The sequence below is a fragment of the Nesoenas mayeri genome (genome assembly GCF_963082525.1).
Source record: "Nesoenas mayeri genome assembly, chromosome: 1".
Taxonomy (NCBI): Eukaryota; Metazoa; Chordata; class Aves; order Columbiformes; family Columbidae; genus Nesoenas; species Nesoenas mayeri.
Genome location: NC_137541.1, coordinates 194,560,263 through 194,617,367, shown reverse-complemented (window position 1 = coordinate 194,617,367; position 57,105 = coordinate 194,560,263). Strand labels below are relative to the sequence as shown.

The following is a 57,105-nucleotide window of genomic DNA, read 5'->3' as shown; positions in this document are numbered from 1 at the left end:
ACAATGTGTATTGCTTAAATTTCTGTTCCCGCAGCATGGGAAAGCGCTGCTGAAGTTAGATAACTCTCATTCTCTGTGCAGTCACAGTGAAAATGCCTGCTAAAGCCCAGATGATTGTTCCTCTGCCAGTTCCCTGGGGACAACAGCAGCAGTACAGGAATGTGCGAGATGCTCCTCTTTCGGCTTTACACACAACTGTACAGCAGAGGTTTACTGGAGGTTAGAGAGCTCCCGCCCAGTACACCTCTTCCCATTGCCCTCCTGATCCTCACTGTGCAGCTATGGAGGAGCGGGGTACACCTTTAATCTCTCCTCCACATGCTCACATCAAGCTGTCTTGCTCAATGTGGCAGCAGAAAGTACTCACTCCATCACGCAGGCCTTCAGAAATCAAGAGCAGCAACATCCATTTTTCATACTCCAGCCAGAAATTCTGTAGGAGAGAGTGGATGCAAAGCGACAGCTGCGTCCCGAGGCAGGGAGAGCCCAGAGCCTGGCTGCATCTGCACCAGCTGATGCTCTCAGCTCTCCTGGGAGAACTCTGACTGTCCGTTCTTCAAGTGAAAAGATTGTGCAAGTTTGCAATGAAACACACATCTGACTAGAAAGTATGCAATATATTCTGGCCACATGTATTGGTAGTAAAATGTGCTCTTGCTCAGAGGCAAGTGAGTTATCTTTAGCAACATAGCTGGTATTACTGTATCACTTTATTCACTTTCTTCCTTACTATTGCTAAGCATCATCTTAGTACTATCTATATTATACTCCTGTCAGCTTGCTTTATTCCTGCCCAGTCTTCAAAGAATAATCTGGTTTGCCGTATGGATACATCATGTAAAGCAGAGACAGCATTGCCTGAGCACAGGAGACAGCAAAAAAATACACTTGACTGTACTAACACAAGAGACAAACACTAGCTACTACAGGAGAGAAACTATCCTGTCCTGCCAGGTCCACGTAAGTGCAGCATATGACATAAAGTTTTACAAAACCTCCATACTTAAGACCTCTACAAAAGTCACTTAGTATTGCTCACATTCTTGTTTTTCACAAGTTGAACTTTGTGGAAACTTGGACCTGACCTCTCCACGGGACCCCACAATACTTAAGACTAACTCGCCATTAGTACATTGTACATTTTCAATACACAACTGGGTTACACTTCCACATGCTAAACTGTGAACTTTGCCTGTAAGGGGCAAAACAGCAAATTTCAAATGCGGAACTCCGCATTATCTATCCCCAGTAAGGACACATCTTCCCTGCGCTACAATCCTTCATGCATTTACAGGTAGTAGTCTCATTAGACACATCAGCTAGATGGGTAGATCAAATTACTGAGTCAGCACTGGGGGAAAGATCAAGTCACTATTAACACCACACTGCGCAGCATGAGGTGAAGAGTGACTCACATGTAAAATAAGAGCCAGGGGTGCAACCTGTATTCAGCAGAAGGCAGAGAGAGGTAAAACGTGCTGATTTCAAGGGATTCAGAATTTCAGCCCTTGCACCTGCTGGAGTGGGTCTTGATCACACCTATCTTCTAGATTGTCACCTTCCTTTGAAACCACCGGGGAATTCTGCACAGAGACAGGTTTCAACATCCAGTTTTCCAACAGATGCAATTCAGTGAGCACTCCATAGGAAGAAGGGAACCAGCAGCACAAGTGAATAAGGGGAGAGGGCTAAGTGACTTTCATTAACAGTTATGTCGTGTTAGTATTTTAAAAGACCATCTACACAACCACGAAAATTTAATCTAAAAGAGACAATGCTGTGATACAAAAAGTTTATTTAGTCACGATTTTGTAAACATGAGGTAAATCAACATTCACATCAATTTGTTTCTTACAGAATTTAATACACAAGGCACTTCTTTGAAGACAGCACTTTTAACTGTTCATTGTTTTTATTGTTACTACAAGTTCCTGACGGCTCAGAAAGCTCTATCATGTAAAAGACAAACATCCGCTAAGCAAAAAGAAAGCTCTGAGTAAGCTTTCTCATGCTTTACAACCCTTTAACTGTGAGAAACAGTGTCAATGGGAATAGGAATATATTCTCCACCTTAAAAATGTTCACATATCTTGCATAACTCTTAAAGGACTGAAACTTCTGGAATTTGATTGGCATCTTATAACACACTTAAAATACAAATCTACAACTTCTTTTTCACATTGGTGTTTTTTTTGCTTATGCAAATAGTCCCATTACCTTTAATGGTCATTTGCAAGAGTAAAAATAACTTGCGTGAAATTGTATTTGCAGGCTCAGAACCATATTTTTGGCTAGAAAGCAAAACATTTATCTTTTGTAAAATCTTCTACAGTGCAACAGTGCAGTGTTTCTCCACGAGTATTTTGTTTGGAATTTTAAACCAGGCTGTAAATTTATCTCTTAAAAGACATATGTCACAGCTAGTTTTTGTCATTGAACCTCTAAACACACAAGAAAGCATATCAATAATAATGAACCTTAGTTTATTTGGTAATAATTGAGTTCACGATGGAAAGTATCTCCTTCCATAGCGTGCTCCCTATATATCCAGCTCCCATACTTTAAATACACAGAGAAAACTGGTACTGTAGATGAGTGGTCAGGTTAAATCATTTTTAATGGTACTGCCTTATGCCTGAAGAGTTTGTGTGTTCTAGTAAGACCTTTCTCTCAGGTTTAACAAATTGGCAGAGTCATTCTTTTACTTCTTATACAAATGTAAACTTAGAAAACAGTTTATTTCATCCAAATGTGCAATCTGAAATCAAAAACTGAATGTAAACTTCAGAAAATCAAAATTAGAAGAGCACACTTTTCACAAGAAAAATCAAAGTAAATTAAACAAAACCATTTGAAATTTTTAAAAAAAAAAAAGAAAAAGAAAAAGAAAAAAAAAAGAACAAACCCAGCCTGCCCAGCCTGTTCAAATCCACAGTGTTAGTGTCTGTAGTAAACAAAAAGATCTGGGGGCTCAATGCTCAGCTTCAGCAAACTCTTGTCACCCACGCAGACTCAGTGGGATACAACAGCTCGTAAGAGCTGAGGAAGCGAATCCATGTCTAACCAAAAAAAGGACCTAAGTACTGATCTGATTTTCAAAGCTTGCCTTAATTATTTTACTGATCCTACACTCATGTGCTCATACCAGAAAATAATCTCAAGAGCTGCAAAATGTCAGACATTTAATTAGCTTCAAGCACCTTCATGAATGACAAATATACTGAGTCAAATCAATCCCTGGAACCACTTCTCACACAACGGGCTTCCAAATTACCAGAAAAGAGCACATCTGCTTTTCCAGTGAGTGCTACCTATTTTCAAGAAGCAATGATTTTCGGTGCCAGCACAGACCAACAAATTCAAGGAGTACTTTTTTGTCTATGGAAAAACAAGAAATTGATTTTCATAGATAAAATATTCCACTTTAATAAAGGGAGGGGTCCAGGAGGTTGTCTTCATTTGTCAAAATGTAAGGCCACATCAGTGATTTGGAAAATATGTTTCATACAATCATTGCAGTTGGAAGGGACCTCTGGAAGGCATTTATCTATCCCAACCCCCTGTGCTCCAAACAGGGTCAACTAGTACCAGTGAGCAGACTTATTGCAAAAAGAGTAGCACATCATACACCTGATAACTTGTTCAGAGAGTATCTTGTTCCAGTTTTCTCCCCTTCTTTTCCATAGTTTACTTTAGCATTCTTTTAAACTTCAAATAAGAGAGAGAACTATTATCCCACAATCATTCTACTCTGAGAGCAAAACTGAGTGTTTCAGGGTCTTTTTTCAGTCTGCTTAATATCAGGCATGATTCTTTTCTGACTTCCACTTTTGCAGTAACTGACCTACTGGCATCATGTAAGCTGTGTGTCTAAGATCTTTCAGGATTGTGGCTTGAACAGCCATATGACTATGCTAAATCAAATTATCACTTGCTACCAGTTCCCTCTTTGGAATTAACTGATGTGAAAGAGTAAACAACTCAGAAATTAGCAGATTATTTTTGCCAACAGACTGTTGTGCAAGTGAGTTGGTGTTTGTATGTATTTTCTACAACTATGGAAGTGTGCATAGTTATGCTTTACTCCTAGCATGGTGAATTCAGTGATCATCCATGAGTAAAGACTGAAGTACTCAAAATCAGCCACACCAATAGTTTTTTTTCAACAAATCTGATTCCAGCCGTGATGTGGCAACTAAAAGCAGTTGTAAGCACTAAGGGGGAGTTCTGCCAAAACAGTTACCTGGGCTTAAGTGAAGAAACAATTACTGAACTCCAAATGAAATGGTAGGTAACACTGTATAGTTATGTGATGCAACCTAAGTTCATCTTAGAAGCACAACTTGGGAGTTGTAGCTTTGCTTTCTCAGACCAGTACTGCTTGGATGCTCTGTCAAATTTCTCTTAGGGGTTGCAGGAGAATTACATTTCTCTGTTTAAGCTTCACCTAACAGTAAAAACGATCTTTTATAGCTTTCCAGTAGTTACTCTGCCTGAAAATACCATATATTCCACAAAAGCACCTGAACTCTCTGCACATCATTAACTTGAGAAGGGCAGACCAGGTATCAGTTGATCCTAAGCTAAACCTATCTCCGATATTTTTTTATATACAACATTATTCCAATCCTGCAGGACACACTCTGTGAGGGTTGTACTAAAGTAAGGGCTGCAAGATTCAGACCGCCATCAAACAAGTCAGTTTTGCTCTCAGGCATTGCTATAAAAAAGCACATAATCCAGGTGGTCTGGTTTATATAAATACACTCCAGAAAGACTTTGATTTCATTCTTCAGAAGCATAAAAGAAAATTTAGCCCATGAATTTTGATGTACTAAAATACAGAGATGCCTACTGGATTATTTCAGCAATATAATTACTTGGCACTTAGCAAAACTTACAAAACTGCTACTATAAATCTCAAAATGTTGAGTGTTAAACTCTGCCTTTGTCTACATCTAGGCAACTTTATCAACTTTAGTTGAAGTACAACATAGTTGCATGGATACAACAGAAAGCAGAGTTTAGCTTTTAATTTTCTTGCAGAAAGGGTTTTTATGGCTTATAACACAGAAAATTCACGAGAGCATGCCTGAAGCTAAACACCTCATAGAAAATACCTTTATTGTACCACTGTCCATTGACTTTTAATGCAGCATCTGCCCCAAGACCAGTGGCAGCAGAAAGACTCCTCCTGCCCTGGTTCAGCACAAGCAGGTCAAGGAAGTCATGAGACAACATGCCCAAGTGTTGCAGAACAGTGCTTCTGGTTATGAGAAACTCTCCATCTCTGCTCAGAAAGCACTAAAAATAAATGTTTTTACCTTGAGTGGTGGGAATATATTTAAACTGTTGAATAAAATAAACACATTCAGGAAAACATTTAACAGCAGAGGAAACTCACAATTGTAACTACTTGCTACAGGGTAATCCTGCTTTGCCTGAGTAAGGACTGCACTGTCAGGCCAAATACTTTGAGGATGCAAAGGGCTATCCCAGTGTGTTGGGCTGCTCTTCTCCAACTACAGTACCTTCAATTCACAGCAGCAACAGGACTGACTCCGAGCTTCAGTTCTTTCGGCTTTTGCTTAGAACAGAAGTTGGGCCTAATCTTGTATTCCCTTTGTATCCAAACTCTCCCGAGCTTTCAAAATTCTGACTAATGTCTGTGAGAGTATTTGTTACAAAGGAATGAAGGACAGAGAGAGTTGTAAGGAAAGCTGCACCTTAATCAAAATTATCCAGTAATTTCCTCCACCCATTTTTAAGGGAAACGCACAATTTCCAAAAGCAGGACTTTAATGTCTTTATCTAAGGCCCCAAATCTACATTCCTTCTGGCTCCCAAAACTCCATGTGAATGTTAGTTTTGCTTGAATAAGACCTGCAAGATCCGTCCCCAAATCTTGCTCCTTGTTAAATTGAACGGAAATTCTGCAAGTGACTTCAGTGGGATCAGAACAGACCCTTCAGCCCAGCATGTTGCCCCAATATTTTGGCCACCTTTCTGCAACAAAACACTGTCTAAATCTGTTTTCACTGACCTGTAAGACACTACAGATTGTTGTTCAAGGAAAAGGTAGAAGACCAGAAGAAATAATGTTCCTTGGGGAATTTTACCATTAGTAATTTTCTTTCCCCTTACATTTTCTTGTAAGATCAAAGATCAAACTAAAATGATTAAGTAGAGAGTCACATAACTTTAAACCTACAGATCAAAATTATTCGCAAAATGTTCAAATACTTAAAAATATGCACTCAAGTTTACTTCTAAAAAGCATTTTTCCAACAAACTTAAGCTGATATCTAATAGTCTAAAATGCAGAGCTGTACTTTATCCTATTGTTTGTCCACGGGCAACGTATGGGGCCACAATGTATTGAAATAATAATCCTTGCCTTCTGAAGAGAAATGTGTAATAATTTCTGAGGTGTGTTTTAAATTCCTGTCCTCCTCTAAGCGATTTCAGAAGTCATCTAAAATTATAATCAAACATGCTCAAACACATTTGTGGGCTTAAAAACATGGTGTGATCATGATTGGCAAACACTGAATAGAAGGTCAAACCAAACACTTCCTAACAGGTCAAGAGTAAAAAAAAATATAAAGAAAGATGAAGCGCAAAAATCTATTACAGGGGTCACCTAAACTCTGCCCGGCCGAGGACCACACTGGCAATTTGCCATGAGCACACGGGCTTCATTGAGTCATGTTATATGGAAGAGACTGAGTCACCTTTAATATGGCAAGTTGGTCCGCAGAGATGACAGGTGCCAAGAGGCAATACGCCACCCTGATGTTTGCCATAGCGCCATGTAAGATTTAAGAGGAAGAAAATAAGTCATCGCGTCCGCTCATGTAGAGCTTATGTGAAACAGGGTGGAAGTAAAGGCAAGGGCAACAGGGAGATGATGGCCAGGCACAGGGGCACTAGGGATATTAACATTTTTCTCCGATGGAAGTCAGTCTCAGGGCACAGGACCAGCTACCATCACCACCTGTAACCTGTGCAGGCCTCCCCTGTGGCTGCCATTGGGAGATCTGCCATGGACATGAAGGAAAGCTGATTTGGTCCCCTGGCTCGCAGGCTGTGCTTCGGCCACCCCTGACCTATTAGAAAATGTTGATATTTTTCCCCACTACAACTCACAGAGTGCGAAAACAGCAAGCGTCAAAGTTTGAAACCCAGGCCTTCCCACCCACGCCAGGCCCGGCCTCCCTGGGCACTCCCCTGCCCGCTCTGCCTTCCATCACCTGCTCCTCTGAGCAGAGGCAACCGCGCTACACGGCCAGGTCGTCTGACCTGGCTCTGCAGCTGCTCGACTTACTGGCCCTGCTCAAGCGCCGTGTGTCTACGAGCAGTGGCGGCTCATGCATCTCCACAGTGGTGCAGGCAGCTGAGACGGGCTGTTCCCCCAACAGCTCCTCCTCACCCTCCACACCCCACTTACTGCCACTTGCCCCACTCAGGCTGGTGCTGCTGCGGCTGTTGGCCGCGGCAATGGGTGGTGCATCCGGCGGTGGGAGTAGCTGCTCCAGCGGCTCTTGCTGCTCAGGGAGGGGATGCCGGACGCTGCTGGGGGTAGAGGAGCCGGCCGAGCTGGAGGGCGCCTTCCCCTGCTGCTCGGCTGCCATGTTGACCCAGTTCTGCTCGGCGGCCAGGGCATGGCTGTTGCTGTTGAAGTAGTTGATGACGGCTGGCGTGGGCGTGGCGATGGGGGTTGGAATGGTGACAGGAGTGGAGATGGGTGTGGGAGTCACAGCAAGGTGCCTCTCCTCAGGAACCGGTGGAGAAGCAGGGTAGCTGGTCATGGAGGTCGTGTTGGAGGGGGGCCGTGGTCTTGGGGCAGCTGCAGCATAGTACGGTGCCATGGTCACCGGGGCCAGCAGTGGTGTGACAGTGCGGGTATCAGGCAGAACAGGGTGGGGTGCAGCTGTTGTGACCACCATGGGTGGTGCTGGTGGTGGCAAGGCAACAGGTTTGGACTCCCCTGTTACCATGACTGGCGTCATTGTTGCAACAGGCATCTCAAGGCTGTAGCGGCTTGTCATGCCCTGCTTAAGCTTCTTCCACCCCAAGTGATATATCTCAAGCATGTTCAACAGCAGGGAGACAGAGGCCACCACCAACATGAAGATGATGAAGATGGTCTTCTCAGTGGGCCTTGAGATGAAGCAGTCCACAGTGTGTGGGCAAGGTGCACGGCTGCACTGGTAGACTGGCTTTAGCTCAAAGCCATATAAGAAGTACTGGCCCACAATGAAGCCCACCTCAAGCAGTGTCTTGAAAATTATGTTGAAGACGTATGTACGGAGCAGGGCACCCCCCATACGGATTCTACCACGTTCATCACGGATTGGCAGCTTCTCCTTCCCCTTTTTGCCAATAGGATCCTTGATGTTATTGCTGCCTCCTCCACCACCACTGCCAGATGCTCCTGCTCCTGGGTAGTTGCTGTCTTTGACATTTCCTTTCTTCTTCAGCTCTTCTTTCTCTTTCCTCTTTTCCTCCATGCGTACAATATGCAGCACATGGCCCAAGTAGATGAGGGTTGGAGTAGAGACAAAAATGATCTGCAGCACCCAGAATCGGATGTGAGAAATGGGGAAGGCTTTGTCATAGCAAACATTTTCGCAACCAGGTTGCTGAGTATTGCAGGTAAAGTCTGACTGCTCGTCTCCCCAGACCTCCTCAGCAGCTGCCCCCAGCACCAGTATCCTGAAGATAAACAGTACTGTCAGCCAAACCTTGCCAATAACCGTGGAGTGCTCCTGCGCATTCTCTAACAGTCTCCCCAGAAAGCTCCAGTCACCCATTGTTTCAGATTTCTAACCTACAATAAGAACATTAGAGCAATTAGAGCAATGTTTTAAAATCTTATCATTACACAATGCCAGGGCAGAACAGACTGATGCTCAACAAATAACATTTCTTGAGTGCACTTCCCATTACAGAATATTGCACACCTATGTGAAGAACTCCCTAAGCCTGTGACAGTGCGGCCAGGGGGTTTGGTGAGCACAGAAGTGGGACGGTTAGTGCTTTCATCTAGCTGATACAGGTTTGTGTCTATACACAATGACAGGCAAGAAAGATTCATAACCAGAAGGCCTACAAGATTTAAATATTTTAAAACCATGATTTCTCTGTTTCCCCCACCTGAGATGCCTCTAACTGTTCTTGCCTATTTTTAGAAAAGAACAGATGGAAATCAGTTCAGTTCAACAGAATATTCCTGCTATTAATGTGACTGCACTTGTATAAGCGTGTGATAAAAAGTTTGCCTAACTCTAATCATTTTATTGTTATCAGGACTTACTTACTCCAGCATTCAGGAGGTCAGTAATGTCCCAGGTCTCTGCTATTTTCATACTGTACAAACACAGAAAAATAATTACTTTAAACCTACAGAATTTTCAGTTTTAATTTTAGAATATGTATGTCAACAACAAGCATGTTCTCAACGCCTGTTCATGTTGGAGTTGGTTTCTTTCTAAAAGGAAATAATTATTTTAATAACTTGAAATATTGGGAGGAAATAGAAATTCTGAGATGTTTCTATGCCGTTTCCCCTATGGTCCTGCCAGCTGCTGTTACTGAGTCATATGTACTGCAACCTTATTTTTTAAAAAATCCAAAACGCTCAAAGGCACTTCAGCAACGGTGCACAGAGATTATATTGGAAAAATAAAATTATGTCCTATGACTTTATTTCTATGGCAAGCAACTAGAATATATTCTCAGTAGTTTCCACCAATTCATGAATGATGGGCTTCCCATCTAGGTAGTGACACAGCTTCTGATTTGGAAAGGCTTAAAGTTCAGTTGAGAAACAAGCTATTATGTCCTGATGTCACTTGTTATCCTTGGCCTGCTCCTAATTGGAAGATATATAAGACTATCGGAATATGTGTAAGAAGTATATTTCATTCTTCTAATGAATACACTTCTATACTTTATATGTCAACCTCCAGCTGAAACAAAATACAAAACTTTACTTTCCAATAACTTTGATACTTTCGGAAATACTTAGATCACAATTATCATTCAGATATAACAATCCGCATTGCAAAAACACCATCAGAAAAAGACCGATTATCCTCTAATTTAAAAATCTCAGAATATTTTATAACTGAATTGCACTTTAGTCTTTCTATTTTTATACTTCTTGTCCAGATACATGCATGTCTCACAGTTCCCAATATGAAAAGGTGTTCATCATTACAGGTGGGAAATTACACTGAGAAAATATATTGTTCTTGGTACAACATCTACTGTGATTTCCAACAATGATGTAACTGTTTTTCCAGAGGAAGCATTTCCAAAGTCCATACTGAACTTCTTTCAGACTTTTAGTTAAGGTAATTAAAGAAATCAAAGTTATTTCAGGTAGGTTTTTTATAGCTTGATTTTACTATGAGGCAATGAAATACCTGTAGCTGCTGATTAACATGCTTTCACACAAAAAGCAACAACACGCCCACAAGTATTTTGCACTTTTGTAAATCCTAGAATACTGATTCACTTTTTATCCCCACAAAGTTAATTCAACAAAAATTACCCCTAAAAAAGCTAGATCTTTGATATTTTACAAAACCACTTTCCCTTTAATATAACTGAATTCTTTTTCCAGGATAGCATGATAAACTGCAAATGACAATATTAACAATGAAGTACTGACTTTGTGTAGTGATGACCCCGGTCCTAAACAATTTTTAATCATTTCCTTGAAATATATTCTGATTTTTTTTAAGGAGTGTAATTTTCCCCTCTTAAAATAGTAACCCAAAACAATATTATTTTTTAGAATACTTTATTTTTATAATCCTAATTTAATATGTTTATATGATTTAAAAATTTCATCCTCAATCTTAATTCTATGAGGTTTACATATTTTGGATGGTGAAGTAATTTTAACCTTGAGAAGTATTAATTTTTCAGGCAACAATGAAGTGATTTTGTATCTTTTTTACTCAAAAGCATTTGAGGATATACTTGGTTTAGTTCCATCTTTGGATAGAATTAAGCTGTTGTTTGGGAATGTTCTCATTTTGAGTAGTCAAGATTGTTATGTAGGAACAGCAGAATGAATAATGTGATATTTGATGGATTAAAGAAATTTAGCATAACACTAAATCCAGTATTTCATGTCTGCTAACTTTTGCACTATTCTTTGTCTCTCAGTTGAGTTCTCTCTGTCACACTCCTTGTTTTCTATCCAGATCAAGCAAAATAGGCAGCTCAGATAATAAGTAGTCAGAGCCACGGTCTGGTTTTTGTTACTAATATTTGTAATAGAAAATGTATTAATCAGTAAAAGTTAGCACATTAAATCTTCTTTAACGCATTAATTACGGTCCATTTTCAGTACAGCTGCCATTACCCTTGCTTCCAACAGCATAAGAGACCATACACTGTTCTTCAAGAAGACAGATGCTACCTTCTATTGTTTAAAAAAATTAAGTCGATCTGCTCTCATGAAAAATTATAACCCCTGCACTGTCATATGGTATTACAGCATTTTTTTTTTTCACCTATGGGCACACTGTAGTGTATTTCTTACTGAGATCAACAGGCAATGTTGACTACAATGAAAGTAGGATTTTTTTTTGCTTTTCTGAGGAATTATCTGCTGATTAGTGGAAGAAGAATAAAATAAACCAAAGCAAAATCTAAAAAGTAAAGGAAATATTACAAATAATACTGTCTAACTTATTCTCAGTCATTCTCCATTTACTAGTGTCATTGAAGATGTTTTTTTCTTTTTACTACAGGCCAGCAATGCCCAGGCTGGGATAATTCAGGACACCAAAGACATGACATGATACAATTCTCAAAGGATACACTTCAAAAAGCTATCCTAATCCTTACATTAATGAAAAGATTTATTTATGTTTATCTGAGTCTGAAAGTTCTTCCTACACGCAAAGAAAAATTAAGCAGGGAGCAGATACTTCACAGGATCTTAACTGTATAGAGGTGAAAATGTCGGTGTTCATCTTAGTATGAACTGCAGCAAACATTGCCTTCAACTACAAATGTGTATTACCCATAACACATAAATATGGGAAGGACATAATTCCCAAGGGCAATGCAAAGATCCATATCTCCGCTGGTCAAAAGGTTCTCAGAAATCCAGGTCCCATATTTTTCTTCAAAGTCAATACTTCTTAAGCCAATGTAACTCATTCAAAAATCCCATCAACCAGAGGACTCACAGAGCTCAGAAAATATTTAAGTTGTCATAATTAAGTTCAACAATAAAATACCTAAATCTAAATTTGAACAGCGACAACTCAGTATTTTAGCTGAGAACAATTCCAAGCTTGCTTTTGTAGTGTTATATGAACTTCAGCTGCACAGTACCATTTCCAGAGCTACTGAAATAGAGAGCTTGGCAATTGTTATGCCCTAATCTTACATATGGATTGCGAAGGAAGACATTTTTTCTTTCTGTGCTTGGAAAAAATGCAGATTAAGAAATGAAACATCTTTATCTGTATTTCATGACATTGATGCAGAAATATCCACTAGCAAATAGCAGAGAATGTCTCAGAAAGAAATCTAATTCAATAGTATGAAAGCAAGGACTTCACGAAACTTGGGATCATTTTCTAAGAACTGGGAGTCATATATTGTTTGTGTCACTTAGAAAATAATTCCTCTGAAACAAATATTGAAAAATGGGCAGTTCATAAAAACTGGCATAGCGTTGTTTAAGAATCGATGTTGTGCCATTCATTATTAAGATTAGTACATGCACAAATACACTTTGTGGGTGGTGTGTGTGTGACAAAGAGAACGAGACAGAGAGAATAAATTTTTAAAGCTGTGATGTCATACATATCCCTCTACAGAGGATAAATCATCCTCATCTGGCATCTAGAAACTTGCTAGTTATTATTTCTGTTCCTGATGACATCACCAACGAGGTTCATCACCATGTATCAAGTGTGCAAAATACAATATTTTAATTTTTAATATTTTCATAGAAACATACAACAGTTTTATTTCTCATGTTACTCACACATGTATATATTTATTTATTTATATATACACATGAATACATACATACAGATAAATAACTACACAGTTATGTTACATACATTAACTGATTATGACACCTGGTATATTTATGATTTTATTAGACTGGTATATCTAAAAAATGTCCTTCGGCAATTGTTTAGAAACCTAACACGTCCTTGTCTGAATAAGATTTCTTAAATGCAGTCCACATTTTCTTTCACCTCTTGTCACAGTCTAGGATCTTGGGGTTTATGTTTTTATCTTCCAAATTACCCAGGTTTTATAAACCAGTATGATTTTTAAAATGCTGTTAAAAAAAGAAAACTTGCAATATTTCCTTTGTTTTTACACTAAACAATTAGGCATCTCCATTGCTCTCAGGTTTTTAACTCTGCTAATTTAAATCCAATAAAAGTAGTCACCCCACACAAAATCTGCAGCATGACCATGTAATTCCATACAAACTGGCAGATGTGGAGGGACAGAATGAGCCCCTATAATTTCAATTGAAACTTAATGGTATTTGGCCATGTACATATATATGAAACACAACGGTTGAAGTTTCATAATTCGCTTTATAAACTTGTTTAAATGAAGACTTGAAAAATATCTTCTTGCTCACAGTGCCATCCTTTCTGACACAGCTATAATTTTCTTCATTGTATTTTAAATACTTGCTAAAAATTAAGCCCTTAGATGATCTTGTTAGTACCTTAAACTTACTTTGCTGCTATGAAGCCTTTTCCTTAAATCCACGGCAAAACTTCTCTTGACTTCTTCTTGACTTGCTTCAAACTCTGAGTGAAAGTTTGGCCTGAGTAATGGAAAAGTGCAAAGAGCGCAGGGCTGAGCCCAGGAGGAGAGCTACACTTGCACTTGTTAAAATCCTCTGTTCCCTAGCATAACAAACCTTTGCTCTGATTTGCTACTTGCACGAGAAAAACAGGAACAAAACATAGCCCCTTTCTTCCCCCAGAATACTCAAATGCCATCTTAGAGCTCTACATTGGAATTAAAAGACAGTGACTTACCAGTAAAACTCTGGAAGGTGTGAAGGGTGTGGAATTACCAGGGGACTACGGAATAGCTGTCAAACATGAGGGCAACAGTCTCTACATCCCAAGTGAGTGAAGCATGAATGAGACAGATCTGTCAGGTGCCCACATACAAACAGCCACACAGATCTAAAAACTGCACCGTAAGGAGTGTCCCGCCCCCCAGCTGCAGGGATACAAAGGGAAGACAAGCCCTTCTGGTGTTCAAAGATCCCCCACCCTTTTCACTGCAGAGAAGCAGTTACCCCAACAAGTATCAGCCTGAGGGGACTTCAGGCAACTTACAGTAACTACAAGGAGATGGTGCTATAAACCCTGCTCAGACTTCTTACAGTACATTTTTGTCTTATGGGAACTATTTAAAACTCTTTCTAGTTTAATTCTAAAATGTGTCAGTAGGATATCCCCTTTTCCCTTTAAATTTCCCTTACAGGGAAACTCTAGTAGCTCTGGCTACTCAGTTCAATTTCTTCTTCATATCTACACCAGTGTCTTAAGGACTTAGCACACACTCAGGATTCCTAATAAAATCTAAGGCTTCTGTGATTCCTTCAGTGATCCAGTGATGAACTCAAACACTTTTCTGATACTCTTTTTGCCTACAGGGAAACAAACAAACAACAAGAAACAAAATCACCACCACCACAACAAAAAAACAAACATAGGAAACTTTTCTTGCTTATAACATAGGCAAACTTTTGCCTAATCAAGCTATAAATATCTTCCAAATAATTCCAAAGGATATTTATTCATCTTAAATACTTTACATCCCTTCTGAGTCCTAAGTGAACAAATGAGTGACATGTTCTTGGTAACTCTCAGACCAAAGATGTGACCAGAAGTAAAACCTTGGTCAATGCAGGGAGGTTACATAACCATTTCCACCCCTGTTGGGAGAAAGCGTTCGTAAGGGCCAGGTAACTCATAGCTCACCTCGAGAAAACACCAGAGCCACCCTGGGTTACACTTGTCAACTCCATCATTCTGTGTGGCACCACTTATACAGGTGAAAGCAATTCTGGCTCAGCTTTATATTTAGGATTTAACTTTACTCCCAGAGTGAAACTGGCTTGAAATGCACATCAATGTTCAAATGTTAGTGGTAACCTTTAAGGAAGAAACTACATGTCCCTACACATGCACACTTGGGTGGGCAAGGGCCACAACAATCCCAGAGACAAACGACATGTGGTGCTTCCCCCTCCACTGCATTTTCTGAGGCATTTTGTGAGGTTTGGACAATTCTCCCTGCCACACCAGGCTCAGTTATCTGTCCCATCTGCAAGCACCGCTGCCTGCAGATGGTTCCCTCTGTGGGGCTGAACAGAGGATACTCACACCAGGGTCCCTCACAGAAGCATTTGGAGCAGTGGGGCCCTTCCTACTAGTCCTCCTCAGCAGGATGCGCGGAGCTCTGCCTCGCCCTGCCCTTCCCTGGCGCCCGGCGCCGAGGGGCAGCGCTCAGGGCAGAGGCCCCGGGCAAGCCCCCGCCTCCCGCGTCCGCCCGCGGCCACGTCCCCTCCGGCAGAGCCCCCTCCGCGGGCTGCGGACCCGGGGGCCGCCTGCCGAGCGGCGCAGCTCTGGGTTGCTCTACTTACGCTTTGCAGGAGCAAGGCTATTTTAAGTAGCAAGCTTAACTCGTTCAGAAGAGTCGCGACAGTGTTGGCGCATAGCTCATTTAACTGAGGGGAAGAGCAGCCCCCAACCTTTGCCCGGGCTATGGAAAGAGGCGGCGGAGGGAAGCGCGGGGCGGGAGCGCCGGGGGGCCGGTGCCCGGCACCCTACCTGCTACCTCGGCTGGCAACGCGCCCCTGGGCGGCTGCCACAGCCCGCCTGCGGCAGGGGAGCTCGGACAGCCCCCCCTGCAGGCACCGGGCACCCATCCCTCCCTCTCTCCCCTCCCCTTGCCCGCCTCCCACAGCGGGCTGAGCCGCCGGCTCCACATGCAGCCACTTGCCGAGGGGCTGCGGGGCGGGCAGGAGCCCGCTCCGAGGGGAGCGGCCGGGGCGCTTGCCCTTCTCTCCCTGGCTTTTGAAACGTTCTCACTGTGCAGACAATCGGGTTCAGGGTGGGATTTCCTGAGAAACTGTAAACAGTTTCTTCCTCTGAGAGGATAAAGGCTTAAGAAAGCCCTGCCCGCTGGGGTTCCCGCCCGCTCCGCTCGAAGGCAGCGCGGCGGGAGCCGCCACCTGCACGGCCCCGCCGCCCCCGCCTGCTGCTCCCCGTCAGAAACAGCGGTCCCGGCCGCCCGGGGGGCGCTCGGTATTCGAGGCACGATGTGCCGCACCTTGTCGGCGGCGGAACAGGCGCCCCGTCCCGCCGCGCAGCCCCGAGTCCCTCTCCCGCTCCGTCGCGGGGCGGAGCAGCGCCGCCCAGTGGCGGCCGTTGACAGGCGCGTAACGGCCGGGCGGGGCGGTTGGCTGCGGTGCGCGGCTCGGCGCGGCTGCCCCACCGGCTGGGAATCCTAAAGCAGAGAATCTTAGAGCGGAGAATCCCGCTTTTTCCTACGTCTTAAAGCCAAATTTAAAAACAAAACTAAAAAAACAAACAAAAAGCAACCAAACGTTCTTCACCGGAAGAACCCCAAAGAGCTGGCAGCCTCACGACCCGGGGTGCTTCCCAAGCACAGGCTGCCGCCCCTCAGTGCAGACAGGTCCTTTGGTTTTCAGAGCATTGCATCAACTCCTTGCAGCTTGTCAAGACACTCGTTAAATTTTATAAATGACAAGCCTGTGTCTTCGAAGTTTGAGAGCTTATACCTGAGACTGAGCCTATGTTAGGAAAGGAAGGCATTACGGATAATCTTTCGGAAAAGCTTTTTTCCCCCACAGACTGCTCAGTCAAGATTAGCTGTCAAGCTGTTGTGCACAGACCATCCGAAAAACAGATCAGTTGCAACTATTTTCAAAATTATGATTTAAGGTGGCTCTTGATATTTTCATCATTGGTACTCAAAAATATTAATATCACTGACATTTTTTGGTGTTTTTTAGTGTTGCCCTGAGAAAGGAAAACATTAGACAGAATTACTTAAACGAGCAGGGTAACTCAGTGACTCTTCAGCAATAACATGAGGTTCTGTTGATGGCTATTCTACAGTCAGAGAGCTGAAAACTTAACCACCTCAGGTCATTCACAGTATCACAGTATCAGAGTATGTTTGCGATTGGAAGGGACCTCAAAAGATCATCCAGTCCAATCCCCCTGCTGGAGCAGGAACGCCCAGGTGAGGTCGCACAGGAACATGTCCAGGCGGGTTTTGAATGTCTCCAGAGAAGGAGACTCCACAACCCCCCTGGGCAGCCTGTTCCAGTGTCTGTCACCCTCACTGAGAAGAGGTTTCTTCTCAAATTTAAGTGGAACCTCTTGTGTTCCAGCTTGATCCCATTACCCCTTGTCCTATCATTGTTTGCCACTGAGAAGAGCCTGTCTCCGTCCTCGTGGCACTCACCCTTTATATATTTATAAACATTAATAAGGTCACCCCTCAGTCTTCTCCAAACTAAAGAGACCCAGCTCCCTCAGCCTTTCTTCATAAGGGAGATGCTCCACTCCCTTAATCATCTTTGTTGCCCTATGCTGGACCCTCTCCAGAAGTTCCCTGTCCTAAGGTTCCCAAGGTTCCCTGTTGCTCTGTTTACTAAAAATACCACCCAAGAAAAATGTTGAGACGCTTTGCTGAGCTGTGTGTAGCAGAGGACAGGTGGCAAACCAAAACAGACCATCCGCATGTTGTTATATCCTTGCAGCACTTGGTTGCTCCCTAGAAATTTTTCAGCTGAAAACGCTAGGGAGGAAGATCTCTGTTGGCCTAAGCACTAGTGGTGGCACAAGGACAAATGTCTTTATTCAGAGATGGGTGATACATTCAAAACACAGTGATGCCAGGATTGTCAGTGTAGTAGTACCGCAGTGTGGATCCTGAAGCACTGGGACATGAGGGACCATGTTAGGGCACGGGAAGGAAACCCAGCAGTCCCAGTAACTCCTGACGTTATAACTTCCTTCATGTAGTGAATTCCCCCAGGTCACGAGAGGTAGAGAAACACCTCTCATTTACAAACATCTGTCCAAATGGTCTAATATCATGAAGCACTAGGTGTTTCCATGTTTGCTTTTTCAGCCTCTGGAAGGTTTCAAGTGACATTTCACACCATCTGTATAAACTGACCTTGACACCTATTTGCAAGAAAAATATTCTGAGTCAGGAGAGCAGTGAGGTTCTAGAGTAGCCTTTTGGTATTGCCGCAGAAGGTTTTTAAGATAGAATTCAATAAATTTCAAACAAGGATAATCTGAAGCAGCACCTGCCTATCATGGGACCACAATCATCAGCTAGCAATTTCCTTTTCAATAGCCCTTCTGGGTTCTTACAAGAAGAGGTTTGGGCTGTTGACAAAACCCTCTGGGATGTTTGTAGAAAGTGAGACAGTCAAGGATACAAAATCCCTGAGGGAAAATTGAAGTGAGCAGCTTTAAAAATAAAGGACCAATTACATACAGGTGAAAGCACAAGCATGAAAGCGTGTTGAGAAGGTGTGGAGAGCTACTTGTTAGCCACATACTAGAACAGGAGGATCTAAAGCCAAGTTAGGGGAAAATAGAAAAAGTAAGACTTGTCTCCCTGAGGAATTTATTCAGAAGGAAGATATGTTCAGATTTAAACTATAGTGTTAAAAAGTGTCTCTTCATATGGACATTCTGACAGAGGGATTCCTATGGAAGAGCCATCCTGACAGCTTCCTCACTGTCACTGTCATTTGGGAAGCAGTGGAACAGGCTGCACAGGGAAGTGGTGGAGTCACCATCCCTGGAGGTGTTTAAAAGATGGATAGATGATGTTCCTAGGGACATGGTTTAGTGCTAGAGTTAGGTGAGGTTATGGTTGGACTTGATGGTCTCTTCCAACCCGAATGATTCTATGATTCTGTCTTTAAAGGTGCACAGCACTGCCGGTGGCCAAATGCCACTGTAGTGTTCTCCAAATCCCCACATCCTTATTATGTTTTAAGGGTTCCCTCCATTGTCATTAACACTAGGCAAGCAACATAAAGCTTAAGGCGACATAAATTTTTACGTTAAAATGCATATTTACACCATTTTAAGCCTTCCTTTAATTATCATCTTCAGTACCACTTTCTGTCTTCCATCCAAGCCTCCACACTGGTGACAAACCCTGTTCCACACATAGATGTTTAGCAGTGTTTGATTTGGCTGGTGCATAAACAAACTGAATTCAAGAAGTGTGTAGACAAAATAGGCAGGTATTTTTAAGACCAGAAGAATCAGGTTTGCATGGCAAGGTACAAAGAAAAAGACAAAAACCAGACACCAAGCTTTATGAAATTATAAGGTCTCATAAGTTAAGGATATATCTCGATCTTAGTCTGAACCTGAGCTCAGTGAGAAAAATGGACCATTTTCAGATCAGTATTAATCCAAAACAGTGCTTTACTCCATGCTATTTTGAATTTAAGCATCTATTTTGAAATACAAAAGAGGATCACTCTTACCACAACAGTGCCTCCAAACACAGCTTAGTGGAAGGACCCCTAAACTGCCGTACATGTCGTTAGCTGCAAACAAGCCACGTCAAAGTGTTACTTGGCTCGACAGTGCTGGTAACAGTTCTGTCCATGTGGTCAGCCTAACAAAAGAGCTACAAATGCCTTGGTTTCAGCTTGCCGTGGCCCTGCGTGGTTTGTCAATCAAAAGAATTGAGCTTGACATACCGCTGCTCTACAGAAGATGGCACTAAAGATATTTAAATGCTGAGAAAAGATACTGCTACCTCAGGAGGCAGAGTTTGAAGCAAAGATTAAAATATTTTCTCCTCTAGTTGTTTTCTACATGGATTAATCAAAAGACTTTAGGACTCATTAGCTAATAAATAAAATGGTAATAAAAAGACTGAAGTAGCAGTTGAATCTCATACAGTAATTATTATTGTTGTCACAACTAGTGATTAGTGTTCTGTTCTGTTAGACACTACTGACAAGCACGTCAGAGAACACAGCATATTAACAAATAAGAACTGGTGACAGGAAGAATTATTCTTATTTCTAGTTTGTAGGAAGTGTTATTGTGACTACTAGTTTGTAGGAATGGAGGCACAGGAAAACTCAGTGACTCGTTCTAGGTTATATGGTTCTGAGAATGGCACTGACATCCTAGGCTGGCATTTTACCCACCAGAACATGTTTCCTTTCAAAAGTCCTTTGAAAACTGTGAGAAGTCTCCTAGTAAAACAAAAAAATCAGCCTGCTCTGGGATATGTAGCAGTGAGATGCTTTCAGACCATCCTCATGGAAGCAAAAGCTCCATATGAGAAGTATCAGAGGAAGAGTGGTAACTGTACGAGCCAGGCATCTTTTAGGAGGAAGAATCAAAACAGAGAGACACAAGACATGCAGAGAGGAGCGTGGAGCAGGGAAGGGCACAGCAGTGAAAGAGGGAAAGGCGGTAAGACTTTGTCTTTCTAGTAGCAGCCACTTATGGAAATACAGCCAGAGGCTGTGGTTTGAAATTAGAGTGTGTGTAGCAGCAAATACAACTTAACATGTTGCCATTTTCTCCACCCCTTCCACTCGCTCCCTGCAGCTCTTCTTGCCCAACACCATGGCCTACTGCTCCACAGTCACGTCAGCAGAAAAGTTGATGTGGCCACCCTGTAAGCCAGATCAAGGAATTGATCCAGCTGAAAAACAATCCAGCAAAGCAAAACATTGTGTTTTTCATCAGCAAAACCAGTCAGCCAATGCAGTGCTGCACACAGCTGTGCAAACAACTGTGCTGGTACAGTAAAGGTCCTGGAGTGGAGGCACTGTGTTGAGTGAGGTTGGAGAGAGACACAGGCAGGATAAGAATGAGCATGAAGGAATGACATCAGTGTTAACGCCTTAAACTAGTACTACCGGTGAGCAGTTCACAGTGCCAAACCACAACCAAAGCTCCTAAACAAGGATGTTCTTTTACATTGTATTCAGCATAAGAGCAAATATGGTATGTTTTACCAGGAATAAGTCCTGCTGACATTCATGATGAAATTGTAATGGCTTCAAATACTGGCTACCTTCCACAGAAAGGAACAGCAATGGATACCTTGCTTGGAAATGGAAAAACAAGCTCACGTATAGGAAAATTTCTCCACAAAATTCAAACTGCTGCACAACATGATGGTCTGCCTTTGAAATTAAATAAACCAGTAACAAAATATCATGCAGTTGCTGTGAAACTTCTTCTGGAAGCAGAGCAGGCTTCAGTGAACTCCACCAATGTTTGGATACATAGTTAACTGGTCGGCAAACCCGAAAATTGGTCTGGGTTTCGGTCTTCCTCCTGTTGGGAGGAATGCCGGTTTTGTGAGACCCAAAACCAAGGCAGAGAAGCTTTTTATCCAGTGTGCTGAGGAGAACAAAATAGTAAATACCATCACCAGCTTCATCTATATTAATTACTATTTTATTTATTCACAGTGCCATCTCATATGCTTTGTCAGGTAGAATTTATTATAGTACAATAGTGTATTATTACAATTGTTAAAAGCACAAAGGAACCGTGCTGACAGAGATCATGCTGGATAGAGCCTGCACTATTCAAGTAGACTTGAATTTATATGAAAAAGTTTTTGATTCAGCAGCTGAGCTTTGGCTCAGCAAAAGGAACCCGTACAACTGACTCTTTCATTTGGGGTTCCCTTCTTCAGAGACTTCAGAAGTTTCCTCTGTCCTAGAGCAGAGTCCTATGCCTAGACCATCCTAAACAGATGCTGGGCTGAGTTGATATTTAACAGTCTTCAGTGATGGAATCCAGTCTGTCATCCAACTCAATGCTCCAGCCCTCTTCACAGAGAGGTTTTATGGTAACTAGCCTACATCTTCTTGCAACATAATCCTATTATTTCTTATCCTATTGCAAGTGGATGTAAAAAGCAACATCTTTATCTTCTTTGCCACAGTCTTTTACATACTTGAAGGTGCTGTTCTGTCTTTCCTCAGAATTTTCCAGGCCAATTCATTTCATTCAGTCTTTTGACACAGGTCCTGTTTTAGACATTTGGTTGCATTTTATTCCTGACTCCTGGATTTCTCCAACTGATAAATGGGCTTTTTGGGCAGATGGTGCCCAAAAGTGGGGTCCAGATAAGGACTTTCAGGTGCTAAGAAGAGCGGAAACACTATTTCAAACATCCTATTTTTGACAAACCTTTAATTCATACCAGTATGATATTTTTCCAAGTCAACAGTGTTATTGACTCTTGTTCCACTGATGATCTGCTACAAACTCCAGCTCTTATCTACAAAACCATTCTTTGTTTAGAATAGGTCTCCATCCTAGAGTTCTGCAAGTGCTTAGTGTTTCACAATAGTAGCATTTAGTCCTTGCTCACTTCTCAAACCACCATTTCTCCTGGTGATAGAGATCTTATTGAATTCTAAGCCTACCTTCCCATGTACCTGCAGCTCCTCCCAGGTGCATACAGTTTATCCCATTTGATGGATCCTTAACCGTCTGACAATGAGTCATTAATAGCTATTTTACTGTTATACACAAAAGCTTTTATCATGGCATAGGCAGAAATTATTCCTGACAAATTCATGTTGCAATGTCTCAGATTCTATCAGATAAAAGTGAGATAATGGTTTAGTCAGTTTGTTCCTCTGTGTCTATGTGCACGTGTATGGGTAAGTGTAAAGATTGTTTCATGTATTTGTGCTGGAAAGATTGTGGCAGCTATTTAAACTGTATATTAAACAGTCCTCGGAAAGGATGCAATCCCTGAGGCAGGGACATGGCTAACTGTAAGCAGACATTACACTAATGATGCAACATATAATAGCTTTGAAATCTTTATCACACAATAATTACAAAATATTTTTTTCTGGTACCTGTTGCAATGATCTTAACAAACAATACTTAATTAAACAGTTCTGCTCCCTGCAGACATGACACACTTGTCACCTTTATCTTTCAGTTGAGGAAACTCAGAAACAATGAGATTCAGGGTTAACTCTGTGTACTAGGACTGCTATAATACTTTCAAATCAAGTGAAAGAAGTCTTGTGACAAAAGAAGTGCTGATAGTTGGATACCAAACAGATAGCAAGTTTTCCAGTCACCCCATCAAAAGAAGGTGCAGCATTCCTGCTAATGTGTGGATCACTTAGGGATGTGGGAGGGATTTCTATGTGTTATCTTAAAGATTGAACCCCAGTAGAAAATGATCTGCAAAACACTTTAAAACCAAATTTCATTATCCTAACTTAAACAGTTTTAGGACTGCTATTGTCTTTTCCAGCTGACAAGTCTGTATTACCATGATTGCCAAGACAACAACAGAAAAGATACACCTTGCCTGAGCAAGTCAACCTGCCCAGCACAGTTTGTCCACTGAAAAATGCCACCTGCTTCAGACCAGTGTGACTGCAGAGTATTTATTATCTTGGGTAGTGTGCTGGGCTATGAGTGAAATGCTGATTCTTAGCAGCATGCAGAATATGCACTGCTGCTCAAAACATTCATCCACAACCTGTGATTCATAGCTCAACTGTGTAAGTTCTCTATCAGTTTTTTAGTAGATGGCTTATTCAGATACAACAGATAGAGCATAGAGCAGGCAGATGTAAAGTAGTGTCCTGGTTTTGTTAAAAACAAGACCAGTTCTCTTTTAGTGAATTTTTCCTTTCAGCTAAGTTCTTCTAAGTAACTGCATGTTTTTTGGACACTGTGCTCCAAAACTGATAAGAATGACCAATGGAATGCTGAAGAAGCTCGTGTTTAGATTTATTGCTATAACAACTAAGAATTTTGATAACATTCCATAATTGAGAAGGCCGTATTTGCAAGGAGGGGCAAACAGAACAGGTGACTAAAACTGACCAACTGAGTATTCCATCCCATCCATGTCATACACCCCATAAATGAGGGAGATCACGAGGGTTTTGCTGTTTTCGACCATGGCTGGCATATGAAGAGGACCCTGCCTGTGTGCCTGCAAATCTGAGGCCTGGTTCCAGTCCCTGAATCCCTGAATCCAGTTCTAGTTTACTGTGAAGTCCCACACAGAACTTCCAGGTGCCTGCCCTGCAGCCACTGGAGTCACGCCAACTCCATATCAAGCAATGCTGCTACCCTGGGATAATCAAGATTGGGTTTGTATGTTTTGTATATTTTCTCTATTTATTAGTAGCATTAGTAAAGCCTTAAAAACCTTTCCAACTTGAAGTCTCTCTTCCTTATCCTTCTTATCACTTTTTTTTTCCTATTCGGAGAGGGTGGAGGGGGGATTAACAGAGAGCATCTGCCACAGTTTATTGTCACCTTGCACTTAAATCTTGACAGATTTATTGGTGGCTGGTACAGGGAAAGAAAAGAGAAACCACGACAAATAGTCATTGAGTTAATGACAGTGACTTAATGGACAGAAAAATTGAGAAGATAAGTGCAATTATGTGGCCAATTCTGAGGTTGAATTCTATGGTAGTACTGAGAGACCAGCCATGGCAGAGGCAAGCTATATTGTCAAAGGTGTTAAGTCAGAGATGTAACTTGTTTCCTCAGCTAGGCCTGCTGATTAAAGCTTAATACATTTCCAAACCAAGGTTATAAAGATTTTTTTTTGGAGGCTAGGAAGACTTGGAGAAAAAATACCCAGGTCAGAGCTGGGCCCACTTTACAGAAGATAAATACATTCTGTGAAAGAAAATAACAATGAAAAGCTGGATTGGTCAGATACGAAAAAAGTATGTGTACCTGAATTATCTAGAAGATCATAACCATTAGTCTTAGCTCATTAAACTTCAGATAGTTACCATTACTCTCGCCACTGTCTACAAACAGGTTCAAATTACTGTATAGATAATAAGATGGTGAAAATCCAAAGAAACCTGTAATTAACAGCCAGGGTAGTGGCTGTCCTGAATATCAGAAAAGGTGACCACAAAATATAGTGCAATTCTTTGAGTGTGATTTGGTTGCCTGTTAAAACACATTAGCCTAAGTTACAGGGAAAGGAATTACACTTACAGAAAAAAAGAGATTCATTTTCATCAAGTTCAGTTTGTAGTAAAGTGCTCTTAGCTGTTGCTTGTTAGCTGCAGTACACTTTTTATAAAATAAAGCAGCTTTTAACCGTGTTGCATGAATTGAACCTCCCTGGTAGAGGAGTGTTCTTCTCTGTATGAACCATATAATTTGTCTTTTTTATTCTTTCTGTCAGATAGGAATTAACACAGTACATTGGCTCATGATAACTGTAAAACATCTGAAGGATTTTTATTATTTTTTTTTTAATCTAAGAAAACCTTTAATAAAGGTACTTCTATATCCAGAAATCATAAATGTGGATTTATACTTCAGATTTCCTTATAAATCAGTCATTCTCACATGGGAGTTAGAGGTTTTTCTCTAGCTGGGTCTATGAGTTAATAGTGAAGTTTGCTTCCTCTCCCTCCATCCCCTTTTCTGGCAAACATGTTTGTAGTTTTGATTTCAAGATTTTGAAAGACAGTTTAAATTGATGAAGTCAGTTATGATTTCTACTGGTGATTTCAATCAAGGAATAATTCTAGCCAGTCTCACTCCTACACTTCCCAGTTCCGATACTATGTTATTTCACACTTTATATCCTGGTGACACTGGACACTGGACAGTGAGGAATCAGCCTCTTTACAGTCACTTCAGATCTGCTACTTCAGTATTCAAAGCTCTTGGCAATCATCTTTCTGACAAGAGTCTAGGAACCAAGGCCATACAGGCCTGTCAGTGTGACCTTGGTGCAGGGGAAGGTTATGGAACAGATCCTCCTGAATGCCATCACACAGCATACAGGACAACTCGGGGATCAGGCCCAGTCACTGGGGGTTTATGAAAGGCAGGTCCTACATGACTAACCTGATCCCCTTCTATGACAAGGTGACCTGCTTAGTGGATGAGGGAAAGGTTATGGACATTGTCTACCTGGACTTCAGTAAAGCCTTTGACACTGTCCCACAGCATTCTCCTGGAGAAACTGGCAGCTCATGGCTTGGATGGGTGTATTCTTTGCTGGATAAAGAACTGGCTGGATGGCCAAGTCCAAAGAGTTGTGATGAATGGAGTCAAATCCAGTTGGCAACCAGTCACAAGTGATGTTCAGTGTTGTGGCCGGTTCTGTTTAATCTCTCTATCAATGATAGAGAGGGGGAGGGGATTGAGTGCACCCTTGGTAAGTTTGCAGATGACACCAAGTTGGGTGGGAGTGTTGATCTGCTGAAGGGTAGGAAGGCCATACAGAGGGATCTGGACTGGCTGGATCGTTGGGCTGAGGCCAATTGTATGAGATTCAACAAGGCCAAGTGCAGGGTCCTGCACTTGGGTCACAACAGTCCCAGGCACCGTTACAGGCTCAGGGAAGAGTCGCTGGAAAGCTGCCTGGTGGAAAAGGATCTGGGAGTGTTGACTGACAGCTGGATGAACATGAGCCAGCAGTGTGCCCAGGTGGCCAAGAAGGCCAACAGTATCCTGGCTTGTATCAGGAATAGTGTGGCCAGCAGGACCAGGGCAGTAATCGTCCCCTCATACTCGGTGCTGGTGAGGCTGCACCTCAAATCCTGTGTTTAGTTTTGGGCCCCTCACTACAAGAAAGACATTGAGGTGCTGGAGAGAGTTCAGAGAAGGGCAACAAAGCTGGTAAGGGGTCTGGAGCACAAGTCTGATGAAAAGCAGCTGAGGGAACTGGGGCTGTTCAGCCTGGAGAAAAGGAGGCTGAGGGGAGACCTTATCACTGTCTACAACTACCTGACAGAAGGGTGTAGCATGAAGGGTGTTGGTCTCTTCTCTGAAGTAGCAAGTGATAGGACACAAGGGAATGGCCTCAAGTTGTGCCAGGGGAGGTTTAGATTGGATATTACGGAAGATTTCTTCATAGAAAGGGTTGTGAAGCACTGAAACAGGCTGCTCAGGGAAGTGGTTGAGTCACCATCCCTGGAGGTGTTTAAAAGATGCATAGATGATGTTCTCAGGGAGACGGTTTAGTGCCAGTGTTAGGTTAACAGTTGGATTCTATGATCTTGAGGGGCTCTTCCAACCAAAATGACTCTAAGTGCCAAAAATGTAGACACTTCTAGTGTGTTTCAGGAAAGAACACACACAATTCCAGCACAGCATTAGATTTTAATCTGTAGGAAATCCATTTGTAGGTCAATAGGTGCACTTCCTATGTTCCTATGAAGTATCTGAACTTTTTTTCACTACAAAGCAGCTATTTAGTCAAATTTAATATACACAGAAATCTTAGTAAATATGTCCTGGGAGACCTATTATCACCTGATGCTGCAGTTCTGGGTAAAAACTCCTTTTTGGCCCCTTCCAGACACTTTCCCTATTTCTATATTTTTTTTCCCTGTTTAATGATCTGATTGCCAAATTGATAGTTGAAGATAACCTCCTAGTGTTAGTGTTACCAGTTTCGGTGTATCTCATTCCAAGTTCCAGTTAAACTCAAAACCAGGCTGGAAAAACAAACTTTCTTTCCTATGGAGATGGTTGAATTATTTATTCACCAACTTTTTCTGGCTGCAGTTCTGCTAGAACAAGGCTGGCCTAGGCAGCACATTTGATTTCTAGTAGGGGTCACATAAGTGACCTTCCACTTCTAGTTCATGAAGACTGCAGGGTAACAGGAACATAACCAATTGAAAAAACAACCTGCAGCAGAAGTCTAAAATCCTTACAGTAGTCATTAAATGTAGTGTTGGTGCATAGGTTTTTCCACTATGGTAGACAGATTCTCATTAGACACATTAGGTAATACATGGCACATACAAGTAATACAGAAAACAGACACCACGTGAGTGCTTTATTTATAATTTCAGAAAAAAAAAAGTCCTGTTGTTACAAAAGAAATGTAATACTAGAGCACTGGGAGTGTAGATAGTTTGTTCTATTCATACTTGTACACAGAACAATGCAGGAACTTTACCAAGCACAAACCTGATATGTGCCAAGCTTTGTTCTTTAGAGCTGAATTAAGGATGTTTTCACAGTCCAAGTTTCCAATTCAGCTCAGTATTAATGACTTTTCATCTTTTTGTTCATGCTTCTGAGGATGGTGTTTTTGTTTTTCTTGGTCCCCTCTTAGATGACAGCTTTCCATCTGCAGTCAAGTGGTAACACTTGGTGTAGCTCACAAGCAATGGAAGCCTGTTCCTGCTCCGCTTCCAGTGCACAGTGAGGGGTCACACATCTTAACGTTGCTTTGTTTACTCCAGCAGTGATAAACTTAAATGTGCAGTAAGAGATGGATGCAAATAGAGACGCTGAGATAGCACACATCCATTTTGGATAAAAGCCAGTTCTTAAAGCTAAGGAGGGGAAATAGCTAGCTTTCTACAAGTGGGTTCAGTGGGCAGGCACTTGGGAGATAAACTGTGTATGTATGGGTATGTGCTGGTGCAGCTGCTTGTGAGGCATAAAACATGTTTTGAGGCTACTTTGGAGAGACAAGACCACACTGACTCACATAGGTCTTCAAGTTAGTAATATACAATATACAGCTCAGCAATGCGAACTTCAAATAAAATACCTCCTCCTCGTTTCTGATTAGGTCCCTTTGCTATTTTAGCTCTGCAAGCTATGTGTAATTCCAGCTAGACCTACTGTAAGAGGAATGGTGATTCAGCCTCAGTGTGGAATGTCAGAGAGACTGGGAGTGGTTTGATGGACTCACTTGAAAGGTACCTCAGATAGGGAGGTTTCCTGAAGAAAAGCTGTGCAGGTTGGATATGAAAAAGGGACTGATGAAGGAGCACTGGTAGGTGCAATTTACTGCGTATCATGCTGTTAAGTGTCGAAGCACTTCTTTTGGATAACAAGCAGAATGAAACAAGGCAATTTTTCTTGGCTTTTACTGGAAAAAAACCTTTAAAGGTACACAGCTGAAGGAGGCAAAATCATGTGGTAAAAGTCTCTGTCAAATAAAATCTGCTTTATTGAGATTCTTCACAAAGTGTTGGAGGAGAGCAAGAGTTGCTCTGCCCCCACCTTCTCAAAGGTGACAATCCTTTTTTGATCCTGACCAAGAGAATGAAAAAACCAACTTCATTCCTCCCACTGCTGCAGCCCCTGTGAGTGAAGGGAGGCAGCACTGACCTAATGATATTCACAAGCAGTTGAGACTTACCACCCCCAACCCTGTAGGAGATGCTCCTTGGTGCAGGTGAGGAGGCAAAAAAATAAAAGCCATTATTGGTGCCCAGCAGAGCTGATAGCATGCATTGCCATGGAGTACCCATATTCCATTTCCTTGTTCTCCAGAATATTTGAGAGAATAAGACACCTGCTATAAACACAATCACCTCCCTGTCTTCCCTTTCACAAGCTTTAACTTCCCCCGCAAAAACCCTTCACCCCACTTTTGACTGCAACCCTTTATTACTGACTTGCCTCTGAGGACAACACAGTGCATTTGTGATTCCTGGCTCTGCTTTGGGCACTAGAGCCTTCCCTGGGTCTTTCCACTCCCACTTTTTGAAAAGTGACCCTGTGTTGGAAAAGCTGCTGCCAGAAGGCTGCTCTCTCTATTTGCAGATGCAGGAATACTGAATTAGCTCATGATCTTTAAAACCTGCCTCAGTGGCAGCTTCCCGGGGAGGCTATCATCTCTAAAACATGAATGAACTTTCCTTTTTATCCTTTTCCTTGAGTGTGAAAATATCGTGGATTCTTTTCTGACACATAAGATAGTTTGAGGGAAATAGGGAGTTAGAAAATCCTGAAACCAGTTAATTACTTTAAAACTGGTGTTTTCTTGGATTCTTTCATGCAAATTTTCATCACTAGGTAACACAGCTCAGCCAGATTCAATGTAATGCAGATCCCAGAGACAGCAAGCATGAAAATAGTAAATGTGGTTTTCTCAGTGGGCCGAGACACAAAACAATCCACTGTGTTGGGGCAAGGCCAAGCATCACACTTCACCAGGCGAGGCATCTGGTACCCATCATACATGTAATAGAATACATACATGAAGACAGCTTCAAAGACAACCCGGAAGAAGATGCTGCTGGTGTATGTCCACCACAGGGCACCTCGAATGTGAATCTTTTCATTTTTCAACTCTTCAATATCAATTTTCTCACCGTTTCTGAAGCGCCTTTTCTTCTCGTGCCTGGTGTAAGCTACGTGCATGGCCACCAGCAGTGCAGGTGTGGAAACAAAGATGAGCTGCAGGGCCCAGAGTCTGATGTGAGAGATGGGGAAAAAGTGATCATAGCAAACATTTCTGCACCCAGGCTGAAGTGTGTTGCAGACAAAATCTTGTTGTTCATCCCCCCAGACTCTCTCTGCAGCCACAACCAAGATCATGATACGGAAGATGAACAGGACCGTGAGCCATATCTTCCCAATGCTGGTGGAGTGTTTATTTACGCCTCCTAAAACGTTCTGCAGAGATCCCCAGTCCATCTTCTTTTCTGTGCCCTTTTACCTGCAGGATGACGTAAAACACCAAATGGTCAGTTCTCAAAGGGTGAAGAATCAGCTCTAGACCTTCTGCAAATGAGATGACTTCCTAGTACTCACTCAAGAGCCCTTGGCAAATGCAAGTCACTTTCATTAATGTCACCCATATGTTTATGGATTCAAACAGCTTATTAAACTCTCTCCTTCCATGTTTTTATGATGGGACAAGCATACCTTAACATATTTCTCAACAAGGCTTTGGGCAGGAAATAAGGTACATCTTCAAATACATTTCCTCTGTGCATCCTGTATGCCCTCCTTCCCTTTCCTGAGATATTCGGTGTTTTGTCCCTAAGTGTATCTCCCAAAGCAACAGAAATTATTATCACTGCACAAGTTGAAGCCACATCTACACATGGTAGAGACTTCCCTAGTTTTCATAGGATTTGTTTGCCAATGCCACAAGCCCTAGAAGGCTGGGTTGGTGCTTTCTTTGCCTCACTCCTCCTAGATGCCTCCAGCAAGCCTTCAAGTCTTTCTGCTGTAGCTCAGACGTGACCCTTTCTTGGCAAGCCCTTCATCTCAGAAGTACAGCATTTGATTTTGCCCACACTGCTGAGAAGCCTTGAGCTAGCTCTGTCAGGGCTGTATGCATATACAGCACAAACCAAGGAGAAGATACTGCAGAGCCTGCCCTTCCACATTCATTGCTGTCTCTTCCAGAAAGGAGACAAGCAGAGCCATAGAGCTGGGAGGAAAAAGCCTTCAGCTAAAGAGTGTGTTGATTGTCTAGATGCTATCACACCCAGCAGAATAAATAGGAGGTGCAACATCAGAGAAGCTCCCTTTCAGCTTTCCTTTTTTCCTCCTACTCTTGAGAATGAAAATCCACATTCTCTGCCCATTTTAAAGTTAAACAAGTTTTGCTGAAGTCAGAATTCAGTCTCAGGGCTCAGCTTTCACTGATCGCAGCCATTTAGAAACTGAATCAGAAAAAACACTTTGAAACCAGAAGTGGGAACTTGCATTGCTGGTCCATCATCTCTCAAGGCTGGGGCTCAACTTTGCTGCATGGGAGAGCCACTGGCCTGGGGATAAGAGCTCCATCTCCTCTTGGTGCAGGCTGCATGCTGTGGGGAGAGCACGGAACCTTGCACTGGTCAAAGTTCTCAAAATCTGAGAATTCTCACACAACAGTTTAAAAAAAATAATAATAATAATAACTTCTCTACCCTGGTGTAGTTACAACACAACTAAAGAACTAACGTGCCCCAACAGAGACCCTTGGTACAAGGGCCCAGCTTGTACAGACAAGCCTTGAGGCAAGAGGGAGAGGTCAGATTTACTGTGATGAAGAAAGGGAAAATCGGGTAAGCAAAAAAAAAAAAAAATCCAAAAAACAAACAAAAAAACCCACCCAGCTTTGAGAAGATGGCTGGAATTCCTTAGACTTCTCATGCTTTGTCTCTACTGAAACTGGCAGCATTCTATGCAAATTTTTCCTGTGACCTTAACTCTAGGCTATGATACCAGACCCTTTCTGTTAAGAATTTCTTCATATCTGTTGCATAGCCATTAAAATAAAGTCAGTGAAACCTCCACAAGGGGATAATAAAGACTGAAGGAAGACATTTGTAGTGTCTATCCTGGTCGGAGGAACAGCCTGGGCTCCAAGTGTGGGCTCACAAAGGAGTTTTGAACCAGTGCTGCAAGCTTTTTGGGGGAGAAAAAACCAAAACAAACCACAACAAACACAACAAAAGCACGTTTCTCCCTGCTCATCTGCCATCACAAAAAAAGCACGTTTCTCCCTGCTCATCTGCCATTACAGAAACACTGAAATTGGCTGTGGGTACGGAGTGAACCTACTGGGACACGCACCCTGCGAACCAAGGCATTGGGAAGCGCTCGAAATCCCCGCTTTGCGGTTTCAAGCCGGACGCTTTGAGGCAGCTCCCAGCCCACCCCTCCCTCCGCAACCAGCTTCGCTCCCGCTGAGCTGCCGGGAGGCAAGACCGTGGGGCGGACACGGAGCCCGCAGCGAGCCTTTTGCCGCGGGAAACGCCACGGCCGATTGCAATCGGCTCCTGTCAGCAGACACCGTTTTGGCTTTGAGGCCCGACGGCTCCCCCAGGAGGGGGCTGCGCTGCAGAGGCCTCCGGCTGCCGCCCGTCCCGACCCTCAGCCCCGCAGCTTCGGCCAGTCCCGGGGCTGAGGACGGCCAGTCCCAGCCCAAGCACGGCTGCATCGCCGACAGGCAACCGAAGGACAGGGCCACGGCGTGACGACCCCGACCCCGCAGCTCCCCGCTCCGCTACCTGCGCTGCCCCGATCCCAACCCCGCCGGCGACGCTCCCAGCCCGGGGTTTCCTTCCACCACGCTTCCCCGATCCCGACCCGCTCGGGAGGCGCACAGCCTAACGCCGCTCCCACCGCCCCAGCACACGGGAGCCGCTCAGGCCGCTCACCTGGCACGGCTCGGCGGGGTACCCGGAACGCGACCTGCACGGCGTGCCGCGCTGTCTGCTCCTCGCTGCGCTGCTCCGCTCCCGGGTCCGGCGGTGCCTGCGGAGCAGCCGGTCCCAGCCTCGCCGCCCCAGAGCTCAAGGTCCCTCCTCATTCACCTGCCGCCGCTTTTAACCCGCCCCCCGCCCTCCTCTGATCGCGCCGGGCTCCTCCGGCTGCCCGCGGAGGCGGCGGCGGGGACCCAGGGCGGGGCTGGGGAGTCCGTCCCCACCGAGGGGCTGAGCCGGGGCCGCCGGCGCTGGGCTCCGCTCCGCTGTGTCGGCGGGGCGTGAGCTGCTGCGGACGGAGCGGGGCTCCCAAGCCCCCGCTGCCCCGGGAGGCAGCGCCCTCCGGTTCGTCCGGAACGTCGTTGCCCAGAGCGCTGCCACGGGACGGGCATCGGGCAGGGCGGGCTCGGTAACCTGCAAGTGCGGCCCCGCGCCGCGGTGGATTCCCAAGCGTCAGCACAAAACATGTACCAGGGGGAAATCCAGTCCTGTGGGTCCCTCCAAAACTACCCCTGTGCCGTGACAGCTCGAGGCAATCGTCACCGTGGGCCAATTCGGTCAACGGTCAGACAAAATGCAGCTCCCAGAGGCTTTCAGTAGCGTGAGACAAGGCTGGAGAAAAAAACCTCTGAGACCTAAAGTGGCTTCAGTTTGGAAGACAAGGAGCAGATAAACTAACTTTTAGTTTGATACTAACGATTGAATGATCTTCGTAGCCAGATGCAGAGATAGTGCTGGCAGCAGATAACTAAGGGCAGGATAGAAGACAGTTGTTTTCCATTTTGAAATATTGTGGGCATTCTTACAGCTGTAAGAAACCTTTCCGGCACTCTTACTAGTGTGCACAACCTTGATTTCACTGCTACTGCTCAAAGGAGGGGGCTAAAGTTGTTTTTTGTGAGATAAAATGATCTAGTAGAAAGTATAGAGAGTGAATCAGAGTTACTTGCCATGTGAAAAGTCACCAGGTGTTATTTCTCTGGAGTTTGGGCTCTGTTGACAATTAAAAAAAAAATTAAAAGGCCTCTTCTAATTCTACCATCCTTTAAATCCCATATTCAAGGAAAGTATCTGAGGGTGGAGGCCATGGCCAGTCAGGTGCAAATTAGTTGGACCAGCACTGCAGCACTTACCCTGGGCTTAGATTGTGAAGTATACCAGGTATTGCTGGTAGGCTCACACAGTCTGCACTTCACCCAAAACATCCAATCAAGAATGACTTCTATTAAATGATGCTTCATTGCAACACAGTAAAGAGTCTTTGCTTTTTAAAACGCTGTGACCAAAAATCCTACCAGAAAAGAATGCTATGTAAAAGAGGGTGTGTAGGAAAGCGAAATGGTGGTGAAATGCTTCCCATATGACTTGTGAGATAATAAAAACTTTTCAAAGTATATCAAGTACAGCTGAAAAATTATGTGTTTCTTTCCATACATTGAAGTAAAGATGTCTCCTGTATATTGCACTTAGTCCTGAGCTTGGTTTTATGAGATATGTCTGGAAGTAGAAATGCTTTAATCAGTAGGGATTTAAATAAAACTTAAGCTTGATCTACTAATTTGTATAGATAACAAGTACAAGGAACTAGAACTTGCGTGTTTATCTGAAAAATGGCAAAGCAAATGTGGTTTTGATCTCAGAGGTTTAGCAAATGAAATCAGATACTAAGATCTTTAAATAATCTAAAAAGAAATGTCTGAAAAAATCAACTATGTTTTATAAAATACCCAAGTTTGATAGTAGTAAACGTAAATGCTTGAAAGAAATCCACAGCTCGTGTTGCTCAGTACTGCCACAGCAGTTTTCATTTATGACCAAAAACCCCATGGTAAAGCTGAGTGCTACCTTTACTTTCCTTTATTTTTGTTTGCTTGCTTTATGTGTGAGGAAGTATGTAGTGCTTTATTTGGGAAGGAAAGGGGACTCTTGGCAAGGAATTCTAATAGTGCACAAACCCAGGGTGCAGGCTTCTTGCCTACGCTTTGCTTCATACCTGGCTAGTTGGCAGTAGGTGCAAGAGCCAAGTATTAACAACTCCAGCATCTGTAAGGGTTCAGCTGCAAGGAAGGGTTATTCTGGTAGCATTTAAGGTGGTGAATGTTACAAAGTGTGTGTATATGTTCAAAACATTGGTTTGTGTGGATTGTGAAGTAATGTGAAAATAAAAGGTTCATAAAAAAAAGCTTCCCCTCAGTTCCAGAAGGACAGGGAACTGCTGGAGAGGGTCCAGCGCAGGGCAACAAAGATGATTAAGGGAGTGGAGCATCTCCCTTATGAGGAAAGGCTGAGGGAGCTGGGGCTCTTTAGTTTGGAGAAGAGGAGACTGAGGGGTGACCTTATTAATGTTTATAAATATATAAAGGGTGAGTGCCATGAGGATGGAGCCAGGCTCTTCTCGGTGGCAAACAATTATAGGACAAGGGGCAATGGGTACAAGCTGGAACACAAGAGGTTCCACTTAAATTTGAGAAGAAACTTCTCAGTGAGGGTGACAGACACTGGAACAGGCTGCCCAGGGAGGCTGTGGAGTCTCCTCTGGAGACATTCAAAACCCACCTGGACATGTTCCTGTGCAACCTCACCCAGGTGTTTCTGCTCCAGCGGGAACCTCCTCTTTTGAGGTCCCTTCCAATCCCAAACATACTGTGATACTGTGAAAAATAGGAAAATAAATACTGTTGTTACTTTCTCAATGCAGAAACAGGTTTTAGCTTATTTCAAGACAGCAGAAATCTTGGCATCATCTTCCAGTAATGTTTTACAGCTTTCAAAAAACTGGTTTGGCATCTATTAATTCAACATCCTCCAGACACCTCCAGAGGTTCTGTCTGCATCTATACTTTTAATAGCCCTTGCTTCATTCTCTGCTTTGTCTAACCATGCTTGACATCACCTGTATCTAGATTATATAAATATTTAATATTTATCCCATATATACCTCAAACTCCATAAGATCCTGGAGTAATTAACTCAATAGCTTAATTAAGTTTGGTGAAAACAAACAAACAAACAACACCACATTTAATTTACTGAAAACCTGCTCTTATATAATTTTGTGGGACATTCCTGAGTCCTAGCCATTGGGAGCAATAGCTAATCGTCTTTTCCTGTTCATCTCCTCCATAACTGCATAAACTTCTGTCACATCGCTCTATTATTTTTATTCTGCGCTGAAAGGCCTAATTTGTTGAATCTATGCCATGCAGGAACCGTTATATGGCTTTACTACCCTCATCACAACTTTTTTGTGTCTTTTTTGCAAGAGCTGTCCAAGTACCTGCACAGTTTATATATGCCCGAAGCAATGCCTTCTGTTGCATTCTCCATCATTTTCTAGTCATTTCTATTTACTTGTTTTCATTTTTTTCAGAGACCTCGAAGCAATGAGTTGGCTTTTTCATAGTCACTCCAAGATTCTTTCCTGGGTACATATATGCCCATATACTTGAATGGGTGTACTTTGGGTTAATTTTCTCACTCTATTAGTTTGCACTAGCAGACACTAAGCTGCCATTTTATTACCTAGTTACACTGGATAAAATCTTCTGCTATTCCTCATGGTCGGGTGTAGTTTTGACTACTTCAAAGTATCACTTTTATAATGTGTTATTCACAAGCATTTTTGCTAATTCATATGTGTAGCAACCTCCTTATTCATAATTTTTGCTTAGAATGAGGCTCTTTCAACACCTAGCAGCTTACTTGCTACTTGTCATGCACAACTGCTGTTAATCAACTGGAAATGCAGCTATAGACTCAGATTGCACTTTGGAAACAGTTTTAATTTCTTTTAGGCTGAGCTAAACGTGTTACACCTGACATTTTTGCACTAACATCAGCAATAAAAGCACCTTCCCAGTTTGACTCAGCATGTGTAACCAGTTTGTCTCTGCATTTACTTTTCAAATGCTTCTTTTAGTCATACTGAGACAAAAAATACCATATTTGTTTAGCCTTTGAGCAAATCATTTTGTCTTCTTTGATATCTTTACACGCATATTAGTGTCTGAAATAGGTACCCAGCCATTATTTTCATATTCACTTTAATTGCCCTCCCAGTCATTAAAAAATAAGCATTTGCATTTTACAGAGCAGTGCCTGAAGCATTGTTGGCAAGGTCTGGCTAATACAAATATGTGGTCTTAGGAGCTCAAATCCGTAAAGCTGTAGCTTCCACGTCTCCCACACAACACAGAATTCTTAAAGCTTACACAGCCCCCGTGTTCAGTACACTCTGCCTTCTCCCTCCCCGCACAGAAAAATGGGTTCGTGTGTCATTTTCAAGGAATATTTTATTTACAAAGAACAACTTCTATTGTTTGATAGAAATACTTTATTTGCTACTTCCTCATCTTTCAGCTTTCTTGCAGTAAAAAGTTAATTTGATAAAAATACCACTGTGGTTAAGTGCTGTAGGAGGAAGGTGAGAGCACGCAAGGCTGGTCTGAGAGTGAAAACAGCGCTCAATGTGCTTTTTAAACCCAACTGAATGTAAGGGATGCAAAGATCTTGGTTGGTGCAGGTCACTCTTCTCTGGCCACAGGCATTGATCCCATATTCTCTACATTCTCCAAAAGCTTCTTTGTCAGACAAAGCTTAAGACCACTGAAAAAAATAAGCCAGTGCAGAAGACATCAACCTTTTTTATGTTCGTTGCCCAGCTGAAACAATTCAGGAGGCTTCTGGAGAGGGACATAGCACCTAGTTTACTTCTATTAGTTAGACTGGTCTTCTACCGGACTGTTTCTCAAAACTACTCTCCAAAGTTACTCCACAAAATAGCGTGGGCCCTGTCTTTTCTGTAGGTGAATTTTTGGCTGTGCAGAATGGCAAGGAGATTAAACAGGTTTCATAATTTCATCCAGCTATAAAAAAATAATCAACAAAGACAATAGTGTGACATTTTGAAGTGTCGGTATCTTCTCGCTCCCTCGTTTCACCCCCCTGTGGCAACCAGAATTTATTTTGTTAGTGGCTGTTTGCCTTTTCTCCCCAACTCTAACAGATTGGTATGGTTCCCTCAACTTCCCAGATCCTTTGTCCAAGTCCTGCAGCTCCAGAGACACCTTCCCAGGGCTGCTGCCCATTCCCTCCCAGGGACACCCGTCTGGCCCCACTCGCTCGCCCAGGCTGGCCTTGCAGCAAATGGGTCTCCATTCTCCCAGGCTCCACAGAACCTGACTCTACTGGTGCACAAAAGCTCACACCCTTTCACGGATAAATCAGAGTTGGTGGGTAAAACTCATATTTTCTACCTGTTGCTCAAAAAAATGTTTTGGGAGAGAGTAGCAGAATCTCATATGAGAGAGCTGGCATGGTACCTTTTCACAGAGAGGGTCCCATTTCACCAACAGCTCTGTCATGAAGATGCACCATAGGGCCAGGCACAGACAGGCAGAGGAGGGTTTATAAAGGAGGGTCATGACTTTGCTTCTGGGAAGGTCCTTTCCACTGTCCCTCAGAAATAATCTCTCCCCAAAGGAGAGGGGTGTAGGGTACAGGCCAGAGCTAGGGGCAGACCTTTCTTTTGACTAATTCCCACCCTTTGTCATGCATATTACATGTCTGTAAACACGCTAGTAGGATTGGCAACATTTTCTCAGGTTTGCCAAGAACACTTTAATCTTTGATGCTTATCTGAGGAGGTTTTGTTCTTCTGTATCTCTTGGAGCACACACAGCATAGAAGAAACCCACATTAGTTTACTTATTCACAGATAAGAATGGGAAGAAGCCAATGAGAGGCAATGAGTGGCAATGCTGGAGCCTGGGGAGAGAAATTGCCAAAGGCAGTACTGATGAAGCAGCCATGAAGGCTGCAAAGTACAGAAGATAGTGCCAGTGAAGCCTGAAGAGAGGCTGGATGCCAACAGTGGCAGAAGGACTGATCCCATACACCCCACAGAGGGAAGGGGAAGACATGGGAGGGGAGCGTTGGAATTAAAATTTCTGCTGAGTCATTGTGCTCAGTGACAGGAGCTCAAAGGGGATGGAGATGAGAGTGGACAGCATCTGAGAATTATGTATGACTGCTCTGAGGAAAGTGGGCTGGATTCACACGTTGCATTGTTTTAATCCAATCCGAATAAAGTACATTCACTGTTCCCTTTGTCAATATTCAAATCACTGACTACGTGACTAATCCAGCAGAGTTTGCTGAGGTCTCAAGTGCAAGTCCTGAAAGAGACTGAAAACAAGAATAGGATGATTCAGTAATGACCTGGTTGCACCTATGTGTGCATCATATTAACAAGGTCGTTTATTGCATGCAAATACATAATGGGAAACATTTCCTCTTGCTAAGCTAATCAGAGATAAAGGAGTTGAACTGGGCTTGGGAAGGTACAGTCATGAGGAACTAAGGGAATGAAGTTAAAATCAGATGCTGTTATATTAAAAAAAATGTAGTTGCTATTACAAAGGAGCATTCCATCCAGAAGCTGCAGTCAAGCCCACACCAACACGTTGCACCAACAGATCTGTGGTGGATTACAGTGGTGACCTGGAGATCATGTGTTCATGTGGTGGTCTCAGTCAGTTGCAACCCCTGGGCCCTTTAGGTGGCATCCCCAAGTTCAGTGCTGCTCACTGAAGTAGTGACCCTGGGAACAGGCTTGTGAAATTCTATGGGATGCATCTGGGCAATGTCCTGGGAAACTAGGCCAAGTTAAATTCTCAAATGCCCACTGTTTCTTTCTTCATCCCCTAGTTTTTCTGCGTTCCTCAATTTTAGACTTTTTTGCTGGCAATTCAACTACTTGTCAAACAGCACCTGTCACTCATCCCATCAGATGGCTCCTTCACATGTCAAAGCCCAGCACTTCTGTGTTTGTGGGTAGTCAAAAACAAGGGCTCCATCGCCACTGAGGGGTGAAGATGATCTAGCACTCTGCAAAGGGATTATGCACATCATCTGGAGAATGCTCAAAATCTGCTGATTTTTGGTGGCCATCTATATTAAGTAGAGCAGATTAAAAAAGAGCACAGTGACACAGGGTAAGATGGTGATGCTAAGTGGGGAAAATCTGCAGCATCTGCAGAGTTCTTGGGCACTGAAGCGCACAAAACTACATGCAAAGCTGGCACTAGTGCCCCTGTGCAGAGACGACATCAGGAGAGTTCTTATCATGACAGAAAATTAAGCAGGCAGCTGCATGCTCGAGCTTGACTGCTGTTAGTCAATGGGCAACAATGTGGAGTTGGAAAGTCAACAGAAATTATGCAAGACTGTGAGGCTGTGCATTGTACAGGAAATAATAAAGGAAGCTGAAGTAGGCTTCAGGAAGACCTGTTTGCCCAAGGGCCACTGAGTATGTAATGAAAAAGGGTATATTCCCAGATTATACCTGTACTGAGAAGGTCCACAGAAGCCTGCCACGTAAAGTAACAGTTTGCACCCTGAAACTACAAGCCATGCGCACTTCAAAAACACAAAATAGGTGAGGTAGCAGTATCTGCCCAGATCCACTCCCTCTCTTTGTGAATAGTGTTTTTTGAGTGACGGATATCATTCATCAGTGTCTATGCTGGAAACCAAACAGCATTAAATGTCTACTCATTGGCGTTGCACAAACTTGAAAAGATACCAGTGATGACCTATGCGCTACCTTGTACCTAGGAGGGAAATGTTACCAGCAGAGTGGGCAGTGCAGCCGGCTTGCTGGGATGATTCTGCTGACCTGAAACAACCAGACACAAAACTAAATAGCAAAATACACAAAAACACTGTTGAGCCGAGGGCAGCTCCGTGTCAAAGCCAGGTCCTGCTTCCCTTGGGTCTGGGGGAGGTGGGACTGAACTACAGCACAGTATTGCTGCTTGGAAGGACTCTTCCAAGTTCTACGGCATATGCAAACCCCAGGCTAGTAGCACGAGTCTCAGGTAGTGTATTTGATATGTAAAACCTGATAAACACATAAATAAAACCAGAGGAAATATTAGATACCTTGCTAGCATCAAACAAACAGAACCCCAAACAAACCAACCAACCTCCAACTTTTTACTGAAGCAATTCTTCTGTGATTGACTAAAATATTAATAGGCCAGTAAGTGTGACCCTTTTCATGCCCAAACTTTTCTAGTTTTGCTATGTTCCTTTGCTGCATTCCTACAGGTGATAAACAAATGTTCAGTATAAATAGATGGACTTTTAATATTTAAGGGCTACATAATGATCAGTGCTTATGATTTGTGACTCTCACTGATAAATTTGGTCTACAATTTGAGATAGCAGCTAGGGAGTGAGCCAACAGTTCATTAAGAATCAGTAATTTATGACAGTATAAATAATTGTGAACAGCTGTGGGAAAGGTGAAGTGGTTGTTGCTTTCTATTCATCGAATTTCATAGCCCTTGTCTCTAGCAGGTTAGAAAGGGATAATCATGGTGGCTCTTCCCTGGCTTTGAGCAATAAGAGGTGGAGAACTTGTTGAACATGGCAGTATCTTTGGGGTACAAAGGATGCTGGTGATGAAATCCATGGAACTCTTCTGGCAGTAGTCTGAATTTTCTGTCTGCTATTTTAGGCTCTCCCTGACATCCTTAAAAACTTTACATTTGTGATTCCCAGTCCTGACTTTCCTAATAGCCTTTTTTCCTTGCCTGAAGGACAGTGTCTTTTCAGCCCTGTCACTCTCCCCAGTCTTGTTGTCAGCAGCTGCCACAGGCTGGAAAACCTGAGAACTTGTCTCACTTGTGCAATTCTTTTTGTTGAGGACCAAGAAGTCCCTGGTGTGCAGAACAGCTCCAGAAAGAAAGAAGGCTGTTCCCTTGCCCTGAGTTGGACAGTGAAAGATGACTGACTTCCAGGCTCTTTAGGGAGACAGTTTTATTGGCTGATTTGAAAGGAAAAGATAAACTGTGAACCGCCAGGATGTTCCCTGAAAGATACCTACAGGATTTCTGTGCAGCTGCAGGTGCCTTTGAGCTGCACAGAACCAGGGAAAGCAGCTGAGGAGGTTATCAAGTCTACACCTTAGACTGAATCAGCTGGACTTGGATAAAGCCAAAGGGACCAGACAATTCAGGAGTAGAGCAGTAATTACTGTTAAATTAATATAAGGAAGGAGTCCTTGATTTATGGCTCCAAAGGGATGCGGAGCCCCAGAGAAATTAATATTCTAGGTACCAATGTCTCTCCACCTTTCTTGTCATCATACTGATAATTTCAGAAGTCTCAGCAATTGCAGAGATTTGTGGGGAGGGATCTTTTAGACACAGAAGAAACAGAACCATCATGCCAAGAAATGACAAAGAGCCATACAGCATCTCCTCAGAAATGCCACTGAGATCGTTCGTAAGCAATGTACGCATTCAGGTTTACGCAGACTCCAGCAGAGACAAGAAATATCCCTTTCAACCAGCACCCAAGAGAAGGAAAAATGAACCCCCTTGGGTCAGGAATGTTTCTGCCTCTGCTCTCTGTTTTATTCAAGTACACCGTAAAGGGATTTGCTGCAGACAGAGAAAGGAGGGCGGCCAAGAAAACCACTGTCTTTTGCAATGTTTCCATTACTCATATACTCTCAGTACTTACTGCTGAAAGTCAAGTGTTCCAGCTAAGCAAGTACTTGGTGGCTTGCTGCTGTATTTTAATGGGTCAGTAGATAATTTCTTTTGTTAATAAACACCTTTCTGACAGGTTGTGCTCCCTCTTGAGATCCTTTCTCAGCACCAAAATGTGCCTACTGCTAAGTGGTTCTGCTATTAACTGACTTCCGAATGAGTAAATCTATTACTTTCTTATCTGACTACGTAAAAGGAGAAAGAGAGGTTCGAGGGATTTGGGACACCCTCAAGGGGCAATGCCCAAACTCCACACTCTGAGTGCATGTGGTGCTGCGTTAGCTGGGACTTGTTCACCAGACCCCTCTCTTGGCTCAGCCCACGGATGCGTTTGCCCACAGCTCTGTCCTGCACCCTCTGGTGTCCCTGCTCCACAGCAGAGTCACACACACTCTGATGGGTGGCACATACTCTGATGTGTCACACAGGCTGTCCACAGCTGTGCCGGGATGTCCTCCAAGAGAGCCCCAGAGTAACTCCCAGCCCTTTTGGCAGACTCACCTTCGTCCCATGCTGCTCTGTCTGACCCCAGTGGCAGCCCCGAGCTCACAGTCCCTCTGCTGACAACAGCTCGATTCCTCAGCTGTGTGCAGCCCCTTCCTGGTACAGCACTGTGAAGGACTGGCATGTCTTTGCTGGTCAAGGCGGCATGGGAGAACTGAGCGTTGGGCTGTCCTGCCTCATAGTGCTGCCTGCCTTTTTGCAGGAGTGAAAAGCAGGAACAGGCCGTTTCCCACATAGGCTGGGCTTTCAGAGGAAATGGAGAGGCACATTTCAGGTCTTGGTGACCAACAGGCTGTGGGGTTCAAAACCAAATGGGACCAGGCACTACCAGGAGACATTTACCATAGGACTCACCTCTTAGGACTGGCAGGGGAATGCAGTGGCTCTGCGGGCGTTTGCACCATGCAGCCTGGCTGATGGCCTGAGTCGTACAAAGAGCTTTGTTTGGGCAACAGAAAAATGGGATTCAAACAACCTTATAGCAACTCTGTACATGCCTAGCTTGTGGAAAATATGTAAAATAATCAGGCCTAAATCCCACAAGATATTTCACTGCTAGGTATTTTATTGTTACAGGTAGAGTGTCAGGCTAGGGTGATCATAAATCATTTGCAGTAGTTTCTATTATTTCAAAAGAGATATAATCTACTAGAAATTATTCTGATCGATGGCATTTATGTGAAGCTACCAGGAAATTCCAGGCAAGATCAGAATGTGCCGAGTTTCCAGTTCCATCAGGGATTGCAATTGCTGTTGAAACACTATTTCCAAATCGCAACCCGCAATCTCAGGTGAGGTCACTCTTCCTTGTGTCAAGACATGTTGCGTTGTCATGTAGCCTATTGTACATCCTGGGAACAGGAATTTTGCCTGTAAATCAGCAAAATGCACATGCATGTCTATAACTTCAGAGACACCAAATGTTGGCATAAAAAACAAGATCGGTCATGTCCTTTTAGCTATGCACAGCTCCAGTTGGTCTGCTTAATTGGATTTGCCTATATTTTTTATTTTCTATAGCACTCAGTACACATCCAGCACTACCCACTAGTGCAATGGCACTGCCTGCTGATGTAAAAATCACAGCAAGATCACTAAAACCAGCTAAATTAATTTTTCTTTTTTTGTTTTGCTCATTTGCTAAATGTTATGACAGAGTTGCAGCCACAGACCGGCTTCAGGAATAAAACAACTTGTGCTCCCTTTGAGATTCCAGAGAGTGAAGGAAGACATGGGAAATGTTGCCTCAATACTCTCCAATAAGCCCTAAAACCTACAGGCCAGATTTCTGAAATCCAGGACTTTCTGTTAAGCATTACATTTCTGTTCCACACCCCAGGGCAGCCAGGGAGGGCTTGTGAGCTGTGCTGATGGGGTGTGCTCTCACCTCTCTCTCCTGAGGTTAGACCATCCCTTTGGATTTGGAGTCCAGAAGCCGCTCCTTTGGCATGGAAGACACTCCCACAGCTTTTCCCACAAAAAGCTGAGCAGTTCGCTTTCTTCTGAGAGCAGCTGCTGGTGCTGATTATTTAAAGTAAAATGCAGAATCCTGCATCAAAGATCTTCTCTTTTTTCACACCTGCTTAACTTATAGAATAACTTTTGGCTATGTCTACATTGCATTACATTATAACACATTACACTGTATTGCAGCACACAACATTCCAATATGGTATTTACAGACAGAGGCTACAGCTACAGACCTCAGCAACTACTGCAGCCCAGCAAGAGCAGGCTGTAGAAACAGCTGGTGCCAAGGATCCAGCAGTCATGCCAAATACACGTCAATAGGGTTTGCTCTGGGCCGGTCCCTGTGGACTGCCTGCTGGGGCAGCGGGGGCACAGGGGCTGTGCTCCAGGAGAGGGTGTTCCAGTTTTGCTCAGTCCCAGCGAGATCCAGGCTGATTCCGCCGTGTGAACCAAAACACCAGAGTGGAGGTGATCAAGGGATTCCCTTCAGCAATGTGTTCCCCTCTCCAGTTAAAATGCTAATGTAGAAACATCCTTAACTTTTCACAAACTCTATCAAAATTTGGAGATTTTTACTCTTTTTTGACCTGAGGGGATTCAAACCTCTGTCTCCTACTCCCCCCACAATGCCTTTATCACCAGGCTGCAGGTTGGCTGTTGGACTCCACCTCTCCCACAGAATTTATTCAGCTGGGCAGAGGAGAACAGAAGTCAGCAGGACAAAAGGACACAGGGAGACAGCGAGATAATTTGTGGGAAAAATTTCCCTAAGGATGAGAGGACTCAGCTGGGAAAGGGAAAGAGGATCTGGAGTTTCTGCTCCCAGGATTGTTTATGCATTTTATATTAAACACTGAATAAAAGGCTGCAAATATGACTTAGAAATAGTGTTACACTTTCCTAGCTGCCAATCTTAACCACCAGCTGAAGGAGAACCTGTCTTGCATGCTCTCTGTCCTTGTGTGCAGTGTACCACAGGAGTGAAGAGTGTCTCTTCTTCCTCCCCTACCTCCACGTCTGGCAGACAGAAGGAGAGCTGTGGGATTGATGGGGATGTGGGATTGAATGAGAGATGTGGGATTGATGGAGATGTGGGATCGAAGGAGAGACGTACAATTGAACCCTGCAGTCTAAAGGAAACACAAGTCTGGGTCTGTCTTGGGAGACAGACATACCCAGAAGGACAGACAACTATCCAGCCAGCTCCATCAGAAAAGAAGGCGTTTTGTGAGCTGCCAGGTCGTGCCCAAGCACACGTAGGCATGTCTGGAGCACGCTGATGAAATCCTTCAGGGACATCGGTGGGTCCTTCTTCATGACCATGGGTTTGTGGTGCAGAAGGGACGAAGGGACGGGGTGTCCTGAGGGCACCCTGCAGGCATGCTGGAGGGTGAGGGGGAAATTTCTCAGGGGTCTCTCACTGAAGTGTGTCCTGAGAAACCACATTACGTGTGTCCACACAATGGGAAATGTGACCTCCTGGGCATGTTTTTTTTTTTTCAGTTGAGAATTTAAGAACTTCCCTCCAAAAGTGAGAGCTAATTACAAAAATAACATATATCCAGGCTTCTGCTGACAGTGTTGCTGGGCTTAGCTAGTGCTGAGAGTTTATCCAGTGTTCAAATTTGTTTAGCAGCACTGATGGCTTGCTTACCAAATCAAGCTAAAATAATGTACACAAGATTTAGACTAATTGAAGCCACAGGAATTTTCCAGGAATTTATCAAGATAAATATAAAATTAATGTAGTTAATCCAAACAGCCTTTCTGCTATAGAAAAATCCCAAGCAAAAATAGATAGCCCTCATCTTTCAAGCATGCCATACCAGACAAATGCACCTCAGGTATGACCCAGGTGAATTAGATTCTGCTTCAGATTTACAGATTGGTCTGTATGACCTCTCACTTCTGATAATTACTTTTTTTTGCTTGGTTTGGGGCAGAGGGAAAATAAAATAAAATTATTCCTAACAGATCCATTAGGAAAAAATGCATTTGCTGGTTTTTGAGGTTTTTGTTTTTAATAATGTTAAAGAGGTGGTAATTCTTCAGTGATTAATTTTTCAGTGGGCAATTGGATAATGCCTCACAGCTCTTTGGTGAAGGAGAACTGTTAAACAAAACAAAACAGAACAAAAACAAACCAAAACAACAACAAAAAAAGAGTGAGACTTAGCTTGCTGAGAAGCAAATTAAGCTGTTGAATCATGTGTGAACGAAACATGTCACAGGACCATTCTGGCCGGGGATGTGCAGCTGTATCCTCCTTTGGGTCAGGCTCCGGAGACAGTGGCAGGTCTGAAGAGCTCCCTGGGGTTTGTGAGGTGTCTTTGACTCTTAAATCCTTTTGCTAATCAAGGTTTTCCTACACAGTGATAAAGGGGTTAGATAGGTTTGGGGAAGAGTTCCAAGAAACTATTTAGGTACTTGGTAGGATTTAAATAAATGTCAGACACTCACGTTCAGAGCTGCAATAAGGAAAACCCTCACCCAGTTGCCACCCAGCCCTCCAGGCACTTAGATTCACCAGGTGTCTTCCACTATGACCTGCAAGTTCACCCACCACTCCTCTTTTCCGTGTCCCTTTGGAGGGGTCAGGTAGGTGCACCCTCCCCCACCTGGGTGTGGGGAAGAAGTGGGGAAATGCTGGATGCAGAAAGTGTGGGCAGCAGTTTCGTGGGTCAGCCTCTCCCTCTGGAGGAAGCTCCAGCATGACTTTATGTTTTGCAATAAGCAGTGGATAAACACAAAAATAACCTTGGGGTCAAGGTTATCCCCCTTGGTTTTGAGGAGGGAAACCTGAGTTACGTAATATTCCACTTTCATCCCTAATCCCTGTGAAATACCACAGTCAGTGTGGTTCCAGGTTGTTTCATGTATGTGTGGCAAGTGAAAAAGTTACTCTTACTGATATCCCTTTTTGTCCTTACAGTGACCACGGAATAGGAGGGTGACTCTGGCCATCACACATCATCTATGCTGGGTGTGGGCACATCTTCCAGCTCCTTGCTAGAGGTGCACACGTCTTTGAGAGGAACTCCTGGTGTCTCTGACTCCCCTGTGGATAGCTGAACCAGACCCCCACCTGCCAGCATGATTGGGTGACACAGCTATCGATTTCATTATTCATTTCCTTCTTTATACATCTAAGTATTCATTGGGTTTTTTTTCTCTGTCACCTCTAGGCACGGGGCAGAGCTCAGCCAAGTGCCAGCCCAGCCAGCTCTTGCTCCTGAAGCAGTTCAGGCCACTGGAAACAAGGCAGTTGGATGAGGAGTTCAAATTTTTCCTTGAAGTGCGTTTTATTTTCCACCTACTATTGTGTGACTACTAAAATGATCTTTCCCCAGAGTGCCTTAATTCTTTTCTGATCTCAACTGATTCTCTCTCATCATCTGATGATTTTGCCTCTCTCAGCCTCTTCTGGTGAAAACATCCCTTTAAACATTGTAAATATTTAAAAATTGTTAGAGATGCCAAAATAAAACTGAATCTTCAACCCAGAGTTTAAAGCATTTGCTGAGAATTCTCTTTCTTTCCTGCATTTAATCTCTGTTAATGCAGATGATGATGATGATGATCATTATTATTATTATTCCCCACTTTGTCCAAGGAACTGCTGGGTTGGAGCCATCCAGGGGCTGTGGTGTGTGAGATATGAGCACTCCTGCTCGCTGCTCAAGCTTTATGTGCACTGGGAAACTTTGCAGGGACTGGCGAATTAGTTAAATTTTGACTAGATAAGGAACCGGAAGCTGAGTAACTGCGAGTGTGGCATTTTTTCAATCTATTAAAGCTCTGTTGGATGCTTTTAACTGTTTTTTATTATCCGCAACTGAGCACATACTGTGTTCCTACCTGGGAGATGTTTTGATTAAACCCAAGCCATCAGCCTTAATAAAAGGATTAAATTCTCCCTCCTGTGTAACTCAGGACCAGCTAAAAGCTGCAAGAGCTGGTCTGGGTTTCACTGTTGTGAACTTCAGTCCCAGGGACACACAGAGAATTTTAGCTCAGCCATAGGGTTCACCAATTGCTTTTCTTTCCAGGCTTGTTATATTCTGTAAGTGGCATCAAAGGACAAAGTCTGATTCTTTCTAGAGGTCATCATCATGCTTTATATGATGTTGTCATCATTGTTGTAACTGTTATTTAATAACTGCCTAAATTTCCCAGATGTCCCCAAGACATCACTGAGGTGGGTCCCTGGCCCATCATGTAAAAGATAAGAAGGGAAGGAGGGAGTGGTCTAAGAAACCAGAAGAAATTAGATTAGCCAGGATTCCACTATGGTTTTGGTAACACAGAGGCTGCACCACGCTGCTCTGGGGACTTAAGAGCATAACCTGCTCTGCCCCGGGTCTGGAGGAAGTAAAATAGCCTAATTCCCACAGATCAGGAGTCCTGGCAGGTCGGGAGCCAGTAGGGTGTGGAACCTTCCTGCTTTACTGACCCAGCTGTCCCAAGCTCCTCTGAGTCGTGGGCTCATACACAAGTAAATGGCTACCCAACATCCAAGCCAGTGGAAAAAAAATGGCCCTCGGGGTCATTAAGTGTCAAACCATTCTAGGGAGCTCTCTTCCTCCTTCTCTTAAGTAATTAACTCTTTTCTGCAGCCACCAGCAAATCACTGGAAACAGCTAAGATGGTTGTGAGAGCATGACCGCACATCAGCGTGGGTGCTTTGTTTGGCACAGCACCAGGGCAGCATCACTGCCTGCCGTGGGTGGGCACAGGGGATTTACTGACCCATTCTGTAGATCTGCTGTGAGGAGGTAATGGCTGCTGTGTGCAACAGGACCTGATGTTGCAAGAGGGCTGTGCAGAAAGTGGCTGAGTGGTACTGTGGTGTTTTTAAGGAGTTACACCCTCCTATGGGCCTGGCCCAAGCCCGCTGGATCAACAGGGATTTGCTGAGTGACAGTGAGGAGCTTTGTATCCAGCCCTGAAACACTGCAAGCTCACACAAAGTGCCAACATGGCTTTCACAGCATTGAGGGATGAGGCGAGGCTGCGGTAGAAACTCTGGCATAGACGGGTGACCCAGTGGCCCAGGCAGGTGGTAGCTGTGTGGTGACAAGACGCAGGGAGCGGCGCTCCTGTCCGTATGCCTTTGGCAGGGATGAAGCAGCGTGCTTACTGGGGCTCTTGCTAGGACTTGATGGCTGAGTCAGGGCTCTGCAAGAACCTCTCCCTGTCTCTTCCTCCCACTGACCCACTTGCTCGATGTGTCAGACAAAGCGTTGGGTGCTTCTCTGCAAACACACCTGAGCCCCAGCTGTGTGTGCCCGCTGGACGAGCAGCCATGCTCCACAGCTAGCAGCAAGGGCGCAGGGCCAGTAGGTGGGAAGTTGCAGGAGTGTTATTTGCACCCCAACCCCATTTTTTGGTGAAGCTGGCCAATTTTGGACTTCTGTGGAGGTTGAAGGAGGCCAGTGACCTTTACATGCCTGACCTGAGAAATACAAGCCTGACAATACAGGGCTGTGCAGGGAGACGGGTCGGCAGTGCCGCTGGCAGGGGACAGGCTGCTGCAAGGGTAGTGCTCCCACTGCAGCTGGTGCTGCAAAGTCCCTGTGAGGAAGTCTGCTGAGGTGATGGTGTCTGCCCACAGGCCCACCTGAGGGGACAGCAGTGGCCAGTATGGTGTAGGATCTCGGATCCAACAGTCCCTCTGGCTTCAGAGGCCACGCTTTCTAGAGCACAGCAGAGATTTGTCTGTGATGATCGCGTACAAAACAAATAAAAATCTGGATGAAGAATTCTTAAATGCCTGCCCCTCTACTTTCTTGCCACGGCGAGAGCAGCTCAGCGAACATCACGTAACAAAGACAAGAAGCAGTGTGATCACCTGTAAACCAGGTCCCCAGCTACTCCTGTTGCTGTAAATCAATAAACACAGCCTATGAGCTGGAAGCTGAGCGGTGAGTGATCATTACGCAGACATACACAACAGGGGCTACTCTCCAAGGATGGCTGCTAGGCATCTCCTCATCTTGCTGTGCCACAGTTCCAGTGGCAATGGGAAGCACCAGGAGGGCAGAGTGTGCTACTTTACAAAGAACAGAAATTTCACCCATTTTTAAAAAGAGTAGAAAGGAGGACCCTGGGAACTACTGACTGTCAGCCTCACCTCTGTACCTAGGAAGATTATGGAACAGATCCTCCTAGAAGCTACACTAAGGCACACGGAGATAATTCAAGACAGCCAACATGGCTTCACCAAGGGCAAGTCCTGCCTGACCAACCTAGCGATGTTTTATGATGGAGTAACTACATCAGTTGGACAAGGGAAGAGCTACAGATGTCGTCTATCTGGACTTCTATAAGGCCTTTGACACCGTCCTCCACAACATCCTTCTCTCTAAATTGGAGAGATATGGACTTGATGGGTGGGCTGTTTAGTGGATGAGAAACTGTCTGGATGGTCACACCCAGACAGTAGTGGTCAATGGGTCAGTGTTCAGATGGAGACTGGTAACAAGTGGTATCCCTTAGGGGTCTGTACTGGGACCAGTGCTGTTTAATCTATCCATCAATGACATAGACAGTGGGATGGATTGCACCCTCACCAAGTTTGCAAAAGACACCAAGCTGAGTGGTGCAGCTGACACACCTGAGGGATGAGATGCCATCCAGAGAGACGTGAACAAGCTCAAGAAGTGGGCCTGTGTGAACTTCATGAGGTTTAACCAGGCCATGTGCAAGGTCCTGCACCTTGGATGGGACAAACCCCAATATCAATACAGGCTGGGGGATGATGGAATTGAGAGCAGCCTTGCAGAGAAGGACTCGCGGTTACTGATGGGATGAAAGACATGAGCTGGCAATGTGCCCTTGCAGCCCAGAAGGCCAAACATATCATGGGCTGCATCAAAAGCAGCGTGGCCAGCAGGTTGAGGGAGCTGATACAGCCACACTGCTCTGCTCTGGTGAGACCCTACCTGGAATCCTGTGTCCAGCTCTGGAGCCTCAGTACAGGAAAGACATGGACCTGTTGGAGAGGGGCCAGAGGAGCCACAGAAAGGATCAGAGGGCTGGAACAGCTCTGTTGTGAGGACAGGCTGAGAGAGTTGGGTTGTTCAGCCTGGAGAAGGGAAGGCTTCGGGGAGACCTTATTGTGGTCTTTCAGTACTTAAAATGGGGCTTATAAGAAAGATGGAGACAGACTTTTTAGCTAACCCTGTTGCAATAGCACAATGGGTAATGGTTTTAAACTGAAAGAGGGGTGAATCAGGGTAAACATGAGGAAAAAAAATTTACAATGAAGGTGATGAAACACTGGAACAGCTTGTCCCAGGGACACCTCATCCCTGGAAACACTCCAGGCCAGGCTGGACAGGGCTCTGAGCAACCTGATCTAGTTGAAGATGCCCCTGCTCATTGCAGGGGGGTTGGACTAGATGAGCTTTGAAGGTCCCTTCCAACCCAAACTATTCTATGATTCTATGAAATAGATCTATTTCAGGAGCGCTGTAATAAAGCCTTGATTCTTAAGGGAAATAGAGGTAAAACAAAACCACACCAAGCAATTGGGAGCAGAGGTCTGCCTTGTGTTGGCTGTGGCAGTGCTTTCCAGCACACCATCGCAAGGTGGGAGTCGGGGAGACGCTGAGCCAGCACCACATGCACCAGCAGAGCCTCTGCTTGGCAGAGTGGCTGGGGGAGCCAAACTCACACCAACCTGGCAGAAAAGAGCTTGCAGCTTCAGTCCATTGGGAAGGGTAGGCAGCCAAACTATGCAAAAGGAGAGTGGGTTCGGACCATTTGGTCTCATTTACTTTCAATGTTTTGGCATGCCAGGTTGTTGGGAAGGGCTTAGGTCAATGAAAAAACAAAGCCAAAGTTGCAGGGAGGGTGGGCTGAGAAAAAGAGAGAGGGATGGAGGAAAGCGTGCAGTGGGGCTGGAGTCAAGGGCTGCTGTGTGCAATGGGAGCAGAGTCTGGCAGACGCTGCTGCTGCTGTGTCTGGGCATGGTCAGGGCTCCTGCCTGTTTGATAGGGAAGTGAGACAGAAGGGTGGCAGGGGGTGCAGAGAATTTGCAAGAGTTTTCCGGAGGCTCTGATTAATCATTTGGCACCACAGCCAATTTAAGCAATCTCTGCCCCAGGCATAACAAACGGGAAATCACAAGGTGGGGAAATGCAGCAAGGATGGGCAGGGATAATTAAGCCAGCTGCCATCAGAAAAACTGGCCGAACTATTGCCGGGTGATGGCCATGCCAGTGTAATATAAACCCCCAGTCACCAGTGGGTCAGAGATTTGGGGGGAGACCCTCTCCCCGGGGGACGCTACAAAGCAGGAGCAAGGAAGAGTGGGCACAGAGGAGGTCTGGGAATGGACATGCTCTGCAGGTCAGAGCAGCCCCAACCAGCTCCACCAGCTTGCAAGAATGCAGGAGCAGGTCTGAAACCCAGACAAGCAGCTCAGCTTGTCTCCACAGAAAGGTTTAACCACCATCCCACCAAACACAGCTGCCTCTCCTGCTCAGGCCACAGCAGGCCCAGGCGGCGGGAAGGTGACTTGGAAAAACAAGACCCTGAAAGCTGCCATTTCATCATGATGCCACCTACTTCAGCCTCACACAGGGGAGATGAGGAATTATTTAAAGAGAGCACTGAAATCACCAGGGACTTTTCCTTGGCAGTAACAAAAGTCAGGGGATGTTTCTGGTAAAGAAGTGTCTGTAATTAGGGTTGCACATAGCATGACGAGAAACATCCCAGCCAAATGCATCTCAGTCACAACTGGTCCTCCCTGCTGAGTCAGCGACTAGAGAAGCCTTGGTAAGCTCTTTGATTAACAGCCACCCTTGGCATAGGCTGGACAGGGACTGGCACATTTGTTCGTGACCCTCCTGGCTGCCAGGACACCCCAGCAGTGGGGCAGCGTCACTTGACTGCACCTCACCAGCTCTTGCTACCAGGCAGGACATGTCCAACCAGCCCAAACCCATTTACAGCACAGCCACGTGCAGCGCTGTGCTGGCACACAAAGGACCACATACGCCCAATTTCTTCATTTAAGCTTTGCCCAGTTATCCAGGCTTAAAATAACAGACTAGAAAAATCCAGCTGCTGGAATAGAAAAATACCGTTCAAAAACTTACAAGCAGAAAATTAAAACACCGTATAGAGAGTTGTTGTCATATCCTCATTTGGGGTTTCACAGGCTGCGCTTTATGATAGACCAAGAAAAACCACCCCTCTTCCATTTGAGGAACATACCTGCCTTAAGGTGTTTTCCAGGTTTATTGACGTTCAGCATAGGGCTATTCCAACTTGATCACTAAAAGTGGTGAGACGCAATCAAGCATAACTATTAGCTGATCTCCATTCAAATTCCTTTGATTTGCAGCATGCCCTGGATTAAAGTCCACAGCTCGAGTTGTTCCACGAAGTCTGGAACACAAGCAGCTGTGTCTCCAGACCCTGGGACCAGCACAAGCCAAGGTCTGAGCCCTCACTGTTTGCCCCTGGGCAGGCTGGGGGGTAATTCAGTGAGGAACAGTGTGAGCATCCACCTTCCCGACCCTAAGGGAGCAGCTCGGTTAAGTAAGGGTTTAAACCACTGCCATAGCAGATGTGGAGCCTGAAGAGGGAGCCACGATGAGGCCACCAGGAACAACACCTACAACGCCAAACTTTTGTAGCACTTTCCACTTCTGCTTGTACTTTCAGTCTGCAGGGAGAATACAAATACATTCATATAGATTTTCATATATTTTTTTCCTCAAGCTTGCTGATAGACACATTCAGAAGACTAGCAGTAATTTCTTTTCACTATAGCAATTAAAAAAGAAAATGTGCTGCAAAGGCAGGAAAGATCAGGAGTTTGCCAGCAGAATAGATAAACGACAGGGCTCAGCTCAGGCCCTCATGCATGGACAGAGCTGACTCTGGGTATTTTCTCTCTCCTGCTGCTTATGCCTGCAGCCTGTTAGGGCCCCACTGGTCACACACAAAACAACCAACCAACCCCCCCTTGCACACAGACACACACAAAGCTGTGCTGACACCTGTAAGAAAAAGTGAGATACAGCAGGAGGAAAACTGCACTGAGTGTAACCTCCACTCCAAGGGATAACACACTCATCATTAAACCCCTTGAAAGAGTAGCTCCGTGATAGAAAAACAACAAAGCTAATCCATTTGCACTAGTGTAACAACAAAAATGTAACTCTGCTGAGGTCGGTATGTCCATAATATTTTTATCATGGTGAGAAGTGACCCAAAATAGGAAACACACACAACACTAGAGCTGGGGATTTGTACACCCACCCCTTTGGCCCTCAAGCTGCCCTGCTTTCAACAGCACACCCCTCTGCCCATGCACTCAAGAGTTTAACGTGTACCTCCATTAGGGCACAGACAACAGAATTAGGACCTCAGTGTCCTGGCTGGGAATGAAGTGCATGTGTAGGCTACATGCACTTTAGGTCTGAAGTGCCTGCTAGAAAACAGTTTTTCCTTAAGCACATGTCCTGCTTAAGATCTCATTAGCATTCACATATAGACTCTCACTTTGTTGAGAAAAGTGTTTGCCTTTTATTCAGAAGACTTGTTCCTTTTCCAGTGATACTTTTCCATGTCCTTCAAACCAAAGAGCCCCTAGTTTCATAACAGCGCCATCAATTTGCCACAAAAAAAAGCAAACAAATCAAAACCAAAAAAGTTCCATGTGATAGAGCATAACAGAATACAGCTAGCTAATACATTAGAGAAATAAACATTTACATATAGTTATGTATGTTGACATAAAACTGGTAGTAGGCAATGAAAGATCAGGAAGAAGACCAGGTCTGCTAGATGTTTGAAACAAATCTACTTAGGCTGTATCTATATTGCCATGCTGGTTTTAGGCATGACTTTGCACTCAGGACCTAGCTACCTCAATTACTCACACAACTTCCCCTACAGCCAGCAGCATGCACACAAGTATCTTGAGCTACCTGTCCAGGCTCAAGCAGTGCTTGCAAAGCTGTAGAGATGCAGCCTACTGTTGTGTCCTCCCTATGAATGTGGTGTTACACAGCTCATATGCCTGGTTAAGAAACAAAGTGTCACCAGTTGCGTACTAGAACACCTTAAGTAACTTGGAATCTTTAAGAGTTTAGAAAAATATTTTAATTGTCAGTTCACAAGTAAAAACTATCACTATTACAAAACATTTTGTAATACTAGAATACCTATCTTGGAAAGAATTTTGTTCTTATTGCCGTTGCACGTAGTTTTCAGGAGCGTGTCAGCATGAAGGTACTAGTGGGTTTCCCACTTGGCATAGTCAGCTTGTAAGGGTACTCATAGAAATATATACTTTCCTATTTAATTCTCACGTAATTTTCACATGTTCAGGCTGCCCTCAGTTTTTCAGACATGCATAATTGACACCTGACACTACATAACAAAGTCTTGCCCAACTTAAATTGTTTCATGTAACAAATTTCATTTGCAGCCTTTAAACAAAAACCATTCACTCCAAAAAGAGTGAACACAGGCATTGGCACCACCTTAGCTGCTTGAAAATCCTATAACTGGGTTCTGACAGCTATCAGATATTAACTCATTCATTTCATTTTGTTTGGTTTCTTCCTTATTCTCATGGTTGGGGTGATGTTTTGCATTTCCAGCTTTTTTAGAACGTCTGAGGAAAAATTTTGTCAGTAAGTAACATAATTCAGCCACGTTTAAAAGAATGCAAATGCTGGACACAGCAATCATGAAAATAGTAAACACCGTCTTTTCAGTAGGTCGAGAAACAAAGCAGTCTACTATGTTGGGGCACGGCCAAGCATCACACTTCATTAAGCGAGGCATTCTGAACCCATCATACATGAAATAAAACGCATACATGAAGACAGCTTCAAAGACCAGTCTGCAGAAGATGCTGCTGGTGTATGTCCACCACAAGGAGCCCTCAATACGAAACCTCTGTCTTCTGATCTCTTCGATGTCCTTGTATTCACATTTCTGGTCTCCCTTTCTGAACTGCCTTTTCTTCTCGTGCCTCCTGTAAGCTACATGCATGGCCACCAGCAGCGCAGGTGTGGAAACAAAGATGAGCTGCAGGGCCCAGAGTCTGATGTGGGAGATGGGGAAGAAGTGATCATAGCAAACATTCTTGCAACCAGGTTGCAGAGTGTTGCAGACAAAGTCATCTTGTTCATCCCCCCAGACTCTCTCTGCAGCCACGACCAGGATCATGATACGGAAGATGAACAGGACAGTGAGCCATATCTTCCCGATGCTGGTGGAGTGTTTATTTACACCTCCTAAAATGGTTTGCAGGGCTCCCCAATCCATTCTCTCGTTTTAGTTGTCTGACCTAAAACAAGACAAATAAACAAAACTAAGATTAATCAAGACAGGAAACAAATACCATCAAGCGCGTGGTATAAAATAAAGGCATCATATAATCGCAGCATGTCCGTTTGCTGTGATAAAATTTTGTTTACACAGGGCGCTTACATATAAGTGCTCATAAATAATAACCTAATTGCATATCAGCAGGTAATATTTCGTTAGTTGATTACA

At 43.9% G+C, this 57,105-nt stretch overlaps 3 protein-coding genes across 3 annotated transcripts; all 3 read right to left on the bottom strand.

Moving 5' to 3' along the window:
* Nucleotides 1-7,280: 7,280 nt before the first annotated feature.
* Nucleotides 7,281-8,816, bottom strand: GJA3 (gap junction protein alpha 3; the record flags this gene model as incomplete). The annotated part of the gene is made up of 1 exon (XM_080361920.1): nt 7,281-8,816. One exon carries the CDS (start codon nt 8,814-8,816, stop codon nt 7,281-7,283), a length of 1,536 nt encoding a protein of 511 aa, XP_080218046.1.
* A 21,030-nt stretch (nt 8,817-29,846) lies between these two features.
* Nucleotides 29,847-30,524, bottom strand: LOC308043911 (gap junction beta-2 protein-like; the record flags this gene model as incomplete). Its single annotated transcript, XM_080350284.1, has 1 exon — nt 29,847-30,524. One exon carries the CDS (start codon nt 30,522-30,524, stop codon nt 29,847-29,849), a length of 678 nt encoding a protein of 225 aa, XP_080206410.1.
* Nucleotides 30,525-56,082: 25,558 nt separating this feature from the next.
* Nucleotides 56,083-56,877, bottom strand: LOC308046856 (gap junction beta-6 protein; the record flags this gene model as incomplete). The annotated part of the gene is made up of 1 exon (XM_080354926.1): nt 56,083-56,877. The coding sequence occupies exon 1, from the start codon at nt 56,872-56,874 to the stop codon at nt 56,083-56,085; it is 792 nt and encodes a 263-aa protein (XP_080211052.1). The 5' UTR covers nt 56,875-56,877.
* Nucleotides 56,878-57,105: the final 228 nt, after the last annotated feature.